Source organism: Cuculus canorus, chromosome 10 (assembly GCF_017976375.1).
Source record: "Cuculus canorus isolate bCucCan1 chromosome 10, bCucCan1.pri, whole genome shotgun sequence".
In the NCBI taxonomy this organism is placed as follows: Eukaryota; Metazoa; Chordata; class Aves; order Cuculiformes; family Cuculidae; genus Cuculus; species Cuculus canorus.
The window spans coordinates 10,342,217-10,406,249 of NC_071410.1; the positions used below are offsets into that span (position 1 = coordinate 10,342,217).

The following is a 64,033-nucleotide window of genomic DNA, read 5'->3' on the forward strand; positions in this document are numbered from 1 at the left end:
AGGAAGGATGCAGGAAGGCGGTGGGATGCTGAGCAGGCAGTCCTCTCCCTCTGTGCTTTCTCCCTGGAGCCCCATTAGATCTCCAGTGCCCAGTGGTGTCCCGGTGCCTCTGCCCCATGTGCCCCAAGTCTCTGCGCACAGTGAGGGGCTCAGCTGAGGACTGGTTTAGGGCAAGGCTGGGTGCTCTCAGCCTCCCCCACCACACAGAGTGCAGCCCAGCCCTGGTGACTCTCAAGCCTGCCCAGAGCTGATACTCGTAGGGCTGGAGCTGTTCCCACCCGTGCTTGCAAGGGCTGACAGAGTGCTGACACAGAGAAGGTCTTACACAAGAGAGATTCAGAAGCTCAAATGGGGATGGAATGTACCCTTTTTAACTCACTGCTCAAGGGTAGAGCAAAATGTCCAATCCCCATCTCCATGTTGGAGGCCCCAGAACAAGGCAGGAGGTGTGGGCTGTGATCAGGGAAGCCAGTCACATCCAAGAACAAATCCAGCACATGTTGCCAGGGAAGAGCTTTTATTTTTCAGCCAGTAAAGCTCAGCGGGGACCAGCTGAAAGGTGCTGGAGCTCATGAGTTGGAGCAGGGAGGCAGCAGATACTGCTGCAAAGTGGGGCTGGTGGTCCCGGCTGCAGCAGGAGAAGGACAGCACTGTTCTCATGTCACTTTGGGGCCAGTCCCTAACCTTGGGACTTGCTCTCAGGATGCAGCAGCCCCATTGCCTTTGCTGTGCCTCCTCATCAGAGGTTCACCAGCCTTTCCACCATCCAGGGATAACTGGCCGTGCCCCAGGGTGATGGCTTCGAGCTCTCTGCTCTCATTGCACTGCCCTGGGGGGGCATCAGCCCCTTCCCGGACTGCTGTGGGGCCAGGAGGTACTTCTGCATCTCTGCCCAGCTCCTCATCTGGCCCTAAGTGCCCAGCCTGAAGCACTGACCTAGAGGTGAAGTTGTCTGGTTTCATGCTGCCTTCCTCAGCATCTCCTCTGCTGCCGCCTGCTTGCTGGTCCTCATGAGTTCCCTCTTCCAGCACCTCTCTGGGTGTTTCATCCTCCAGCTCTGGGTCCCCCTCGCCCAGTTCCTCGCTGGGCGGCCCTGGTTCTGGGGCTGTGCCTGGCTCAGCCCTGGCTCTGGTCCCTGGGCCATCTCCCTCTGCCCCACCAGCTCCCTCCTCCAGTCCCTGCCCTACTGCCAGCTTTTCTGTCACCACTGCTGGGCTCTTTTCCTCTTTCTCCTCCTCCTTCTCCTCCTCCTCCTCCTTTTTCTTCTCCTCTTCCTCTACCTCTTCCTTCTCCCTTTTCTCATATTCCTCCTTTACCTCCTCTACCTTCTCCTCTTTCTCATCTTCTTCCTCTACCTCCTTCTCCTTTTTCTTATATTCCTCCTTTACCTCCTCCTCCTCCTCCGCCTCCACTACCTTCTCCTTTTTCTCATCTTCCTCCTCTACCTTCTCCTCCTCTATCTTCTTTTTCTCCTCTTCCTTCTCTGAGCCTCTCTCTGCTCCCCCACTCTCTGGTTCTGCCCTACAGGTTCCCAGGTTTGTTTCTTCCCCCAGTTCTGTCCCATCCCTCACTTCCACCTCCTTCTCAGCAGGCTGCCCCTGGGCAGCTTCTGCTCCTGGTTCTGCCTCTTCACACCTGGCCCCAGAGGGCCCTTTGTCAGCCGCTGGTTGTTCTGCCCCCTGCCCAGGGCTCTCCAGGACCCCAGCCTCACCCTGGGGTACTTCTTCCTGCAGCATCGCCCTGTCCCCCACCTCCCCACTCTCCTGCCCACCGCTGGCCCGTGGACCCCGGGCTGGCTGGAAGAGCCCCTGGTAGCGCTTCCGATCCTCCACGTGCTTCTTCCTCATCCTCTCCCCCAGCTGCTTCAGCTCCTTCTTCACGGCAGCTGCCATGGAGGGGTCAAGGTGAGCCACCCGCATGAAGTCCTCCCGTGCCTCCCGCTCATTCCAGACAGCAGCGTGGGCTTTTGCTCTCTTGAAATAGGCTTTGGCATTGTCTGCCGGGAGAGGAGAGCACCTGCTGGGGCTCCTGCAGCCCAGGGCCACCAGCCATGGCAGCTGGAGACCCTGGAAATCCAGGGGACACAGAGCACAGGTACCATCATAGACAGGGGAACATGAGGTGGACACACTTGTAGGGGTACTATCGTGAGCAGTGGAACGGGGGGCACCAGGGCACGTGGGGTCATCATAGACAATGGGAATCATGCTGGGGAGGGGGGAATCTGGATGATATGGGACATCACGGGCAAGAGGACCTAGAGGACACAGCGTACAGGGGAACCCAGGGACATGGGCGCTGTCACAGGCAGGATGAGCTGGGACATGGGTTCTGCAGTGGACATGTGGATCCGGCTCACATATGCAGAGGGACAGGGGATGAGCATTATCATAGATGGGAGATCCAGAGGACAGAGCGTGCAGGGGTGGTGGGCACAGCAGGGGTGGGTGGGATGCAGGGCACGGGTACCGTTGTGTTTCTGGAGGAGCTCTGTCGTGTGCTCCAGCACCTCGTAGTACTCGCCCAGCTCCAGCTGGCATTGGCAGTAGTTGAGCACCAGGGGTGTGACCAGGTTCTCCAGCTTCAGCCAGCCATCCTCCCAAGGCTTCTCCTGCCCCAAGGAACAATGGTGAGAGGTTCACAACCACAGCCGTCCCCTCCTGGGCACCTAGGGCTCACAGGGAACTGCTTTGCTGAGGAAACCCAGGCAGGGATGACAAGAGATGGCCAGGTTCTGCTCACCTTGGCCTGGAGGTTCCTCAGGCAGATGACAGCCTCCTGGTACTTTGCTGCTGCCTGTGCAAACTCCTTGCGGAGCACGAGGCGGTTGCCCTCGCTGTGCAGGATGGGCACCGCTGCCAGCTTCTCCTCCTTGCTCATGGCCCAGGTATCACGCTTGTACGCTGAGGGCTCCTCCACCTGCATGAACAGCAGGCAGTGAGCTGTCTACCCTGGCCATCTCCTTGCTAGCAGTCATCCCCACCATCCCCCTTACCCGGAACAACTCCATGATGAAGATGAGGGGTTGTGGCGTGCGCTGCAGCTCGTCCAGATCATCATAGCCCGTGCTGTGGTAGTCAAACATGTTGCCCATGCCACAGCGATGCTTCTGCCCTTCCAGGGGGTCCCGGCCCTCTGCGATCCTCCGCATTCCTCTGGAGACCAGGGCGTACATTCCCGTGTGCTGCAAGGAGAGGAAGCACCCCGCTCAGCTGCACAGGGCCACCCTGCACCCCCTTCCTCTGGGGCAGTCCTGCTGGTGCCATGGCTCAGTGACACCTGTACCCCCTGGGCTTGCACCAGGCAAGGCTGGAGCATCTCTGGGGTGTGTGGTCCTGCCCCACGGTTCTGCAGGAAGAAGGGGAGTGTGCGTCCACAGGCACTTCACTCACAATGGCATCGCACCAGAACTCTGCCACCTCCCCGGCTCTCATAGACCTGAGCAGCGTCTCCCAGATCTCCAGCTTGAACATCTTGCCCACAATGATCTCCATGGGGATGCCAGCTTCCCGGCTATCGTCAATCACTGTCCGCTCAAAATCATCCTTCAACGTCTGGAAATGGAAGGTGATCTGCCTCGGAGAAAACTCAGTGTTGAGCTGGGGCAGGCACTGCATTGAGAGCCCTCCAACCCCAAATCCCTCTGCCACAGAGCCAGGACATGGGGCCAAGCCTCTTCCTAAAGAGGTGCTGGTTTGATTGGCAGCTCTCCATCCACAGCAGGAGATCAAGTCTCCCACCCACTTGTCTTAGCAAGCAGATGGCAGTGTCTTAATGCCCATCCGTGCTACAGCTTGCTGCTGTCTTCAGACCCCCCTTTATAGCCCAGTACAGAGAGTGCTCCCACAGGAGCACCAGGACCTGGCAGAACACACTTTGATCTGCCCATAACCACAGGCTGGGAATCTCAGAAGCCCACAAGAGCTCTCTGCTGGCACCCCTTGTTCCTGTTCGACACATGTAAGGAAAGGCAGATTTCCAGCATCTCATTGTGGCTGCTGAGCTCTGATGGCCCCAGGACAGATGAAGGAGGCGGGTAATAGCATCAACGCAAGGTGGAGGCAGTGGGCAATGGGGCTGCCCGTGCCCAAAACCTTTCTGCACCTGTCTTGCAAGAGGTCTCCTGGAGACAGGATCTCCCCACACCAAAGACCTGGAGCTTGGCTTGTGAGCAGGAAATCTGTGATGGGCAGGGATGGCAGCTTTGGGGTAACAACCAAGAAAACGACTTACCTTGCTCCCATCCTGAAACTTCGGCAGCTCCCCTTGGCCTCCGTGCAGAATCTTCTTTCTGACCCCTTCCACGTTCAGCAGGTAGGTTTCCTCCATGCCTGCTCCTGCTGGGCCCCAGGAGCAGGTCACTGGGACATGCACACAGGTGTACTCCAGCCCTTTCTGAGCTCCGAGTCTTCCTCAAAGTATCTCACTTTCTTGGCTATCTGGACCCACATGTCATGTCCCAGGGTTGCCACTGGCCTTTTGCTTTTTGTGCTGAGGGCAGAGCTTGGAAGCCTTCTCCCCTTCCTGTCCTTCAGGCTGTGATTGGAGCGTCCCGCCGTAGCACACCCTTACCCTCCATTGTGTTCTGGAACTGCCTTTCTAATCCTCTTCCCATCCTCCCAGGTTAATCTGGGATTTGCCTGCCCAGTCTGTGAGGAATTAAAGAAACTCCCTGATCAGGAGGGCCTCCTTCCTCCCACAGAGTGACAGATCACAGGGTCCCCTTTGCCCCCAGTCTCCCTTTGTCCCAACCACGCAAGGAGCATTTCAGCGAAGGAGTCCAGCAATGCTGGTGCGAGCACCGGCCAGAGGCTGTGTGTGGTCAGGCACAAGCTGGCAAGAGCCTGTGCTCCAGAGACCAGTGGAATAGATTAGAGTAGGAACCGGTACTTTATTGAGTCTGATTTGCAGACCTGAACGTTCCCCAAACACAAGAACAAGCCACAGCCCACCAAGCCCAAGACTTAATACGATGCAGAAAGCTGCACCATGCTGTCCCAGGGAGAACTAAACACCTCTGGGAAGAATGGTACTGAATATTTAGTCAGTCCAGTGTTTTGGCTGCTCTCACAGGCATAGTCCATTCCTTTAGCTTCACTCAGTTAAGTCCAGCATGCACCTGACAGCAGCTCTGGCCACGGAGCCAGCAGCACACCTCGCAGTAGGTGTGGCTGGAGCAAAGACTTCAGCACCACAGCTGAAAAATTTCAGCTCTGCTCACAGGTACAAAGATCCAGGCCTGCTCTTCACTTCTCCATGAGAGACTCCAGCTGTTCCTGCAGGGATGTCATCTGGGAAGAGAGAGTGAGGCATTACAGTAAAGCATAGTTGGGACTCCTGACAGCTCCAGCACAAGCACGTCTGTGTTTCTGCAGATCTTCCACCTATGCCAGTGGCTGCTTTGCCTGTACATGACAGGGAGCTCTGCCTGTGCACCTCTGGGGCAGAACTCAGCACTATCCTCAAGATGAAACAGCGCAAGAAGAATCTGCAAGTGGGAACCTCCTACCTTGGTACCTCGCTGAAACGCAGCAGAGCTGCCCAGGCAGGAATCTGCCAAGAACCTACAGCTACTGCCTTTCTTGTACACGGGTGCTAGTGGGTTTGTGTGTCATGTTTTAACCCAGGCAGCAACCCTAGCAGCCCTGGACTGCCAACCAGACATGCTTCAGCTCGCTGCTCCTCCAGAAGGAAGGCTGCAATCAGCCTCATTTCCTGTACCTCCTCGTGCCTTAGGAAGCTCCACGCAAGTACAAAAGAGGTACAGCCACGCCTGACCTCTAACACCAGTGTTCAAAGTAGCTGGTGTGGTATAAGACTCAGGAAACTTTATCAGAGGCCCAGTGTAGAACCGTGTCGTGCCCCATTCCTTTCCAATCCACGGTGCAAGTTCCCTCACCTGCTGCTTCTCTCGCTCCTCCTGCTGCTTGAACTCATCCAGCACAGCCTGGAGACGGGTCTGCAGAGACAAACATGCCAGATCACAGTTACTAATGTGTTCCCAACAGAACGGGTGCTGCCACAACGTGCAAACACCAAGCTGAACTGACAACCAGGCCCCTTATCTTCTGCAGTTTCATGACTGCTTTGCGTTTACACAGAAATGTTGGACTGTTTATGGTCCACCACAACTATTTTTAACCCAGAAGGCAAAGGCCTCTGGATTTTCCAGGGCAGCAGCTGATTCAGTCTGCTGGATCTAATGGCAAGCTAGTGCTAAGCCAAAGACTAGAACAGCCAAAGACTAGACCCAGGAGAGGTCTCACCTTGAGGGCCAGGTTCTCCACTTTCATGATGAGATCTTCCTGGCGCTTCCTCCTATCTTGTGTCTCCTGGAGTTTACTTTTCAAGTTGTCAATCTGTTTCTGGATCCCCATGACTGGAAGAGAGAATGAGTTCAGACCCAGAGCAGCAGCAGAGCTGGGCAGCACAGCCCACATTGTGTGGCACCCCAGCAATTCCACTGTGCTCTGCCACCTCCTCACCTATCTGGTTGGACCCCTCGTTCTCCTGTTGCTGCCCATCAGACTCATTCAGCTTGTCCTGCAGCTGCCTCTCCAAGTCCTCCTCAGTATCCATGATGTTTAGGTCTTCGTCATCATGATGATCCCTCTCATCTTCATCTTCACTGCTGCTGCTGATGTCATTAAATATCTCCCGCAGTTCATCATGTTCTAGGTGGGTGCAAAAGGGAAAATCAGCTGTGACCTTCCAGGACCCTTTCCCTGCCAGGGACCATGTCAGTGCAGGGTGCCTGTCTCAACATCCTCTCTTCTTTACTCTGGATAGAGCTTACCCCAGAGCCCATCAGATTAATTAGTGGCTAGAAATAAAATAACAGCCTTTCCCACTGCACCTGAGGAGCCATGGCCTTGCTTATGTCCCGACATCCCTGGGGAGGAGATGTCCAGGCTGGTGAGCGAACCATGGTTGTCTACTTCCTTTGTTTCATCTTCAGCAATGACTTCCCAGCCTGACAGCAGGAACAGATGAGTCAAGGGAAAAAAAAGGAACACGAAAAACGCAGTACAATGAAAGAATGCTAAGAACTACGGATCACTGCCCCTCCAACAAGTCTGGTCTTACAGCTATGGATACACAGGATGAAAAACCCCAGACCCCTTTTTTAATGCCTTTTTCTGCTGTTCCTTAAGCTCCTGCTCAGTACAATAGTACAGTCTGCAAAGAAAGGTCACCATGAAGAAACAATGTTCTTTGAACAAGACAAAGACGAAGCTCCAAAACCTCAGTGCCTCTTGTGCGCTTATCTTTCAGTTTCTCACACTCGTATGAAGCTGAAATTGTCTCTCCTCTCCACAACCCCCACGTCACACACAGTGTTCCGTCCCCACTTGAGCTTTTTCTCCTCCTAAAAGGATACGGACACTGACAGCTTCAGCATCTGTGCTCAGGAGACGCTTCACCTCTTTTTCCACATCAGGAGATTCTATATACTGGGCCAGAGAGGGGAAAGAGAACAGAGACACTGTTAAATACCTTGTGCAGGCTGCTGATTCTGGTCGACTCCAACCTTCCACTTCTGAACAGAGCTCTGTTTCAAGCCTTTCTTCTCTGATACTTTCTGCTCATCCTCAAACTAACTTAGGCACTTCCAGAAAACAAAAAAACATCTTTGTACAGAATTCCTTAGTGAGGTGTATACTCTTGGTTTTCTACTCATACTACTTCGAAAATAAGACTTTCTGTGTGTATACAGACAGTCCTTCAGGTGCTGTTCCCTGATGGATGGTCAACTCCTCCCCGCCTCACTCAAAGCAAGGTTTCATTTTTCATTTTTAAACTAGCCAGGAATCTTAATGCAGTGACATCAGATCTCTCGTGTGGCCTGCAAGAATATCTCAAGTAATTTGTTTCCCAAATGTCATGCAAAATAACACTCCATCCTGTTCTCAGAAACTGCAAAGAAGAGAAGAACAAGCCTCCCCAGCTTCCTGGTGCTGCATCTCCCCAGCACCTTTCCTAGCCTGTGCACCTGCACAGAGACAGCCTCCGAGCTCCATCTGTTGTCACTCCCCCAGCCGACACAACAGTTATTCTATTTGTAGTGTTGCCTGCTGGAAAGTGAACAGGCCATGCACAGAGAGAAGATTTCATTTGGGAAAGCAGGAATGAGTGAAGCTGCATATGAGTCTTCCTTTCATCTCAACGAGCAGAAGAGATGCATTATGCCAAGGCAGCTGCGGGAGTAAAGTCCGGCAGTCCTCAACGCAGAGGATTTTCCCCTTGGGAGCATCTTGAAAAACAGGGAGGAAGCACCCAAAGAAGTGTTTAAATCTACTACCCTTCCTCTACCCTAATCTCGGGCAAGGACATATGTGAAGCAATGTTTTCTAGACTAATAAACAGTTACAGCTCTAACATCTCTGCCTTTCTATGTCTTGGTTATTGCATCTGCTCCTGTGTGAGAAGCAACTCACCTTCTTCTTAGCTGTCTTCCGGAATCGTCTCTTCCGTACGTTTTTCAGAGGAAGAGTGACTGTGACAGAGGAAACAGATTGCATGTATCAGGCAGATGGCCTAACAGGAGAGCTGCGTGCCAAAAGGGAGAAGATCCCTTCAGGAATAGGCAGAGTGCTGAAAACAGAGCAGCAGCACAGCGAGGACAGGGCAGTGGTGAGTGCCGTGCACAGCTGTGGGGACACTGGGTGGTGTGATGGAGGGGGTTGGCACAGCCACTACTCACTGCCATGGTTCCAGATGAATTTCTTCTCTCTGTCCTTGTCCTTCTTCTTGTTTGCCTTGGGGTCAGTGCTCACAGTTTGCTCTTCCAAAGGGGGGTAGAGATCACCATCCACGGTGCAAACAAGCATCTGCAATCCCCACACAAACACAAAGGGTGCTTATCGGAATGCAAGGACAAAAGGATGTGAAAGCTTTTCTGGAAAATGAACAGCGACTGCCCATCGGCTGCGGTGAGCTGAAGGGTATGGGGCATGAGCAGCACAACATTTCACACCCAGCTCAGTTCATATCTACACACAGCAGCAGGTAAGCTATAATGAGGACATCACCTTTCATGCTTCAGAAATGGGATTTCTGAACATCAAGCAGGCTGGGGAATTTATACTGTGATGTTGTGAGAACAAAAAAATTGGCTACATTATACTGGGTGCCAGTATCATCTACCAAAGTGTACCAGGGTTTTCCTGGAGAGGGAAGAAAGGAATCGAGCTGCTGGAGCAGGCAAGAAGGACACCCCATACCTGGCAAATATCTGCTGTCTTATAGAAGGTTTTCTTGTCAATGGTTTTTAAGCTCTCGATGATGCAGGGCAGATCTACCAGCTTGGCTGCCAGCGGCACTCTGTCTACGCGGACAATCCCATGGCGCCCATCCGCTGCGGAAAGCCACAGGACAAGTTAGTGCTCTTGCTAAAAAGCTAAACTGAGCAATACATTCATGGGCAGCAGAAATTTCATGGAAAAACACATGCAAGTTGCTCAGCTTTCCCTGCGGACAGTCAGAGGAGTTTTAAAACACCCTGATCCTACTCACTCACCGTGTAGCTCAATGGTGAGCCTGTCCTTCAAGTTGACGTTCCCAGACTGCACTGCTCGCCGCACAGTGGAGGCATATTCCTGGGAATAGAAATGGGGCAGACTTACATCAGGGCGAGGTGCGCTTCCTCCAAGAATCACCGATTGCTTCTGTCCCACCTACCCAGCTTTGAACACCTTGCCATCCCAATTTAGAAAAGCAACTGCAAGAACCGCAGTGAAAACTGCTCCCTCCTCCCAATATCACGTATTAAACCCGTGGCTCTGCTGTATCCAATGCCCTTCACACACCCCACAGCCGTGACAGTGGTGTGAGGCCTCCGACAGAGGAGCACAGCACTGGGGGAGGTTACAGGTCCCCTCACCAAGCTCCTGTGGTCTCACCAGGACCCAGAATCAGCTTTAAGCATCCAACAAACAACAGCAAGTGCACCAACAGCCATAGCAACTGCAGACCTAACAGTTGCTAAAGCTCTGCTCTTACAGAAATTTCCTCCCTCATCCTCTAAGCTGTTTTCCAAGCCAGCTCTGTGTCAGACGAGCACCCAGAAAGTCCCGAGCTGAAAGGGACCCAGAAGGATCATTGAGTTCAACTCCTGTCTCTGCACAGGACAACCCCAATATTCACATCATATGTCTGAAGGTGTTGTCCAGGTGCTTCTTCAAGGTTAGACTTGGCACCATTACTGCTGCCCTGGGGAGCTGCTCCAGTGCTCCATCACCCTTCGGGTGAAGCACCTCTCAAGAGAAGGCTGTGGAAAATCACAGAATAGAGAAAGGCTTGGGTTGGAAGGGACCTTAAAGATCACCCAGTTCCAGTGCCCTGCCATGGGCAGGGACACGTCCTACAGACCGGGTTGCTCAAGGCCCATCCAACCCGGCCTTACACACTTCCAGGGACTATTCAAATCTGTTCAGATGAGGGAATGGCCTCAAGCTGCACCAGGGGAGGTTCAGATTGGACATTAGGAAAAATTTCTTCACCTAAAGTGTTATTGGGCACTGATGAAGGCTGCCCAGAGAGGTGGTTGATTCCCCATCCCTGGAGGTGTTTAAAAGACAGGTAGATGAGGTGCTCAGGGATATGATTTAGTAGTGAACAGGTACAGTCGGGCTTGATGATCTCAAAGGCCTTTTCCAACCTAGCAATTCAATGGTTTTATGAAATGAGTGGGAATGGGCTCCCTGAGGCCAAAACCAGGTGTGCAGATCTCCTACTGACTTCATCTGCCCTGCCAATCTCTCTACCAACCCCCTGTGTTCACCAGACAAACCGGACCGAGCTGCCTGCAAACCGTGATGGCAGCTGCTTCAGGGGCACCAGCCTGCATGCTCTCTTACCGGTGGCAGCCGCAGCACGAACTGGCTCTCCAGCTCATGTGGAGCATCATCCTTGCTCTTGCTCATCCCTTCTTCAGCTCAGAGGGGAAGATGCAGTAACCTGGTGGCCAAAAAGGCTCTTACAGAGAGCCCAGCCCAGGGCCGGGCTCTCACCCACAGTGGCGGCAGGATGGGGGCTCAGGGGCTGAGCTACTGCCGGGACGGCACCCGGTAGGGCCTCCCCGCCGCTCCCGGGGCTGGTGCTGCCGGGATGATGCAAAGCGGGGAGTGGAGGGTGCTAGTGGAAGACAGGGTGCCCTGCAAAGTCGGGTGCTGGGATGGGGTGCGAGTGGGAAAGGGGGAGCATGGGAGCTGGGGGCACTAGTGCAAGAGGGGATACAGTGCAAAACGGGGGCATGGGGTGTGTGTAATGCAATGAGGAGCACAAAGAGAGGAAGGAACAAGGCAAGGTGGGTGCTACTGCGAATGGGGTGCCTGGAGGGGAGGAGGTGCCCATACAATGTGGGGCACATCGCAAAGGGGGAGCCGAGAAGTGGGAGAGTGCTAACACAAGGTGGGATTCAGGTGAAAAGGGGGTGCACGGAGGAGAAGCAAGCAACGGAAGAGGGTGCAAGCCTCAGAGGTGGCGGTGCAAGGAGACAAGGGGGTGCAATGCCAAGAGGATGCGCCTGGAGGCAGCGGGTGCTAAAAGCAGAGCGTGTCAATGCAAGGCTGGGTGCAAAGATACGGGAGGGGGTGCAAGGGGGGGCGCGCAGAGATGAAGGGGCGTGTAAGGAGTCAAAGAGGTCCTAAGGCAAGGACAAGGAGGTGCTGCTCACGGGACCGGTACTCACTACTCACGGAGCTCCTCTCGGGGCCGCTACCGCTGCCCCCTCCCCCCCGCCGGAAGCTGCCCGCCCTCCGCCGGAAGCCGGTCCCTCGCCCCGACCCGGAAGCGGCGCCGTCGCTATGGGGGACGCGGGCGTGCGGCCCGGGTTCTACGTGGGGCTGGGCTTGGCCCTGGGCTCCAGCGCCTTCATCGGTGGCAGCTTCATCCTCAAGAAGAAGGGGCTGCTCCGGCTGTGCCGTCGCGGCCGCGCCAGGGCAGGTACTGGGGGCGCCTCGGGGGCTGCTCGGTCTCGGAGCTGAGCGGGGGCTGCGTCGCCACGGGCGGTATAGGGGCTTTAATCGGAATGGGGGGGGATTTAGATCAGACATCGGGGAGAAATTCTTCACGCTGAGAGTGCTGAAGCACCGGCACAGGTTGCCCAGGGAAGCTGTGGCTGCCCCATCCCCGGAGGAGCTGCGGCCAGGTTGGATGGGGCTGTGAGCAGCCTGGTCTGTGGAAGGGGTGGAATTGGATGGGCTTTGAGATTCCGTCCAACCCAACGCACTCCATGATTCTATGATTCAATGTTTAACTCTTCTCATGATGACAAAATTTCTTCTGGAATGCAATTGGCAGATTCCAGGCAGACCCAAGGCAGGCTTGCATGTAGAGATCAGGCTGCTCCCATTTGCTTCTTCAAGGTAGTTCTGGCAGGATACTTGCTCTGGTTTGAGCTAAACTGTGACAGTATTAAGCCATTTGTGTTCACCTGAGGTTTCTTGTTATTCTTTCTTCCTCACTTAGGACAAGGAGGTCACGCGTACCTACAGGAGTGGCTTTGGTGGGCAGGGCTGCTGTGCAGTAAGTACCCGCTCTGGAACTGTAGCGAGACTCACCATGTCTATCATTGCCTTCAGTTGCTTTCATATCTTATTTTGATCATTGTTTGACTTCTTGAGTGTCTGAGGATGCTGTTAATCTAGTTATAACTCTGAAATATCCCACAGTTGCATGCATTACCAGGTTTCTCTGCTAAGTAGGTTGAACTAGGTTGGGTTAAGTGCTTCTGGAATGGCCTGCCCAGACGATACAGTTATAATGGCACATCCAGCATCACCAGTTTGGTGCTACAGTGATTTCAGCAGCTCTGTTTTACACTTGTGAAAGTTAATAACCAATTGTATTTGATTTACCCTTTAAAAAGCTGAAGAATGTGACTTAGAAGCGTGAAATGGGTGAAAACTCCTTTCCGCTTTGAGGACATTATGGAAATATTTTTATGCGGTTACTACTCAGCTGCAGAATCATGTGTCTCTAAGGATCACCATGTGTAACTGCAAGCCTTCTCTTCCCAAGAGAACCTGTATCAGGCTTCTGTTTATTCTTGCTGGTGCTGCTCTCTCCTGGTTGCATGACACACCTCAGAGAAACCCAGAATGCTCAATTGGAAACCAAGGGTCTCTTGTAACTGTGCTTAAACTTGTATCATACTTTGATGCTCATCTAACAGAGTTTCTCTTGCAGTGGGAATTGGAGAAGCTGCAAATTTTGCTGCCTATGCCTTTGCCCCTGCGACGCTGGTAACTCCTCTGGGTGCTCTAAGTGTCCTTGTGAGGTAAGCAGCCTCAAAAATGCCCTGACCTCACCTGCCCCTTATTTGCTTTGCTTTCCTCTGTCTCTTCTCTCAGGTACTCCATCCCTTGGCCTAATTTGTTTTGGTGTTTTTCTACTATCTTTCAGTGCAGTTCTGTCTTCTGTCTTCCTGAATGAGCAGCTGAATGTTCATGGGAAAATTGGCTGCATCTTGAGTATCCTGGGCTCCACGGTGATGGTTATCCATGCTCCGCAGGAAGAAGAGGTTTCCAGCCTAGAGTCAATGGCAGAGAAGCTGAAAGATCCAGGTACTTAAATAAAAAGGCTGGATATCAGAAAAAAATTCTTCACAGAAAGAGTCATCGGGCGCTGGAACAGGCTGCCCAGGGAGGTGGTGGAGTCACCTTCCCTGGAGGTGTTTAAGGAACGGATTTATGAAGTGCTGAGGGACATGGTTTAAGGGAGTGTTAGGAATGGTTGGACTCGATGATCCAGTGGGTCCTTTCCAACCTGGTGATTCTATGATTCTCTATGGAGAAAGGAAGCACAGAGCAAAGCAGAGGAACAGGTAGATGCTGCTGCTCATTAGAGAGAGCTTTCTGGCAGGGCCTCGCACTTGTACGATGTGGTGCTTTCCGCTTTATCCCACCACAACCTGAAGAATTCAGCCAGTCCCCAGTCTTCTGCCACTCTTCTGGGCCTCCTGCAGAGCTGTGCCCCCACGTCTTCCTGATCAAAGAGCGCCCCACAACCACTGGTGCCACAGAGCCTGGCTGTGCCCTGTCCCTTCCACAGTGGGCAGCTGTTTTCCCAGGCAAGCTGACTTGTGGGACAGTGCTGTGATCAATGCTGTTAGGAGCTGCTGTTCTCTTTGCAACTTTGTTCAGCCTGGAGACCAACTCTGCTTCCCAGCCCTAGTCCCTAGTCCCTACAGGTGAGGGCTAAAAAGACAGACTGATGGGGTGGTTACCTGCCTGTCCTCCATCTCTACTTGCTGTTCACTTACAACAGTCACTGGTGCTACTGTTTTCTGATCGCACTCTTTAATTCTACTTTCCCCAAGGATTCATTGTATTTGCTGTGTGTGTGCTGGTGAGCTCCCTTCTGCTTATCTTCGTGGCTGGACCCCGTTACGGACAGAGCAACGTCCTGGTGTATGTTTTGGTCTGCTCTGCCATCGGCTCACTTTCTGTATCCTGCGTCAAAGGCTTGGGGATTGCTCTGAAAGAACTGTTTTCTGGGAAGCCAGTCCTGAAAGAACCACTGGGTTGGGTGCTCCTGGTGTGCCTGGTGATCTGCATCAGTGTCCAGATCAACTATCTGAACAAAGCCTTGGACATCTTCAACACATCTGTGGTCACCCCTATTTACTACGTGCTCTTCACCACAGCAGTTATGACGTGCTCTGCCATCCTCTTCAAGGAGTGGCAACACATGGTGCTAGACAACATCATTGGCACTGTCAGTGGTTTCCTCACCATCGTGTCCGGCATCTTCCTCCTGCACGCCTTCAGGGACATGCCCTTCACCCCTGACCTCCTGCCCCTCTTCCTGCAGGGCAGGGCAGACCTGCACACCTCATGGAGGAGTGTGGACCGACATCAGTCATGTCAGCACCAGCCTCTTCTGCCCTCAGAGGACAAAGGGTCTCGGAGCGCAGAGGAGGAGGAGGAAGGTGAAAGCATGTGAGGGAGCCTCTGAACTGCTTAGCTTTCTGCTCCTGCTACTGAGCAGCTCATGCTGCCTCAGTTGCTGCTGGGTACGCTGCACAGGCAGTAGCAGTGTCCGTCTACCTGTCCCTGGTGCGAGATGGGTGACCTGCCACTGACAGGGACAGCAGCCTCCTGCGCCTGCAGACAGGAGCCCTGGGAACACCCCAGTTCCTAGGATCCAGTGCCTCTTCACTCTTTTACATGAAGAATTGGTCTGCCCTTGTCAGGACGCAGCCTTTGGCTGCACAGAGGCCCGCAACACTAACCCAGTGGTAATTTACTGAAGGCAAAGGCCATGCATCTGTGGGGGCCTCACAGTGTTTTTTAAGTATACTTGAATTAACGGTTACAAAATAACCTAAAGTACTGCTGAGACTACCTGGAGGGAAGATGAAGTTCTGGCTTGAGAGGTGACATACCCAGAATATTAATTCAAAAATCCCTCTGTCAAGTACTTGTTTCGCTCACTCTGCTAGAATTTATTTACAGATTCACATCCAAGAACAGAATACAGCCCAAACTGGACAACTTCAGCGGTGCTGCCATGTGCTGCTGTGGCTTTTATGGAGGGACTAGCCTCTTCACATGATGTCTGCTGTGCAGGCTGATGAAACACCTGCTCACTGTATTCTATTAAAATCTGATTCATTCAGTTAGCGAGTGGCAAGCGATATTGTACTGAGAGCTGGGCCAGCGCTAAAAGGCATGAAGGATTCCAGGGGCAGGAAGTACTGTGAGAAACTCAACATAGGGACAGAGAAGGAATCACTTGCTGTGGGAACAGGAGTGACCCAAGAGTCCTTAGCTATTGAGGTAAGTCTCTGAAGGATAATTAGAGCGCTGTGTCCTCACTTACGTGGGTTTATATCTGCATAACTCTGTTTAACACATCCTGAATTTGCTCCCAGGAAGGCTGGTGGCTAGAAGGCGCCTGTATTAGAAAATCTGGCCCTGTCCCACCACCCATGGCAAATGGATGCATGCGGAACTGCTGTACCAGGTTCCTTGTAGAGCTCCAAGCCACTGCCAGTGGCTCACTCCAGGCTTCCCAGAGCCACGCTGTATGTAAATACTGCTGGAATTCCATGCTCCCTGTCCAGAGGGTGGATCAGTACCTTGTTTGTCCAGTCAGAAGCTCCTCTCTGTGCACTGGGGACAGAGCTGCAGAAGCTGCAGCATAGGCCTCCCTCCAGTGATCGCCACAGGTAAAAGCGCATGAAGTTATGAAGTAGCTGGTTACTTATTTCCTGCATTTAGTCTTTCTAAATAAACTGTTCCTTTACAGCACAGCAGGAGCTGATAAGCCTTTGGGGAAGAGGAGGAAAGGCCATACCCTCTCCCAGAAACAGGTTTGAGACCAAATTAATTGGGCAACAAATCATAATTCAGAGCACACCTTCTACCAGAGGACCATTGTGCCCCCTCTTTACTAATTTTGCAATAAACTGGATCACTGGGAAGGAGGGGGAGTGACAAGGTGGCCAGATTTTCAATTCTTTGTGGCCATTTACAACAAAGAAAAATCTCATGTTAAAAATTGACCCAGTTAATATTTATTACATTAATCAGGGGAAAGCAATCAATGGAGCAAGTCAGTATCGACAGAGTTGTGCTGCAATCTGAGAATTTGTAACTTGGCCAGGTGAATGATTTACCTATGGAAGACTGAAAGTGTTTTCCAGTCATGGTACTGCCTGGGACGATCACTGTGCGCCACCAGCTCTTCCAGCTAAGGCTGAGTGTGCAGCAGTGGTGCCCATGGGGTCAGTGAGCACCCCTGGGAGGGTTTGTTCCATGCAGAACCACTGATGGCAGTGCTCACAGGTGGGGCTCACCTCTGTGCCAGGAGCATCCCCACCGCTCCATTCAGCTCAGCATGTGCGTTCCAAATGCTCCCTGCACAGCACCAGCAGCCCTTGAGTCCCAGCACAGGGACAGCTGCAGGGCTGTGAGCAACACATCACCCCATAGAGGAGTGGCTGTGCCTCTGTCGTGGGCTCTCATCTGGCTGCAGCTTCCCCGAGGCTGGCATTTAATTAAATCCTAACCCCCCGGTCTGGTCCTGGCTCATTCAGACGGCAGAGTGACCAGGAGCTGGCGCGGTGGAGGGCTCGGCCTCGCGGGGGCTGGCCGGCGTCCCCCAGGGCGCAGGTCCCACTCAGTCGGACAGGCTCTCTGAGAAGGCTGATTTGGACTTCTGTGTTTGCTCCAGCCGATTCAGGATGAACTGGCTGGTGTCGATGAAGCGCTCCACGCAGTTCACGAAGCACGTCTCGGCCCGACTGTCCAGCTTCGGACCCGGCTTGTCCATACACTTCTCCTGCAGGCAGTGGGGGACCCAGCGGTCCCGAGGCACATTGGCCCGATGTCCCCATGCACCAGGACCCGGCCTCCTGGGCTTCCCCCAGCCCTCGGGCACACCGGGCTCATCCTCCCCCAGCCCTCGGGCACACCGGGCTCATCCTCCCCCAGCCCTAGGGCACACCGGGCTCAGCCCCACCCCCCGACCCAGCCCTAGGGCGCACCGGGCTCAGCCCCCCCGACCCAGCCCTAGGGCGCACCGGGCTCTGTGTCCCGCCCTCAGGCACATGGGGCTCAGGCTCCCCCGCCCCAGCCCTCGGGCACACCGGGCTGGTCGCCCGCGGTAGCCCCATGCTCTCGGGCACATTCAGCCCCCACGCCCGGGGCTCTTCCCGCCCCCTTCCCCGGTTTCACCGGAGGTAGGACCGCTCCCACGGCGGCTCTATCGCTCCCTCTTCTCCCTCCTCCCCGTAGGGCCGAGGGCCAGCACGGCGTCCCCCCCGTTCCGGTGCCCGGCGCGGGCCCCGCCCGTACCCAGCACAGCTCGGTCATCTGATGCACCAGCTGCTGGAACCGCTGCTTCTGCGTCTCCACCTCGATAAATCGCTGGAGCTGAGGGTCGGCGCCCCCCAACCCGGCGGCAGACGGCGCATCCATCCCGGCACCGGGACCGCCGCGACCTTCACGTGCGGCGCGCGCCGCCCGCCCCTTCCTCCCGCGCGTGCGCTCCCGCCGCCGCCAGCGCGCGCCCCCTGCCGGCGCGGCGGACCCGCCCCGCCGCGCGCTCTCCCGCCACCCCGGCGCGCCCCCTGCCCGCGGGGAGGACCCGCTGCAGCCGCAGCCAGGGAGGCGTGGGAACTGTTTATTGCGCACGTGGCCGGGACTGCGACGCCCGCGCTCCTCGGGGTGCGATGGGGGCTCCTCATACCCCGCGGAGGCGGGCAGTGCCGTGTCCGCGGTTCCGCCCGATGCTCAGGTCCGTCCCCGCCGGCGCTGCGGCAGCACCGGTCCCGCAGCAGCAGCCGTCAGCGCCTGGGCGTCACCGGGGCTCAGGGTTCCTCGTCCGTGATGTCCAGGATGCTGCCCAGCAGCGCAGTGAAGGTGGGGCGCTCCTCTGCCTTCTGCCAGGCGAGAACCGGGAGCCTCGCTGCAGCCTCACTGCCGGCACCGCAGCCCCCGCAGCCCCCGGGGACCGGGGCAGGACACTCACCTCGTGCCAGCAGCTGTACATGATGGTGTAGACCCGCTCCGATGCCTGCTGCGGGCGGTAGAGGCGCAGGCCTTGGATGACATGCTCGGTGGTCTCGCTGTTATTGAATCTCTCATAAGGCATCTTTCCCAGAGAATAAACTTCCCACATGAGAACGCCTGTTACGGGAAACGGCAGGGACAGCTCGTGGCACCCGAGCGGCACAAGAAGTGGTTACTATTACAAAAAGCGGGATGTTTTTGGTTAAAGTTAATGTAGAATTAAGTTTCATCGAAGGGATTGTGTTCTTTGAAAGTTCGACAGCGTGTCCCTCTGACAGCGTGTTTTCTTTCAGTGTTTCTCCAGACACCGCTCATGCTTTGGAGCTGATAGTGTCTCGTGCTCAGTGTGATCCGAGCTGAGCAGGTGTCTCCCCTGCAATCCCCTCTGTCTGCAGTCTCTCCCCATCCCAAACGCAAGGTCAGGCAGAGCTGGAGCCAAAGCTCCAAATTAGCAAAAATCTGGACTGTTGTGAAATTCATAATAGTATTAAAATTAGTCCTTGGAAAGTAATAGAATATGCATAAGATTTCTGGGAAAATTTATACACATGCATGTGAGTGGGATATCCACCCTGTCCCAGCTCTGGTCTCATTGCACGTGATTGATGCATATTGCTCCCCTCATGTTGCTCAGGCCTGATACAGGCTGCTTGCTTTCTAAAACTCCAAAAATGAGTTTTAGAGTTTATTTGCTGGTATTTTCAGTATTAGGAGCACCTGTCCCTGCAGCTGGTTTGCAGAGGAGTTCCCTGGTGCTGGGGCACCCTCCGAGGCATCAATGCCATGCTCTTACCAAAAGCCCAGACGTCAGACTTGCTGCTGAACTTGCTGTACAGAAGCACTTCAGGGGGAGACCACCGCACGGGAAACTTTGACCCCATGGAGCTTGTATACTCGTCATCTAGAACATACCTGCCGCAGACAAATGGATCAGGGTGCCTGTCTTGGCTTTCATGTTTCACTCCTCCATGCAACTGACCAAGCCCAAAAGGAATCGACAGCTCTCAGCGTGACCAGAGGTCACACTCTGCATGGGTTTCAACAGGCAGAAGTGTCCCTTTGCAAACATGTGGGGAAGGGATAGGGTGATGTGGAGAGAAAAAAGGGGATGTGGAGAGAAGGCAGCAGTCAGGAGACTAGAGGTGGGGTAAAAGGGACGGGGAAAGTAAGAAAGGGATAGTGGAAACTGGAGAGGCAGAAGGCTGAGATGAGTTGGAAAGACAGGAGAAGACAGAGGAAAAGCGGAGTTGGATGCCAGTGAGGAGAAAGACTAATGTGCAGAAGAGACTGAAGGAGGGGTTGAGACAGCAAGGTGACACAGACATATCTACCAGACCTGGAAAGGCCAAAATCTGATACTTTCACAATTCCTTGGTCATTCACCAAACAGTTGCGAGCAGCCTGTGGATGGAGAGATGGAGGCAGTCACTCCTACCTGCTTCTGCCTCTCTCGTCCCCCTATACTAACTGGAAATTCATCTTGCCCCCACCCTGTTTACACTATGTCTCACTTCATCCTGCAGGTTCACTGGATTTGGGCAAGCTAAATCCTCAGCAAAGATAGAAAGAGAGGCCTCCAGGCATCTTGATTATCTACAGAGGGGCGACTTCCCTGGCAGGATTTTGCCTGAACAAAGCAGCACCAGGAGGAGATCAGGTAGAGCATCTAGCAGGACTCCAAACTGACAATGCCAGCCCAAAGCCTGACAAGCTGCAGGCTCAGCTTTTCATAGAGGCTGCTTTTCACATCTGAGCGAGTGAGGTTGGCTGTGACGCCTAACGCACATCCTGCCCCAGCCACAAATGCATTTCCCGTTCTCTGGAAATCTACCTAGTCTACCTTTCTACAACATCTAACCTGGTGCAGAGCAGTGACTTCAGAGCATCCCACCCATGCTCAAGTGGGCAGGTAAGCTTAGAGTGATGTTCTGCAGAGAAGGCTGCAGAGCTGCCTCTCCTCATGTTGACAAACCAGCTGGACCCTGTCTAGGACGTGCTGTGGCTGTTGCTGAGCTGGAAATGTGTCCTTCAGCCACAGCCCTACCAGGTCTCGGTGCAGGAACTGCTTGGATTCCAGGTACTCCATAGCTTCACAGACATCTTTGCACATCTCCAGCAGCTCAGCAGGCTGGAACCGCCGCCGAGTTTCCCTCAGGAAGTTCAGGAGGCAGCCATTGGCCATGTATTCAGTGATGATGAAGATAGGACGCTGCTTGGTGCAGACCCCATAGAGCTGCACCAGCTTCTCATGAGACAGGTTCCTGTGTTAGGGGCAGGAAGGGCAATTCTGAGCATCTAGAAGGCCAAGCAGCAAAAGAAGCATCTGTGAATAAAGAGAGTTTGGGAAGGTGCTCCCGGCCAGCTGACAGTGGAAAAGCTCACTAGGGAATCAGCACAAATCAGTAAGTTCTCAGATGCATTTTGCAGAGTGAGAGGCTGCCTGAGACTGTCCATCCACACCACCCAAGAGCACAGCCATTCTGGCAAGTCATCTCCAGCACTGACCTGCAGGCTGCTCACCACTTACATCATGACTTTGGCTTCGTCGATAAACTCATCCTCTGACATGGAGCCTTCCCTGATCATCTTGATAGCAACGTCGTACTGGCCTCTCCATTTTCCATACTTCACCACGCCAAACTGTCCCGTCCCCAGTTCCTTCAGGAAGGTCAGATCCTTTGGATCAATCTCCCACGACCCTAGGACAGAAAGTACGAGCATAACGTGGGTGCAGATGACTTCCCTGCAAGGTGCTCCCAGTCATCTGATCCAGCAAGCCCAAGAAGAGCTCATGAGGATGCGCTGCCTAAAAAAAAACCATCCCAAAAAATCCAGGAAATCTGAGACCTGTCCCTCCAAGGGATGGGGAGCAAAGTAGCTTGTGGCATCACTTGGTCAGTACTGTCAGCTGAGGGCCAGTGAGTACTGGAGGAGTAATGGGAAGGCTGTAAACCCTGCTGCCATGAGATAGCCAGGATCCCCGCCCCGGGAAGTTACTGCCGGTAGAGATGGACCTTGCAACCAGGGAACCGTGAGGTAGCCCAGGCCAGCTTACCATAGCCGAGGCCAGCTGTGGAAGGAGCACTTTTCTGGTGGGGGGACACTGGGTACTTCAGTCTGGATATGAGCCCTGAAACACAAAAGGTTAGATGGCCACATCATACTTACCCACCACGTTCCAGAAGGGAACACAAGCCTCCTGCCTTCAGTGCAGGAAGGTGAGGGTATTGCCATTGTCAGTAAAAACACTGCTGGCCTTGCTCTATCCCGCAAGCACTGACCTGCAGAGTTGTGCTGATGGTACGTGATGAGCTCCGGGATGGTGTTGAAGAGGTGCTTTTCTGCCAGGTAATACTGATTCTGGGGGGTGCAGCATACAACGTAATGGCGGATCATGCCTTGGGGGTCTCTGGAGAGACAACATGTGGGGTCAGTGGCGTGGGGAGAACAAGCAGGGAGAGAGGGCTGCCAGGAAGGGCCCTCCAAGGTAGGAACATGCTGCTCTTGGATCCACTTACACAGAAGACTTGGCATAGACGGAGACAGTGTATTTCCCTGTCTTGCTGGTGGAATCTCGGACAATGAAGCCCCCTTCCTTGCCCTAAAACAGAAAGGGTAGAGGAGACGGGGTGGTTTTGGAGGGGTGCGACTGTAACAGGCTTGACTGAGAATGAGTCTAAGAGATGACAGCAATGCTGGAGAGGGTGCAGTAAAGTCAGAGGAGTCTGACTTCCAGTCCCTGCCTGGGGGATCACTCCTGAAGTGCCTGCCAGGAGGAGGTCAAGTTGGGGTAGAGATGGTTCCTGGGGCTACTGGGGTGGCACTCCCCTACCAGCACAAGCCAGAGATGGTCCCATGCTGGACACAATGTGACAGCAGCCCACAGCCGGCTGGTATGTAGAAAGGACCCAGCCTCAGGAGTCAGCACTTACCTCCTGCTTCAGCAGTTGCTCTGCTTGGCTCCGAGTGATATTCTTTGAGTACCACCTGGAAGAGGGACACAATCATCAAGGAGATCACTGCAGCCACCACTGTCCCCAGCCTGGTCTGACCCTGACCCAGCCAGGACAAACAGTGCAGGGAGAAGGGTGGGGATGGCCATCATGGGGCTGGAGAGTGTGCAAGAAGGAAGGCAGCCCCAGCCAGGCTGGGCTCGCAGGCTGCGTAGGCTAACAGAACTGGATGTAAAAAGTGTCTGACCGAGCACAACTTGCCATGTCTCTCTGCCTTCTACTCACTCAAAGATCTCCAGGGAATTCCTGGTTTCAGTGACGTAGTTGCTGGGGATGTATCCTTCCCTCCTGCAGGAGAAAAGGGGCTGGTCACAAACTGATGGAGGAGGCCAAGGAGAAAGGATGTTCCTGTTCCAGCAGGCTGAGTAGAATTGGGCTAAAAACCCTGGCACCAACACGTTTGGGTTCACGTTTGGGGAGGGCTGATATCACAGCCTGCTTCAGTCTCCCTCACCCTCCTCACGTATAATCCCACGCAGGAGTCCACAGACAGCCCATCCTAACCCCTGTGATGCTGAATAGGTGTGTTTTCCCACCATTGCCTTGGCATTAGGAAAGGGCACCACTGCGAGGTGAGTGCTGTGGGCACTGGGAGCTCTTACCCGTTCTTGTCACGGGCTTTCCACCAGGGCAGGTGGCTTTCCTCCAGGATTAGGTACTCCTCGCCCTTCTGCAGTTGCAGGTCCTGCGCGTTCATCGGCAGGTAGTTGTAGAGGGCCACCACCTTCTTCATCTCACCTGCTGTACTGGGGGTTGGTTCGGGGAGCAGGGGCTTCATCACCATCTTCCCCAGAGCAAGGGAGAGCATGGGACACGGTGAGGCTGGCAGACACAGTTTCCCAGGCAAGACCCTCCCCAGGCCTGGCAGGTCAACAGGCTCAGGCCAGGTCAGCACAGCATTTGGCTCAGCTCCCACATTTATGTCCACTAGGAGAACAATACCCTCCCAGCATTTTTTATTGCAGCATTTCCTCCTTGGAGACCCATCCTCACAAAAGGTGTTTTCCCTCTACCTTTTGGCTTAACCTGTGACTCCTGCACCTTATAACAGGGCTTCTCTATCCTCCCAGCTTCCCCTGGCGAACCTCAAGGGTGAGATCATTTGACTTTCCCCCAGGCCTTCAGACTCCATCCCCTGCTTCAAGCTTCTTCTTAGGGCACCATCTTGACATCCTTCTCCAGAGCAGAGCCCTGGTCTCTCAGCAATGTGCTGACAGACATTAATATGCCGGCTTTTCCCAGACAGATCTTTCTTTAAGCAACTTGAAGCAACCCCACATGCTGACTCTGCCCCTTACCTGGTCCTCCTGAGGAGTAGGGGGAAGAGGCTTCTTTGTCTTGCGATGTGACCGCCCAGCTTTTAAACCTTCAGAACAGAAGAGGGACTGAGGTGAGAAGAGATGCCCGGTGTTGTGCAGCAGTGCCCCCGAGGGCTGGGGACAGGACAAGGGGAGGGTGCCCAGGGTCTTACTGCCATTCCTGCTCTCCAGGATCTGGCAGCCCATGGCATTCTTAGCTGTCTGGGAGCAGCACAGGTACTGGCCATCGATCCAGAAGCAGGGGTGGTACTTCTGTACCAGGTCACTGTTGTATCGGATCACTGCGGTAGAGGAGAGGAGATGTGTGTGATGTGGGGCTGCGTCCCCCCGCCCGCTGCAGAAAGCTCTCTGCTCCCTCAATGCAGGTGATCAGGTCTCTTAAATCCTTTCACTCTGCTGTGCTACTGATACACTGTCACATGTGGCCCTGCTGCTCGGGTTCCCCTCAGCTCATCGCTGGTGTTTCGGCGCTGTGGCTATGCAAACCCTGTGCCAAGAAATCCCTGGCTCAGGGAGGGCCAGGCCTTTCCTCTCAGATCTTATCAAAGATCTTCAGCAGCTCTGCAAAGGCACACGAGCATGCTTTGAGGGCCAGGTCCTGCTGTGACCACCTCTCCTGCCAACCAAACATCCAGCATTCCCCAGGCTGCTGAGGACCACGGTTTGCAGCTCTTCTGAACCATTCTTTTTTCACAAGTAGGGTGGGAGGCAAGTGCTGTGCTGGCTTGTGCATGGGGACAGCAGGGCACTGGCACCATCCCCTGCCTGCTCGGAGAATTCTCTTACTTGGACACCACTCCCTTGCCAGGCAGGTGCTGACTGACATCCTCACACTTCACCCCAAGCTAAAGGGACAACTGGATATGCATAAAGACCACTGCAGCATGGTGCTGGCCCACAACAGCTCCACAGAGTGCAAAGCACCCCTTCTCTGGTGGAGCAGGATGAGGGCACCCTGGCAGCAAAAGGCTAGCATTTTCTCTCCCCTTTTCCCTCTGGATTTCATGCTGGCTTCAGCTGCCACAGCAACCCCTTCCCACAGCAGGAAAGTGGGGAGAGAGCTGGCTGCCTGCTGGGGCTGAACAGCACGGCTCTCGTGAAATAACTGACTTCCTCGTTATCAGCGTGCTCTGCTTCCGCCTCACTCAGGCAGACTTCCCTGTGTCAATTCGAGCAGCTAATCTCACCCCACCAGCACAAAGCCACAGAAAGATAGACACACCAAGAGGCACACGTGGGCAGCTCCAGCAGATTTAAGCCCAGCACCCCAGCCCCTCTGCGCAGTGCTGCTGCAACATGCTCTCAGCTCAAGGATGTAGCACCCATGCAGATGAGCGTTAGCTCAGCAGTACCCAGAGATGCTCCCGGGCTTCCAGGAGGCTTTTTGTTTGTGTTTCCTAAAGCACCACAGGGGTTCTATCCTTGCCTTGCACGCCAGTACAGCTGTGTGGCCACACCTGCCATTTCCTCTTGCTCTCAATAACTTCTGAGCCTGCTTGAGCTAATTTGGAGCAGGCTCGTGACAGGGCAAGAAGCCTCAGCTAAGGTGGCTGTGGTGCTGCAGAAGTCAAGGGGGTAACAGGTGAGGATCCACCTCTGCCGGGCAGGAGCGGCTGGTGTCAGCTCAGGGATGTTACAGATCGTGCATGGCCTTACAAGTGTGCTCATCACAAGGAGAAGTTTTGGATCAGCACCTGCTCTTCCACAAACATGGGATAATATAACCATGAGATAGCAGGGCGCTGGAAAGCTGGTGCTCTAGGTTGTGTCACCCACAGAGCTGACTGCTTCTGTTTGCTTTCCAAGTGAGCTGCAGAGCCCCCAGACTCACCGTTCTTCAGCTGATGGATCCAGCGCTTGCGCAACTCCTCCGTCGGGGAGAAGACGTAGAGGGGCCCTTCGTCATATACCACCTGCAGGACCACACGCCTCAGTGCCCTGGACCAGGGTCTCCCGGGGAAGAGGGGGCCAAGGTTTGTGGTCACCCTGAGCAGCCGGTGCAGAGCACAAGCTGTGCTGGCCCAATACAGTGCTCACAGGACCATGACAGAGAGGTTATAAATAAGCCCCCTCCCTCGAGACTTTCCACTTCCTTTTCTACTTTTGGTGTGTCAGGGGCTGCCGTGGGTGCCAGCAGCAGCAGGCAGCTGGGCTGGGGGCTGAGCGGGCACAGTCAGCAGCCAGCATCCCTGCAGCATCAGCCAGGGGACTGGAAGAGCCAGGACAGAGCTCAGGAGTGGGTTTCCATCTAAGCAGCCCCTTTAAATAGAGCTGCTCCATTCTTTGGGGCTTGCAGAGGCTCACTTGCCTGCCCCACGCAGCGTGACAGCAGCAGGGTGTCCCCAAACAGCTGAGTGACACTGGGGCAGCAATGCCAAGTTTGGCCCCAGGACCCTCTAGGGTCCTCCTGGCAGCCCCCTGCAGCTGGGCAGAGTGAACTGGCAAAGGGGTGCAGTGAGGACTCACCTGGAAGGGGTAGGGGAACCGTTCGATGATTGAGATCTGTTCCATGTTGTTGTAATCCTCTCCTTTCCTCTGGAAGAGAGAGGCAGAGATGGATGCTTGTATCCTGCTGCTCGGCTGCTGGCACCTTCCCTGGGACCCACAGCCTTTGGCATCCCCCTGCTCCCGTCAAGCCGGACCCCTGGTATGATGCAGGCTGTGGATGCAGAGCCTCCCGTGCCAAGCGGGGCTGTGCCCCATTCCCATCGCCCCAGGGCAAAGTGACTCTCCCCACTTGCCCAGAAAGGGGACAGGGGGACACAAGCAGGAACCTTGGACCCTCCTCACCGGGACCTGCCGCTCAGGGGGAGGGTTGTTTTCCGGCACCACCGTCTCCACACAGGTGATCTTCTCAATGTCCACCGAGCCCTTCTTGCTGCCCCGGCGCTGCAAGAGAAGGGGTTGGTTTCCACAATCACCAATGGGGAGACCTGAGGAGACTCAAGCCAACTCCCATCCTCATCCAGCCTTGATCTGGGTGCCGGTGAGGGACAACTGGTGACCCACAGGCACTGCCATGGCATAGCCCCTGTGGCCTTGGGGCCACTGACTCACCCCCCGCTCAAAGTCATACTCGTAGTAGGACAGCTTGCTCTCTGTCAACAGGAACAGGCGCTTCTTGAAGTTGAGGGGAGACGTTTTCTTCTTCTGCTGCGAGCGCTTCAAGAAGATGCTCTCAAGGATGACGCTGGCCATGATGGCCCCTTCAGCCTGCTCCACTCCGTGCTTGCTGGGTTGCTGTGAGCAGGACAACACCGACACGATGATTGCTCAGCCAAAAACTTGCCCACCGCTGGACCTCGGTCAGGTGCACTCCCCCCCCTAACGGGCAGCCATGGGGTGCTGGGACCTCCCAGGGGGGATCACATGTGCGTAGGTCAGCGTGGGGTATTTGTGATGTGCCGTCTCCCTCTCCTGTCCTCTCTCCAGCGCCAGGCTGTGGACCAAGCCACTACTCAGCTGGCTTTGGCTCCCAGCACAGCGGGTTGGAGAGGGAGGGAGTTGGGGAGGCTGCGAGAAGCCTAGCCCTGGGGAGGAGCGCAGAGCCTGAGCAGAGACAGCCAGCAGGCTCCCTCCTCCTCTCCGATATCACGCATTTGTGTATGTGTGCTATTTCCTCCGGCTTGGCAGCGTGCAAAGGGCAGCAGTGGGAGGTCAGTGCCTATAAAATTGTCATCCTGTGCCCCTCCGTGCTGCACTGGGATACCCAGATGGTTCTGGCACTCCACAGAGCCGTGTGGCTGGAGTTGTGGGTTCCTGCTTCTCTGAGGGCTGTAACCAACACCCAGCTCCAGCCCGGACCCAACTAGGAGATAATCAGCTACACGGAGCCACTTGTGGCCCTCATGGCTCAAGCCTCGCCAACTCGTTTGGATGGTTTAAAAAATACCCCAAACCTACTTAAAAAAATGAGCTGTCAGAGTCTTTTGGGAAAACCAGCAACCTCTGATGGTTGATCCAGGCCTGGGAAGGAGGGAACTGGGGTCCCAGCTGGGGACAGGCTGGGGTAGCCACTGATCTCAGGCTGCTGGCAGGGTGGTGGGCGAACTCAGAGCAACCCCAGCATTCCTCTCTAGCCCCATGCCTCAGTTTCCCTAGCTATAAAATGTGGCTGCTGCTCCCATGTCCCAAGAGCAAGAAGGGTCCCATTGCCCCCTGCCCCTGGCACAGACATGGGGGCTCAGCAGAGCAGCCCTGGTGTCCGTCCCATCCCAACTGCAGTGCCAGGTCCCCATGAGATTTACCTTGAGTTGGAGCAGCTGAGTCACCGCCAGCAGTGCTGGGTAGATGGGACACGTCCTCGCTGTGTCCTCTGAGACAGTGCCACCAGAGAGGAAAGAAGAGTATCTCAGAGGGCTGTTCTGCCCCAGCGCGGCACAGCCTTCTTGTCCCCAGCACTGCCACCAGCTCCGCTCTGTCCCTGCCTGTCCTTTGGGGTGGTGGGTGCCCAGCAGGACTCACCCTTGCAGCCAGCCATCACTGCTGTTCTGTGGTGAGGGACTGGGTGGGTGGAAGCATGTCCTGTGTCCTCCCCACAGCTAATGTGACTTCCTGCCACTGTCACACCTCAGCCAAGCGTGTTCTGACATTACCACCGTGCTTGGCACACACCACTGTGTCCCACCGTGGTCCCTGGGCCACTGCCCCACAGACAGGCACCCCTGTCCCTGCCCATGCTCTGCTAAGGAGACAAATCTGCCTGCCACCACTGCTTGATGGGGACTGGCAGGGGGCTGGCATGCTCACAGCAAGTGGGAAGGGCGGTGAGGTGTCTAGGAATAACAAACTCAAGAGCCCCCATGTTTCAGGTGCAGCCTGGAGAATGACAAAATGAAGGGTGGGAGGGACAGAGGAGGGAGTCCCCTCACATGGGAGAGACTTGGGAACAAACACAGAGCTGCACCCACTGCAAAAAGCACGAGAAAGCGGTCAAAGGCACTGTCAGCATCCTGACCTCCTGCTCTGGAGCACCCCTGTGGTCCCTGGTACCCACCCACCACCCTGATCTCATGCTCTGCTGCATCACCAGAGCCCCTGGCACCCACCCACCCCTTGCTCTGCTGCACCCCTATGGCTCCTGACTGTGTGGCCCCATGGCAGTTGTCCCACTCCTGGTTGGATGCCGCCAGCTGAGAGTACGCCAGGCAGCGGGACAAGGCTGAGCCTTCCCGGCTTGGCTCACCCGTAGCCTGGCAGCCTGTGCTGGGGATTGCTCTCCTGCTGCTGGCAGGCACTACAGCCCTGGCACCATGGAGGATGCAGGCAGAGGTGTGAGGCCTCAAGCAGGTGCTGCATGGCAGCTCCTGCCAGCTGCTGCCACGGCTCCTTGCTGGTGATGTTAGCAGGGCCATGCCAGCACCCAGGGCATCGCAGCCCTCGTGCTCCTGGCTACGCCTCTCCCACACCACGCGGTGCTGGGACAGGGCTCCCAGGGCCCCTCTCTGCATTCACTGAGCCCTCCTGCCACTGCTGTGCCAGCCGGGGTCCCAGCACCACTGCTGCTCACCACCCGGGGTCCCAGCACCCACCACCCTGCACCAGACAGGGTCTCGGCACCCGCCGTCACTCACCCGCTGGGGTCCCAGCACCCACCCCCCTGTGCCAGTTGGGATCCCAGCACCGCTGCTGCTCACCACCCGGGGTCCCAGCACCCAGAGTCCCTGTGCCAGCTGGGATCCCAGCACGCAGAGTCCCAGCACCCACTGCCGCTTAACCGCTGGGATCCCAGCACCCGGGATCCCAGCACCCACTGCCGCTCACCCGCCGGGATCCCAGCACCCGGGATCCCAGCACCCACTGCCGCTCACCCGCCGGGATCCCAGCATGCGGGATCCCAGCACCCACTGCCGCTCACCCGCGCTCACCCGCTGGGACCCCAGCACCAGGGATCCCAGCACCCACTGCCGCTCACCCGCTGGGATCCCAGCACCAGGGATCCCAGCACCCACTGCCGCTCACCCACTGGGATCCCAGCACCCAGAGTCCCAGCACCCACTGCCGCTCACCCGCCAGGATCCCCGGGATCTCAGCACCCACCGGCTCTCACCAGACGGGGTCCCAGCACCCGGGGTCGGCGCGCAGGGAGGAAGGACGGGGCCCGCCAACCCCACCCTTTCGGTTCCCCTTTTTTTGGTTTCTGACTCAAAAGCAGCAGCTGCGTTTCCCCCTGCCGGTGGCAGGGCTGCGGGGCTCGGGGCCGCGGGCAGGGCGAGCTCCGCACGACCGGGACCGCACCGCCTCCTGCTGCCCGGGCTCGGCCACCCGCACCCTAAGCACCCCGCAGACACCTCTCCCTTGGCATCAAGGCACCCCTACCCCGCAGCACCTCCACCCTGCACGCTCCCCACTTGGCACCAAGGGACCCCCATCCTGCAGCATTCCCTACCCGGCAAACACCACCCCCTGTTGGTACCTCGGCACCCCTGTCCCGCAGCACCCCCCTATCCCTGGCACCTCTACCCCGCAGACCCCCCACTTGGCACCAAGGCCCCCCCACCCCGCAGATACCTCGCTAGTTGGAACCACGGCACCCCGATCCTGCAGCATCCCCTACCCAGAAACACCCCCCCGCAGTTGGCACTAGGGCACCCCCACCCCGCAACTCTGCTCCCCAGTCCCCCCAGTCCGCAAACACCCCCCCGAACTGGCACCAGGGCACCCCCACCCCGCAGACCCCCTCCCCAGTCCCCCTGCTCCTAGGGTATCCCCATCCCGCAGCCCCCCCGCCGTCCTCCCCTCCTTTCCCGCAACCCCCCACCACCTCCACCCTGTAGCTCCCCTCCTGGTTCCCCCCGCACCCCCACCCTGCAGACCCTCTCCTCAGTCCCCCCAGACCCTCCTTCCCCCCAGTCTCCCGGTATTCCCGTACTGTAACCCCCGCTCAGCCCCCCCGGCACCCCCACCCCGCAGCTGCCCGCCTCCTCCCCGCACTCCCCCGCCCCGCTCTCCTCCGGCGGGGAGGGGGCACTGCAGGCGCAGGGGCTGACGTGCCGCTCTTCCTCACTACACGGCTCCTCTCTATGGCTTCCCCCCGCCTTCCCCCGCTATCTGCTTCCGCTTCCGGGCCGCTCTTTCTCTTCGGGCTGCTAAGATGGTGAGTGCTGACGGCGGCAGGCTGTGCCTGCGGTTCCATCTGCCGCCATCCGCCCCGGCGGCCGCTCGCCCCGCTTGCCCGAGGCGCCGGCCGCTGCGATGGGCGCTTAGCGGGCGGCGGGGCCTCCCCGGGGGAGGGGATTGGCGGGCGGGCCGCGCTCGCAGCTCTAGGGCGAGGGAGGCCCGGAGTGCGGCGTGGCGTCTCCCCAGCCCCCTGCGCGGCTCCCGGCCAGGCTGACCGGCCGCTTCTACCCCTTCAGGTTAACGTCCCGAAAACCCGTCGGACCTACTGCAAGAAATGCGGGAAGCACCAGCCGCACAAAGTCACCCAGTATAAGAAGGGGAAGGACTCCCTCTACGCCCAGGGTAGGGATGGGGCGCCCGCGGGGACGGGGGCAAGGGCTGGGGAAGCTGCATTGGGCCTGGGGAATCTTAGAATGGTTTGGATTGGAAGGGACCTTAAAGATCATCGAGTTCCACCCTCCTGCCATGAACAGGGACACCTCCCACAGATCAGGCTTCTCAAGGCCTATCTAGCCTGGCCTTGAACACTTCCAGGCATGGGTCAGCCACAGCTTCCCTGGGCAACCTGTGCCAGTGCCTCACCACTCTCAGTGTGGAGAATTTCTTCCTGATGTCTAATCTAAATCTTTCGCGCTCTGATTTAAAGCCATTCCCTCTCATTATTACAGGCCCTTGTAAAATGTCTCTCCCAACCTTTCTTGTACTCCATTCCCAGCCTTCAGGTACTGTAAGGTCACTATAAGGTCTCCCCGGAGCCTCCTCTTCTCCAGGCTGAACAACTCTAATGTTTTCAGTCTGTTCTCATAGCAGAGGTACTCCAGCTCTCTGATCATCTTCATGACCCTGCTTTGGACCTGTTCCAAGAGTGCCATGTCCTTCTTATGTTGAGGATTCCAGAACTGGAAGCTGCACAGGGCCCAGGGTGGTCCTGCCCCATGCCAGGGTGATGGCTATGGGTCAAGTGTTTGGCTGTTGGAGGAGGGGGGATGGCTTCTGAGCCATTGTGCAGCTGCAGGCAGAGATCTGCTACACTTTGGGAAGAGTGCTGGTTGTGCTTGTAGTGTGTCTTGAGTCATTGCTTAAACAGAGCTGTCTTCTCCTCTAGGAAAAAGACGCTACGATAGGAAGCAAAGTGGCTATGGGGGCCAGACAAAGCCCATCTTCCGCAAGAAGGTGAGTGCTACTCCTGGAAGGAGGACCGGAAAGCTTTTTGGCAATCTGCATACCCAGCTGAAGAGGGATCTTTCAGCCTTGTGGTGATCCTGTGCTCAAGCTGTGTTATGGCAGCTCAGTGCAGAAGTGTTTTCTTCATTGCTTGCCAAAGTGGAAGAGTACGGGAAAGGGAGCCCACTGCTTTCCTTCCCTTCCTTCCCTCTTGAGCAGTCAGTACTTTATCACTGAAACGTTTTGCTGGGTTTTGATGCTCTGTGTGTTGAGGCTGTCTTCACTGAAAGATGCAAAGCGTGTGCAACTGCTGGTGGTATGCAGAACACAACATCATTTTTTGCAGCCTGCTGTCTCCAAGGAAATCCATATCCCTGAGCCAGTAAATGAGAGCTGCTGTGTGAGGCCTTTCTTGAGAGTCTCAAAGCAGCAGCGGAAGGGCTGCAGTGCATTCTGTTAGAAATGAGTTGCAGAAACCTGCTGCTATCATCCCTTATGGGTGGGGTACCTGGGACTGTGTCTTGCAGTATGTTTTCCCGCTGTGCCTCCTGCCAAGGAGCTGGAGGGTAGCAAAATGTGGTGGTTACCACAGGAAAGCAAAACCCGATGGGCTGATTTGTTACAGTTTTGCGCGAACTGTTCAGTTAAGCTTATAGAGCTATTTGACTCGTCCTGGAGTTCTGCTTGAGATATCAGAACTCTTCCAACAAGGAAAAAAAAAGTGAGGTGGCAGTTTTTCAAGTTGATTTTCTGCCAGGAAGTGGGGAGACATTGCAGAAAATGCTTCTGCAGGCAGGGTACACAAAGCAGCTGTACTGCTTTTGCAGTTTAGCACTCCCTACCTGTACGTTGCTGTCCTCGTTTCTGTTTCTTCCCAGTCAGCATTATATGAAAGACTGGCTGAGGCTTGTAGCTGGTGGTTACAGCACTGTGTAGCTGCTGCAGTAGCCTTACAGCTTTGGATTCTTCCCTCTGCAGTCTTTTGAGTTTCTTCTGACTCCTCAGTAGCTGCGGGTGTGCATTGAGCACATTGTGTTGCTGCTACTTCTAGGGAAAGTGTGTCAGTTCTGCTGCTTTCGGGCATTTCTTCTGCCTGGCTTTGGGCTGAACTTCCCGAGCAGTGTCTGCCTGTTCTCCTGCCCTGCAGAAGTGCCCATTCCTCAGTGCATCGACTGGCACAGTCTTGGTAACTCCGTGGCTGATCTCTTCTGGGGACCAGCCCTGCCCCTCTGAGTGCTTTTGCCAGTGTCCTTTATTGTGGAGGTACAGATCGCTCTGCTCCTGTACTGGTCCTTAAGGTGCCTTCCTGTCTTTAATGGAGGGAGCCTAACTCTGCTGGAAGTCTTTTCCTTTACACCTCGAGGCAAGCTGCTGAATCTTCAGGAGTGCAGATAAGCTTTCCCTGCAACTGGCAATTTGTCTGCTTGTGGACATTGTGTTCACTGATAACGCTCTGCTCCTTTCCTTCCAGGCGAAAACCACAAAGAAGATTGTGCTGAGGCTGGAGTGCGTGGAGCCCAACTGCAGGTCCAAGAGGATGCTGGCAATTAAAAGGTGCAAGCACTTTGAACTGGGAGGAGACAAGAAGAGAAAGGTATGTTTGTGTGCTGCGAGTGTCCGAGAAAGGGTGGGGACATTCATCTGTGAATAAACTCACTCTGTCTCTTCCTTCTTACAGGGCCAGGTGATCCAGTTCTAAGCTCCATCCTACTCATTATGGACCATATTAAAGTATTTGGAAGTGATCCGTTGCTTGTTCCTGTATATCTTTTCTTGTTGGTGGGCTGGGACTTGGAAGTATGTCAGCAGAGCAGGAATCACAGAATCACAAGGTTGGAAAGGACCCATTGGATCATGGAGTCCAACCATTCCTAACACTCCCTAAACCATGTCCCTCAGCACTTCATCCACCCGTTCCTTAAACACCTCCAGGGAAGGCAACTCGACCACCTCCCTGGGCAGCTGTTCCAGTACCCAATGACTCTTACTGTGAAGAATTTTTTTCTGATATCCAACCTGAACCTCCCCTGGCGGAGCTTCAGGCCATTCCCTCTTGTCCTGTCGTCTGTCACTTGGGAGAAGAGCCCAGCTCCCTCCTCTCCACAACCTCCTTTCAGGTAGTTGTAGAGAGTAATAAGGTCTCCCCTCAGCCTCCTCTTCTCCAGGCTAAACAACCCCAGCTCTCTCAGCCACTCCTCATAAGACTTGTTCTCCAGCCCCCTCACCAGCTTCGTTGCTTTTCTCTGGACACGCTCCAGAGCCTCAACATCCTCCTTGTGGTGAGGGGTCCAGAACTGAACACAGTATTCGAGGTGCAGTCTCACCAGCGCCGAGTACAGAGGGAGAATAACCTCCCTGGACCTCCTGGTGACCCCATTTCTGATACAAGCCAAGATGCCGTTGGCCTTCTTGGCCACCTGGGCACACTGCTGGCTCATGTTCAGTCGGCTGTCAACCAGCACCCCCAGGTCCTTCTCTTCCGTGCCAGTACGCTGCCTGCGAGTAGAAATCCACTGTCTGCAGGTGCTGGGAGCAGAATGTGGAGCTTGTTAAGAAGACTAACCTGTAGTGGAAATGGAGCTGGAGAAATGGTTCTTTACATCCTTACAGAGATCTAGAGTACACAGTTAACCAAACACTAACAGAACGTGTTGCTTAGTCAGCACTGGCTGATGGGTATTTCAAACTGCTGCTTAAGCTGTTTGCAGCAGTGGCTTTGGCCTCTGCCCGTGAGGTGGACAGTACGGCCACGCTGTCTCGGCTTTACTGAGTGCTGTTTGTGGTAATTGTGACAAATTGCACAAGAATAGTGACTGGAACAAACTGGCCCATTTTTTAAAACCCGATTTGACTTCAGATAATGTGCTGCATTGCTGTGCTGTGGAACTAAGGAAAAACTTAGCCTTGTAAAGGACATTTTATTCAAAGTGCTTAATCACAGAAATAACAAATCATGATACCCTGATTATGTAATACTCAGAAGAGAAGACTCTTGTACATGACATGATCGACATGTCCACCTCCTGTCTCAGAAGGACCTGCGTTCTACCTAACGGCTGCTGCCAGCAGTGGAAAGCAAGCACGTAGGTGTTTCTAGGAGGCAGCTCACTGAGGAACAGGGCTTCAGGAGGGGAGGAGATGGAATTGCCATCTAAATGCAAGTGACAGCTGCTGGTGAAAGGAACACTCCTGGGACAAGGGAAAACCAAAAGACAATCCTGTTTATGCTAAATGGGCAGCTGTCAAGAAAGCAGTTGCTAAGAAGTACAGTAATTTAGGCCAGTCCCTGAGTTGTCAGAAGGTGGAAGCAGATGTCCACGCTCTGAGAGTGTTTGGTTTCTTAAGCAGTAGAAGCAGCTTTTCTCGTTCTTGGACTCCGTGCCCTGGTCTGGCAAAGCAAGAGCAAGGCAGGCAGGACGTGTTTCCCTGCTCAAAAAGATGGTGCCTGTATCTTTTGCATTTCTTTGGTTGGTAGTGGCAGTGGGCACTAGCAGGAGCTGCTGCCCTGGAGGAGGAGTTCGTTGAGAAAGAGTAAACAGAGAAGCAGCACCGCTGTCTCTCTTACCTCTTGATGATGGAGTGGTGTTTGTCACATAAGACTGAAGAAGTAGAATCTCACAAAAGCACTCGAGTGCATGCCCGAGAACACCAACACCCCATTTGGAGGAAGGAGAGAGGCTTCTTGTGACGAGAAGTTTAGACAGAGCCTGAGGCTTAAGAAAATACTGTCCCTGTGCCTCTTACAGTGCCATAACTTTCAGCAGCACCGTGCCTGTTGGGTTCACCTCCACCTCCAGGGAGGAGACCCAGCTGTAAACCCCCCAGTCCCTGCTGGCTGGCAGGACCTGCCGGACAGAGCATGCTGGGTTACAGGCCAGTCCATTGCCAAGGAAGGTGAAGGAGAAGGTGAAGTTCTGGGGTCCCCCAATCTCCTGCTTGTTCAGCACTGCCACGGCGTAAGCTTGGCCAGACAGGGGCCGCTCCCACAGCTCAAAATTCTTGTCCTGCAAAGGAGAAAATAAACCCGGGGCTTACATTAGGGGAGGCAGAACTGATGGTCGTGTTTGTCTGTTTAAGCAGGCTTTAGGAACAAGTAGGCTCACTGGGCTCCTGTTCCCAATCCCTGAGCACTGCTCTATACCCGCAGTGTCCCGGTCCAGAGGAGGTTGGCTGCTTACACCCCACCCTGTGCTCCTGGCTCAGACCTGCCGTACCTTGGCAATTCGGTATCCCTGCTTGCCCAGTGGATCCTGGTTGATGGCGATCACCTCTTTGTTCTGGAGCAACCACTTGGCCTCAGGACTGATGTGCCGCAGGTCGTTGGACATGAAGAGGGGAGCTGCCATAATAGCCCACATTGCCATCTGAGTCACCGCCTGGTCCCGGCTCAGCCCAAAGTTTCCAATCACCAGCTGTGATAAGGAAACAAAAATGCCTGGTAATGCTGCCTGCTGAGGAGCATGTGACATGACAGGATGCTGAGGGTGGGACCCCTGTTTGAGGACTGGTTAGATGAGCTGAGTGCCAGGAGCAGAACCAGCTGGTTGGGAAAGACAAGCCATGAACAGTGTGGCAATTTAGCATGCACCACTGGTGGAGGTAAAGAAGGATCCTCAACTGGTTGGGCAGCATTTAAAAATCTGCTTTGGGATGCAGCTATTCCTTCTCTGCAATGCTGGCACCCAGGTTTTTTACCTCTGGTGGGACATCAGCACTTTGGGGACTGTCTCCAACTGCCACACCTATGTTCTGAACTGGCACTGTTTGTAGAGGCTGCATTGCACAGAGACGGCATTTCCTCAGTACTGTCTAGCTATAGTTCTCTCTCCCTTTCCAGCCAAGCACCCTCTCATCAAGTTCCTGATCCTAGGGCCCTGTCAGAGCCCTTCCACTCAACGTTTCTCCCCTGGTTCTCTCCCTCCCTCTCCTCTTAGCTTACAGACAAGGAAAGGATTTTTTGCTGATGTTGTAACGGAGGTGGGTGCTGCTCTACTTGCCATGTCAGGATCGTTCCAGCCCCCTGGCCCAGCTATCTTCACAATGCTGTCCTGGTGAAGTGCGGTCCAGTCCAAGATACTCTTGATGCTGCTCCAGGAATCGTAGACATCATAGAAGTTCCTCCAGTGATTGCAGTACTGTTTGATCTCTGTGTAATTTGGCTGCCAAAATGATGAGTGGGATTAGCCAGTTCTTGGCTGTACAAGAACAAGACCATACACAAGGCTAGACTGGATCTGGGATAGTTAGGGAAGAACTATGATAACACTTACCCCCACCAGCTCTCTGGATGATCTAGTGCATGTTGGTTCCCTAGGATGCCTTGTGCCCATTAAGTCCAATCTGCCACTACTGCTTCCATTGGGAGAACAGTTGTGGTCACCTAGCTCTGTTAGAAAATTCCTTTGAGCGCTATTTTACTGAAGGTGTGATTAAACTGTGACATCCCAGTAATTACTGCCAATTCTTGGGTTTACACCCTTCCTTTCAGTGACTAATGCATTCAGCTCGCAGGGGGAGGGAATGGCAGCTCCTGCCATGGTGGCACAGGGCAAACCAGCTATGGGTGGAGAGCAACGTGTCAGTCATGGACTCTGGGTGGCAGAAATCTGTTGGTAAACAGTGTGGAGAATTCCTGTTAAATAGGCTGTCCTGAAGGCACTCCCCTGGTCCCTAGATGGGATGGGAAGGCTGAGTCTGCAGCACTCTGCATCTGGTAGGAATAACACCAAACTATCCACTAGCTGTGTCTCGGCATTGCCCTGATTTTGTTCCTTGGAGACAGAAAGCAGATGGATGCTGCTGTGCTTTGTGATGCACCCCAGCTGGGCTGCGCCTTCATGCTGCAGGATCCTACTCAATTCCTTCCCGCAGAGTAATAACTCACCTCAAGTATCCTTTGGGGCTCCAGAGGAAACCAGTTTTCCTCCACCTTAGTCTTGTTCCATGTCAGACCCAGAGAGCAGCAAGTTTCTCGGGATGCTGTTTGGCAGTCTTAACACTTTTCTGGTCTTCCCACTTTCATTCCCAGATAAGCCTCGAGAGACATTCCTTACCTGCTGCACAGGCCTCAAGTAGAAAGGCCACTCACAGGAGTACACAATGCTCCTCCCAGTCTTGTTCAGGGCCAGAGACATGCGCCTGTAACCTAGAGGAAGGGGTCAGACACAGGTTACACCACCTCCTTGGTCAAACAGAGGAACTGATCACACATCACAGATTCAGATTTCAGTTCAACTCTTGCACAATCAAGGCTGAACACGTTATTGTGGCTGAAGCACCACAGGGAGGACAGGGAAGCCTACAGTCTGGAGCTGGTCTACTGACTCCCAGGGACAGGGGAACTTCTTCACAGCTTCACTGCAGGTCATGGACAGGCTTAATGCTCCGAGACTGCGGATCTCTGTCCGCACAGACATGGGAAGAGGCTGAAGCTTTGCTGTTTGGTATTTTTTCCTTTAGATACATAGAAAATACATGTTGGTATCTATCAACCTGCTGGATACAACTTTGCTGGGTAATGTTGCAGGAGCATGGTCTTATGAGGCATTTGCACGGTATGGAGGGGGCAGGAATGCAAAAGTGCTAGCTTTTTCCTGATCTGGTCCCTAGACAGCCCCATTAAGTCCCTTTTAATCAGCAAAGAAGGAATGAGAAGTTTGCTCTCTCCCCTGAAACTGCTTCAATACAACTGGATTGTATCTGGGTTACATGTAGGAAGCAACAAGAGCTTTCGGCGCAGCGGTCACGGTGCTGAGCTGTGCTCCTGGCTGCAGCAGCTGGCATGTGCCCCACCAACTGGCTTTGATGGGATTGTCACTTGTTCAGGCAGGGAAAGAACTGGGGCCAGCAAAGATGCTCTATGACATCCTGCATCTACAAGAGCCTTTCTGAAAAATATGCTTGACCACAGCCCATTGCAACACTGTGTCTGCCCTTCCCACGTGCTTCACCATTACAAAACACTTCAGAGATCCCCTTCATCTTCAGGGCAGACAAGAAACTGAACAAGCAAGACTGACAGCATCACCGGCATAGAGAGTGGCCAGGCTCTCCCTGCCAGGCAGAGCCACGACTGCATGCAGGATTCCTGCTGCTGAACACTGTGGTGCTGCCTGTTCCGGCAGCAGAGCTCAGACAAAGAAAACCACCTCCCGAGTTCCATTGCTCCTCCTGCAAATCTGCTCCTGTGGCACTGGGATTTGTTTGTGTTTGCCTGTAGCCAAGGCTCCATGGCACAGTGAGCTACTGAGCTTTCAGCTGCTGATTTGCCAGCCAGCATGCACGTAACTTCTGATCTAGGATTTGCGCTGGCATGCTTTAAAATTAAAACCCCAGTAGGGTTTTCATGCCAGAATTCCCTTCCTTTTTTTCTGTTAAAAGCCCTGATAACTGTCCTTTTTGCAGCTGACACAAGCTGTTTGAGCTTCAAGCCTACCTGCGTTGACACGGCTTCACCAAAGAGATTAAGGGTTAAGTGTGTGAAATGCTTTGAGTTCTCCAATAACAGCACTGCAGAAGAGCTGAGGCCGCAGTCTGCCTTGGGGGCCCCCCAAGTAGGCAGCTGATGTTTCCCTGCTCAGCACACTGCAGTCTCTGGCATGAGAAAGCTGCTCTCTCAAGCTGTGTGCATCAGCGACAGCTCCAGGGGGCCGAACAGGTAACAAACACTTGGGCCAGCAATGCTCACTGCCTTTGGCTTTGGAACAGAGCCTCACACCTGCTTTTGTAAGCAAATCCATTAAACAAGTATGCTCAGGGAAAAGCAACTCCCTGGAGCCCATCCTGGCCTTGAATTGTTGCTGCCAGCAGAATATTCCCAGCCTATGGTGCAGCGCTGCCTGGAGCCCACACCTACCTTCTGCCAGCAGCTCCAGCGAGTCAGAGTTGCAGCCGTCAAACTTCAACAGGTCCACACCCCAGGAGGCGAACGTTTGGGCATCTAGGTCGTAGTAGTTGTAGCTTCCAGGGAAGCCAGCGCATGTCTTGTTCCCAACATCACTGTAGATTCCCAGCTTCAGCCCCCTGGAGTGGACCTGTGAGTGCAGACAAAAAGAGAACTGGGGATGGGGCAGCCATGAGGGAAGAGGAACTGGAGCTGGGCAGGCAAGGGAAACAAACTCCCACTGTGGCAGGCAGGGCCTTAGCTCAGCCATTCCTACTGGCCTTCCCTCTCCTCCCATGCTGCCAGCGTGACTGTGAGTTGGGTACCCGACTGCCATCGCTGCCTCGTGCCACAGCGGGTGGCACTCACGTAGTCGGCCAGCTTGCGGATCCCACTGGGGAACCGTTCCGGGTCAGCCTGCAGCCGGCCATGCTCATCCCGCATCGGGGCCATCCAGCAGTCGTCGATGCAGACAAACTCATAGCCTGCGTCCCTCCAGCCCTCAGCAACCATCACGTCGGCCATCTCCACAAAGAGCTTCTCGCTGGGCAATGGGGAAGCAGCAGGACCGAGAAAGAGAGCAGAAAACGTGGCAGGTGAGTCTCTAGCACTGACACAGCAACCAAGGGGCAGTGCAGAGTGGGGCGGGGGCGAGCCAGGCTCTGCGCTGACACGGGGAAGGCACACTTGGAGCCAGAGCTGTCCCTGTCCCCGACATCCTTGGTACCCGCCTTCCCCAGCCTGACACCCCAAGTACCTGTACCTCCAGCCCAGACATCCCCATAGAATCACAGAATAGTTAGGGTTGGAAGAGATCTTAAAGATCATTTAGTTCCAACTCCCTGCCATGGGCAGGGACACCTCCCACTAGATCAGGCTGCCCAAGGCCCCATCCAACCTGGCCTTGAACACCTCCAGGGATGGGGCAGCCACAACTTCTCTGAGCAACCTGTGCCAGTGTTCCACCACTCTCGTGGTGAAGAAATTCTTCCTAATGTCCAGTCCAAACCTGCCTCTCTCCAGTTTATACCCGCCCTCTCCAGTTCCTACCTGTACCCCCAGTATTGGTCCCTCCCCTAGTCCCTGACACCCCTAGTACTGGTTTCCGCCTGTCCCAGCCCTGACACCCCTGGCACCGGTCCCTTCTCCCATCCCAGCCCTGACACCCCCGGTACCAGCCTCTCCTCCTATCCCAGCTCTGACACCCCCCGTACTTCTCTCCCCAGCCCCAACACCCCCAGTACTGGTACCCTTAGCCCTGACACCCCCAGTACCGGTACCGCCGTCCCCAACACCCCTGGTACCGGTACCCCCCGCCCCCCTCTGCCCTTACACCCCCGGTACTGGTCCCTCCCCCCATCCCAGCCTTGACACCTCCGGTACCGGTACCCCCAGACCGAACACCTCCGTTACCACCCCCCCCAAGCCCTGACAGCCCCGGTACCGGCACCTCCGGTGCTGCCACCCCCATTCCCTCCCGTTCCCGCCGTACCTAACGCAGCGGTGCGGGTCAGCGGCGCAGTCGGTGGCGCAGAGGAATCGCTCCCAGTGCAACCAGCCCATCGGAGGCGTTCGCGCCAGCCCATTGTCCAGCGCCGACACCGCCGACACCACCACCACAGCCCAGCGAAGCAGCACAGCGCACCCCCCCGCCATGCCCGTCGTCCGGCCGCTACAGGGATGGGCGGGATCACGCGCCAATCGCCGCTCGGCGCCCACCCCGGTTCCGCCAATCACGGCCGGGGTGGGGGCGCCGCGCGGCCCGCCCCTTCCCGAGCGGTCACGTGGGTGCGCGATCACGTGATTTGCCTCAGGCAGGGTGTGGCGTTAGCTCGGTGCAAAGCGGGTGGTCGGTGACAGCGAAAATACCGGCAAATAAACCCTCTATAAGACTCGGTTTGGAGTTTTAGAAAGGGAACTGTCTTTATCAGGCCTGGGCGACACGAGGCAGTGATCTCCATCGCTGTGTGCAGCCAGACCAGAGCTGGGACAGGATGGATTCCCACACTCACAGGGATATGGATGAATTTTCCCAGATATCTTATGCGCATTCTATGACTTTCCTAAGTTTAATGTTATTATGAACTTGACAACAGTCCAAACTCTTGCGAATTCCGAGCTCTGGCTCCAGCTGTGCCTGACCTTGCGTTTGGGATGGGGAGAGACTGCAGACAGAGGGGATTGCAGGGGAGACACCTGCTCAGCTCGGATCACACTGAGCACAAGGCACTATCAGCTCCAAAGCATGAGCGGTGTCTGGAGGAACACTGAAAGAAAACACGCTGTCAGTGGGACGTTCTGTCTAACTTTCTAAGAACACAATCCCTTAGATGAAACTTAACTCTGCTTTAGCTTAAATAAAAAAATATTCCACCTTTTGTAATAATAATTACTTCTTGTATCATTACTGGTTTTTTGAAAGTGTCAGCACCGCCAGCATGGGTGGCCTGTTGGGGAGGCACAGAGGGTCTCGCTGCCAAAGCAGCTATGGGAAATAGGAAACAAGGATCCAACTCTTCCCCCTGTTCATCTTCCCCAGGGCTGGACCAGCTCTTGCAGCCCCACTGGATGGGACAGCTGCAGGGCCAGGCGACACTGGGTTCTGGTGCGGGGCCATTGAGGCATCTCGCTAGGTGTCCTCCGATCCCTGCTCTGGCGCATCCAGGAAACAAAAGCCCTTCAGAGCTTGCGGTTTGATAATTGCTCCTTGTTTCAGTGCTGGGGTCCTCCCACTGCCCCTTGGGGCGCTGAAGCTCAAAGGCTTCTCAAAGTCAGACAAAACAAGCCACTTTGGGGCTGGAAAACCTCATCACTTTGTTTTTTCTTGTGCAAAACCACAGCCTAGAGCAAGGCAGTTACCCTGTGTTCCCAGGGTTTGGGAGTGCTGCAGGGCTGATCCCTGCTAGTCTCCGGGGTCCATCCTTCCTTTGCTGCCCCTTTCTGGGTGTCCTGCCTGCCCTCTGGAATTACCTGGGATATCTACACCCCTTGGGCTGGGGAGCATGTGGGGTGCCCCATGGCCTGTGTGTGCTGGCTGGCTTCCCCACATGTCCTCACAGCAATGCCAGAGGGATGGTTGTGGCCGGAGGTGGCATGTGGTTTGGCACGGCGCTGGTGAAGCCCCTCTGAGCAAGCAGAGGAGAAGGGTTGTGGTGTGATGCTGCAGCTTAGATGGCAGGGTGGTCCTGGGGGCAAAGCTGGGGGCTTCTGGAGCTCCTCTGTTTGGGGAGCAGCACTAGCAGAGCTGTAGCTGAGGACTAGGGTGCTGGTACAGCTGGGGTAGCAGCCCAGCCATGCTGCCTGAGCACCCCACACCTGGACCTCTCCTGTGGTGGAAGGATCCTGCCGCCACGGGGCCAGCGGCAGTGCGTCTGTGTTCCTGTGAGGGCTCTGTGCACCGTGGCGTGGCTGGACTCCAGCCCAGCTCTTGAGGCTTTCCTTGGGCCTCAGTTTACCCATTTGCATAGAGTAGCCCTGGCCCACTCAGAGTTCCTGGCTGACTTTGGAATTTGTTATTTTCTTTGGGCAACATGCAAAGAGTGTTGAGTGCTCAGAGCCCCAGCAGAGCTGTCACCTGTTCTTGCTGCATTGAACTCACGTGGCTTTGATCCTGGTGTCCCGAGCGTGGTACACGGTATCCTTCAGGTTTGGATCCACCTGGAGAGGGTTGTTTGCTAAACCTCTGATGGTTGGTGTTGCCCCAGGACAGGTCCAGGCTGTGGGCAGGAGGCACTGCTGAGGAAAGCGGGGAGAAAGGAGAGGTCTGGCACCCTGATTCCACCATCCACAGTGGCAGAACTCAGCTTCAGCAGGATCAGGGCCCCTGTGGCTGGCATGCTGTCGCAGTGCCCAGCCAAAGATACATTTCTTTGGCCCCATGCAGATGCCCCAGGGAGCCTTGGGACTGGTGAGGGGCCGTGCTGCCCCAAACTCGTGTGTGCCTGTGGCCGCCCCGCCCTGGGTGAGCTGCTGACAGGCTGTCAGGAAGCTGCCAGTGCCAATGATGCTCATTTTACTGTCTGGGAGTCCCATTACCCGGTGTAACTCCATTAACTTCCTTCAATCTAGCAATTAACTTGGCAATGACTGTTGGCCCTGTGCCCGCCGCTGCTTCCCATGGTGGCCGGGATGTATCCCCCAATGCACAGCCTTGGGTGAGAAATGGAAAACTGACTCCATTTGAAGGCTGTGGGCTTTGCTGGGACACAAATCCACCAGGGCTGGTCCCTAGCTATGCTGTGATCTGTGTGAGGATGCGGGACTCAGTACCCCCAGCCTGGGGTCCCCAAGATACGAGGGACCTGCTGGAGCTGTGTGCTGGAGGGCAGTGACAGCCCTGCAGCTGTATGAGTGTCCCAGCAGCTCCCAGTCCAAACCAGGCTGCTGGGAGGACCAAGGACGGGGGCCAAGTGTTGCTCCTGCCCCTGAAACTGCTCCAAGGGACACCTGAACAGCAAGGGTCTGTGGAGCAGTGCTCATCTCATGCCTTTCCTAGTGCAGTGCTGGCAGTGAGGCCCCCTTACCTTGCTACAACAGTGCATGGGTGCCAGGGGTTTTAGCTTAGGAAGGATGTGTTGGGCTTTTACCATTTTCATTTTTCCAGGATGTGTCTGTTCCCGGAGCCAGGTAGCTTAGGGATGACTGAGCATTTGTCTCCAAACAGAAGCCAATTGCCCAGATGTGATGTTCAGCAAGGGAGAGAAAGGAGAGCAGACAGTGAAGAAACTGGTTGCGCCACACTGGTGTGAAACAGCTCCTGGCTCTCCCCTTGGCCACCTCCTTGCTAGGTTTGGGGTGGGAGCAGGAGCAAGACCTCAGGAGGGGCTGGTTTGTCCTGTTAAAAGAACAACCCAAGCACCAAAATGGCAAGGGTGCACCTCGTTTTCTCTCCTCCCTGCCACAGAAGATGCCGATGGGGCTGGGTGGGTGATGGGGCTGCAAGGTACCAACAGAGCCAGTCTGTGAAACTTGGCCAGGAGGACAGAGGGAGATTGATGTTTGCTTGGGCGCTCGGCCCTCAGCTGCGGGCTCTGCCTGCCTCTGCGCCAGCTGGGGACAAAGGCGCTGGCCCCGCATGGCACTGCAGGGCTGGCGTAAGCCCCCCAGGGACAGCTGGCAGCTCTGTAAAGCTGGCGCTTGCCCAGCCAGCCGGTGTAAAGGGGCCGCGCAGGGAGACTCGCTGGTCAGGATACTCGCCCATGTTCGGGTGTCTGAGCTCCACCATGGAGCTGGAGCCCCACCTCAGCCCCATGTCTGCCCCATCTTAGGTCCTGTCCACTGGCCAAGCCTGGATGGGGTGGAAGGGAGTTGGGGTGACCACAGGGAGCACCCCACAGAGCTGGGTAGGCAAGGAGAGTGATGAAGTTTAGGGCTGGGAGCTCATGGGAGGCTCCTGGTCAGCCCTGCTGGCATCTTCCATGCAGGAGATAAAACGTGATAGTCACCACCAGTTATGTCACAAAAAATCACCTGTGGAGGTAATGATATCTGGGCATAATTGCAGGTCAGGGCTTCTGTCCCCACAGGGCTGTTGTGCCCTCATCCCAATGTCCCTCCCACACACGGAGGGGGGGCTGCCAGGAGCTGGAGCTGGCAGCAGGGTCCTCAGCAGAGACAGACCTCCGCACACCACTGAAAATCCCAGAAAGGCTTTATTTGCATAGGAAGATTGATACCTCTTTAAAACCCTCCGCTGCTAGAGGGTGGCTGGGTTGTCCAGTGCAGGTGCTACCCAGGCATTGGCATCTCGCTGTTTGGCTCTGCCTTGGGGGACTGGGTGCACCCCTTCCTCTGCTGTCTTGAATGCCACAGCTGGGCACACAGTGGCCCCGTGGGGCCCCCTGCAGCGTGGAAGGCAAGCACAGAGGCAGCAGTGGGATGGAGCTGGCTTGGTCCGTCATGGTGGTCCCAGCCATAGCCTGGCATTGGTTCTCCTCCACTTGCCCTGTCTGTGAAATGGGTGCATGTGGCTGAGCACTCTGCAGGGTTCAGGGGACTGGGCCAGGGGGCAGGGGTGCAGGGTTTTGATTCTGGTGAGTTATGCGAGGGAGAGGGTGATGGCTGCCCGAGGAGCAGGGTCAGGGGGTTTCTGCCCGGGTCTGGCTTCAACAGTCGGTCATGGCCTCCCGCCCACGTCTCCCTTCCCTGCAGGGTCTCTTTCACCATGACCCACGGGTCACCAGGGCCATTGTTGTGCCATGGAGGCACCACAGCCTCCAAGGAAAGCAGTGAATCCCATTTCCATCCTCCTCTGCATGGAAGACCACAGGCCCTCTCCTGCACCCAAGGCCACAGGGGGACGGACTTCACTGGGCTGTGAGCCCCCTGGGCTGACCTGTGAGCACGGGGAAAGGATAGCATCAACACATTTCTCTCTGCAGGACTTAAATAAATGTCACCTACTGCTTTTATTTCCTGATAAGCATGGAGGATATCCAGGTCTGGAGGGCTGGAAGCCTTGCTGAGCTTGTCCTCTCGAGGTTTTGGATGCTGTCCTCTCTGATGGAGGAGCAGCAGGGGTGAACCTGCCCAGGGGACACTGTGCCTGGGTGCCAGGATGGGGAGAAAGCTGGGGCACAGGATGATTTTCACCTCCGCTGGCACTGTGGTGCTATGGGAATGCAGCAGTCTGGGGATGCCACTGGTCACTCCACTCCTCCAAAGGGATTGGCCAAGCTGTCCTCACTGCTTTTATCCTGAAAACTCTCCCTTGGCAGACAGGCTGTGGGCCCTGCCCTGCAGGTAGTGCAGTGTTCACTCCCCAGTGCCAGCCAGCTTCCATCTGCAGCTACAATGGTCGTCTGTGTCCTTAATTGTCAGGGGGACTCCAAAGCTGGGTTTTTCTTGGAGGAAATGGAACTTCTTTCCCAGTGTCCCTGCCACAGTCCTACCTGAAGCTGTGGGCATCATGGACAGCTCTGGGCTCTGCAGAGAGGGAAGCATCGCTGAACCGCTGTTTTGCTGCATGTTGGAGCTGGCAGGGGGCCAGAGGGGCCCTGCCCGTTGCTGGGCTGAGGACTGGGGGCCCATAGCCAGCACCCCACAAGATTCAGGCGCAGGCAGGGATGCTACCTGCTGTTTCCTGCAACTGAGCTCCTGGCCAGGGGAGGAGATATGACTTCAACCTCTCACCTGGCTGCTTGTGGCCCATGGCTCAGCGATGCAGCCTGGAGAGCAGCAGGCTGACATGGAAGGTGCGGAGAGGTGGAGCATGTTTGGTGGTGTTCCCTGGGCATCTGCTGTGAAGCATCCCAAAGCGCCAGGGGCTCCCCTGGGCCATGGCTGCACAGCATCCCCAGGTACCTGGAGGTCCCCCAGCAGCACAGCATCCCTGGGTACTTGGGGGTGACACTATGCAGGAGGCAGGAGGGGTCCCTCTCTCCAGATGACCATGAGGACCTGGCACTGCTGATGCCCCTGCTCAGTGCCCTGGCATCTGAAGGGACACGGGGGCTGACAGACATCCAGGGTCTGAGGCCCAGCCTGGCTGTGCTGCTGGCCGAGGGCAGAGGAAAACATGGTTCTGGCTGAGCTTGTGGTACTCGGGCGCAAGGCAGGGTCAGACCAAGAAGCAGTCATGCTTTTCCAGGCCTCAGGGCACTGAATGGATGTCCTCTGAGCGCAGCACTTTGTAGACCACCCAGTAGAAGATATTGAAGACTAGGAAGGTGAAGGGGAAGACAGCTCTGGAGATGGTGTCGATGCGCTTGGCCCGGTCAATGTAGCGCCTGCGGAGGCTCTCCTCTTCCTGCAGCAGCATTCCAGCTGCTGGGGGGCTGTAGATGCCAGGACCCTCTCCAGCCCCGTCCTTCGGCTGCAGGCAGTGCCCCAGCCCATAGCCTCGCAAGTAGAAGCGGCTCTCGCGGACGAGCTCTTCCTCCTGGAGAAGGGAAAGGCTGTCAGCTGGGGCACCCTGTGGGTGCTGACACTGCACGGTGAGCAGGCATTTGAGGCTGCGTGTCCTGTACAGCACCCCGCCAGGCAATACAATCATGTAAGTGCTGGCACGAGGTAAGGTGCTCTTTCAGAGAGGCCACAGTGTGCAGGCAAAAGCCCAGGGATGGTGGGCTGTGGGCAGGGGAAGGCAGAGGGGTGCAGGAGGAGCACTCACCGACTGCCTCGTCACCCTGCACTTTTTAAGGGTTCATCCAAGAGCAACCCTGACCCTGGCAGCCCAACACTGACCACCCCCAGCCTCCTCCCAACTCCGGCTTAGGGGCTTGGGAAGCCCGGCTCTCCGGCAGCCGGGGGCATAGGGGTGAACTGGGCAGGGGGGAGATGGGCACATGGGGATGCAGGCGATGAATGTTGCATGGCGATGCTGAGATACGGGTTCACAGTGCAATGGGGTGCAGAACACACAGGGGTTCAGGGTGCATTGAGGTGCAGGGATCTTGGAGGTTCAGGCACTTATGTAGCAGCTGTGTTTGTTGCAGGGTGGAAGCATGCTGTGCTGGTGAAAGGAGGGGACAGGCAGCTTGCTGGGGCAGACTCAGATGGGAATGCAGGAGCCCGGCTACCATGAGGGCTTGCAGGGCCTCTCCATCCCTCCAGGGCCCTGACCCTCCTTTTTCCCCATGGCTACTTAGCAGGGGCTGCCCAGTGCAGCAGAGGAGGGAGGCTGAGAGAGCTGGACTCCTTGCTGGTCTTTCTGCCCTTGCTCATCCCATTTCTCCCCATTCTGGCAGAGGGCTGCATACCCACGATCAAGCCTACAGAAGTGCTGTGAGAGGTGCCTAACCTCGCTCTCCAGTCACAGCCCACTGCCATCACTGATGACACAGCTGTGCTTGCCCTGTGGCCCCTTGAGTGCGAGCCAGTGGTGCCTGCACTCCTCTCTACTGACAGCTGCACATCATTAGTGACTTGCCTCATCCTGCTCTTTTATCCTTGGTGGGGGGTTGTGTGTGCAAAGATTTGTTGAAGGACCAGCATTTGCAAGCCCAGGTTGCACGTTTGGCTTCTAACCGAGCCCCAGGTCCACTAATTTGGTCTCCATGACTCATCCCCTCTCTGCCCTGCTGGTGCTGTATCTGGCTGTGGTGGGTCTCTTCCCCAGGGCATGCTGCAGGCCAGCCCCTTGCCTCATGCCATGCCGACATGAAGCCCAGATGCCAGACTCCAAATGCCATCGCTAACCCGTGTTGCTCTCCAAACTGCAGAGAGCAGCCTCCTCGCTGAGGTCAGCCTGCACAGGCGTTCAGCCGGCAAGGGGGCTCTCATGCAGAGAGCTTGTGTCCCAGCATCTTTATTTAACTCAGCAATTCGCCAGCTAAGCAAGATTTCTCAGTGGAAAGAGCAGCAGTGGCTCAAATTGCTGAGATTAGTTCTAGTTTGCAGTGGAGTTTTATCCCCTGGCCTGGGCTGAGCGCTTGTGGCCACCCTGGGGGACACGGTGCAGGGGAAGGTGGGGTGCCCTGGTACCCTGCGAGGCAGGAGCTGTTTCCTCAGCCCAGGGAGCTAGCAATCCCAGCCAGGGCATTTGAGGGAGAGGATGGCAGACTGGGAGTCCAGGTCCTCCCAGCTGGGTCCCTCTGCACTGGGGCAGCTGCAGGGCACTTACTGGGGACCAAGACTGGATGCAGGGAGCTCCTTGGGCACAGCTTTGTGGAGTCTGTGAGAGGGTTTGCCATCATGCTGTGGCACCTGGACTGTGTTGCATCAGGCAGTTCTGGCGCAGGAACTGCAGGCAGTGGGGCTCCACTCTGACCAGTGCCTTGCCAGCAGCACCCTGGGGTGGCTCTGCAGCCTCCATCTCAGGGTGGCCGCACCTTGGTCTGGTTTAAGCTATCAGATGGTTCCTGGGTTCAGCAGAGCCTCCTCCTCTCTGCCCTGGCTGGGTGGATGTTGTGCCCTCGTCTCCAGGGGCTGGTGCTCAGGGGCTGTGAAAGGCAGAGAGCAAGGGAGCCTGCTGCAAGGAGTTGGGAAGCCTCTCCTGGCATCCAAGGGCAGATTATGGCAGAGTGGAGGCTCGGGGCAAGCCTGGCTGGGTTGGGAGGCAAGGATGCACCAGGCCTGATCTCCTTCCTGGAGCTGTGATTGTCCTCCAGCATCTTCCTGCCAGCCTGGGAGCCTGCCCTGCCCCACCACTCCTCCCTTTGCTTGGAGATACAAAGTGCCAGTGAGCCACGAGCAACTGGAGTTACTGCAGGCAGCCGTGAGTGCCTCAAACCTGCCTGTGTCAGGAAAACTGGGCAGGCAGAGCCCTCAGCCTGCCAGAGATGCGGGCACAGCCTGGGGAGCTGGGCAGCCCAGGAGGGGCCAGTGGTCTGTCCAGGCATCGCTTATCCTTCGGAAAAAGGGGCTGCGCTGGTTCTGCTTGATGGAAGGGGAAACTGAGGCACGGGGCAAGGGTGTCTCCAGGGAAATCTGCTCCATTCCTATCCCTCTCTCAAATCTCTTTTCAGCCATGAGACCAGCAACTACATCTTATGGGTACGTGCTCTGTGCAAATCACTGTTCTGCTGCTTCCACAGGCCCTTGCTGGCCCCCGGGGCCAGCTCCTGGGGGGTTGTTTTGGGGAGGGGGAGTGAGGCTGCTGGGGTGCGCTGCGCTGCGCGGGGGGCTGCCGGAGGGTCGTGCTTTACCCGGGAGCTGGAGAGCTGCGAGAGCGTAGCGTAGGTGTGCTCGCTGCCGTACTGGACGCTCAGCTGCTGCAGGGACTCCAGGCTGGCCGTCCCGCTGCTCAGGCCCTTTTGGCATCCGACAGTGCGCACCAAACAGAAACAGGACAGCAGGTGACCGATGGCTCTGCCCTGGCCCTGGGGACAGCGGCTCTGGGTGCTGGGATGGGGATGGTGGGGCACAGGGGCTGCGCATGGGGGTGAAGCCCCTCCAACAGTGCCCGGACACCAGATCTGTCTTCAGCATGTACTGAAGGATCTGGCTGCCCAAGGCACTGTAAGCCTGCATGGTGTGTACATGTACTCATGTTTTCCATGGAGGTCTGGTGCCTCGCAGCGTGCTTATGGCAAGAAAATGAGAGTGAGGCAGCCATGTGCCTTCCCTGAGCATCTTGCAGGCCTGATGCCTGATGCACTGATGGGCTAATGGAGGAGAACGCTGTCCCACGAGTGTGGGACCCTGCCTCTCCGGGCCCTGCTGCACTTCTGTCTGCAGCCCAGACCCTGCCTGCAGGGTGCCACCAGGTCCCCTTGGGGTTTCACCACCCTGATGGGTCAGTGAGCGCCTGTCACCACTGCGGCACAGTGAGGAGCCTGTGTTTGGGGCTTCAGGTGAGGGGAAAAGCCATTTCCCCCACCCTCTCTGTTTATTTGTCTGCTCTTTTAGAGGATGCAGAGCCCAAGGATGTCCCAGCAGGAGGAGGATGGCACCCTGGGTGTGCTTGTGCTAGCAGAGCCTGGGGCACCCATGGGTGCTGAGCACGGTGCTGCTCAGGCAGCAGAAGGGCTGTAATGCCCATCGATCCCTGATATGCTGGAGGGGCCAGCCATGAGCCCCAGGTGGTGGGACACCGCCCAGCATGAGCCCTGCTCCAGCAGCTGCTGAGAAACTGGCCCTGCAGCCCCGGGTTGTCCCCTCAGTGGCTGAGGATGGGAGATGCCATGATAGTGGTGGCGGGAGGGACTCACCATCCTCTGCCGCCGTTGGCGCCGGTACAGGCGCATGAACTCCTTGTGCTGGCGGGAGACAAAGTTGACAGCTGCGTATTCCAACAAGGCGGCAAATACGAAGAGCAGGCACACAGCCATCCAGATGTCGATGGCCTTCACATAGGAGACCTGCAAGGACAAGAAAGGGCTGAGGAATCCACTGCCTTGCATCTCGCTTGTCCCCCTCCACCAGCTTCACCCTGCTGCCGAGAGACACAGGAGCTGTCTCAGAACAAATGGGCCAGATCTCACCCAGCCAAGCAGCACCTTGTTCCTCATCAGCATACATCATACCCCGGCTCACAAGGCTAAGGAGCCAGCCATTCCCAAGGAAAGGCTGCCCCTGGGGCACTGGGGGTGGCAGACGGCACCCTAGATGCTCCAGCCAGGCTGCAGTGTGGGAGCCCAGCACAGAGCCAGCACTGACCTTGGGCAGGGAGGCACGGGAGCCGGCGCTCTGCGTGGTCATAGTGAGCACAGTGGTGATGCCCAAGCCCACTCGGGCTGGTGCCGCATCCATGTTGATCCAGAAGGAGACCCAGGAGAGGATGACAATGAGCAAGCTGGGTATGTACATCTGGATCAGGTAGTAACCCATCTGCCTCTCCAAGTGGAACTTCACCTCGATGCAGGTGAACTTGCCTGTGGGGAAAGAGAGCCCCAGTGGGCAAAAGGGACCTCAAGGCCATGGCAGGGGGAGGCAGCCGGTCTCTGGGGTGCTCACCTGTGTTGTAGTACTTCGTGCAATAGCCTAGGTCCTTCTCATCCCTGAGGATGAACTGCGGGAGTGTCAAGCCCTCTGCTACTTGTACGGCCTCCTGCTCCTCCAGCCACTCAAAGATGAGGTCATTCATGGTGTAGCCAACTGGAGGGGATGGAGGGGGACATAGGATGGGGGCGCACATGCACCCCATTCATCCTCACTCTGAATAACTGCTCCTTCCTTCTCACCTCCCTCAGAAGCAGGGAGACACCAGCCTTTGGGATAAGATGATGGGGATGGGATGGGGTGGGAGCAACTAAGCACAGCTTGAAACCCCCTAGGTACTCACAGCTCTCCAGCTGCATGGTGCATGTTTGGATGTCCATGGGGAAGTTCTTGAGGTCCATAGGGCAGGACAGGATCAGTGTCAGCCTAAAGAAGGCAGAGAAAAAGAGGAGGTCACTGGGGGCTGGGGTCAGCCAGGGACAGGGGGGAAAGCTGTCTCACAGGAGGCAAGAGGAAAGCTTCGTCTCCCCACTTGGACACTGCCCCAGAGGAGAAGGATTCTACCTAATGCTGTACAGCACATTGCCGTTCTTGAAGATGCGCAGCAGCTTGTTGTCAGTGGTGACCTCATGGAAATTGGCCCCTTTCTCATTGGCAAAGAACAAATCTGGCTTCCAGATGGAGTCAAGCATGGAGGGATCAAGGTCGAGGGAGTCATCAGGGTACTCGCGGTAAGCCAGGCGGGGATCGTTCCACTGCTGCCGCAGGAAGACGTTCACCCGGTAGTCCTGGGGCAGAGAGCATTGCATCAGCTGGGAGCACCCTATGGTGCTCAAAGAGAAGGAGGAGGAGAAAGAGATGGAGAAGAAAGAAAAGATGAAGGAGGAGGAGGAGGAGGAAGGGAGTCTCTCAGTCGAGGCTCAGCCCTGCTGGTGCTGTCTGCCTGACAGTAACCACACATGGTGCAGGGGCAGCTCAGGAGCCTTCCCACGCTGTCGGCACCAGGGGAAATTGAAAAAGCCAAAGCCACAGCAGCCGAGAGAAGGACCAGTAGCTGCTGCCTGCAGCATTCCTCGCAGGGCTCTGTGGCCCTCTGGGGGACTGACATGATGGATGATGGTATTAAGGCTTTGCAGCAGCACAAATAGGTAATTTTTAGCTCTGGGGCTTCCTTAGAGGGGCTCCCCATGCCCCTCACATTGTACTGTGAGCTCACTCACATTGTACAGCTCCCGCCAAGCCTGCAAACAGCAGGGAGCTACCATCGGCTGCCTCGCTCCAACCCTTCAGAGTGTTTCTCCCAGCTCAGGCATGGGGAATGTGGCCCACTCAGCCAGGCTCTGGTTAGCTCACCCCAGAAAACCCACAGCCATTTGCTATGGCTCTGCATGTCCCTACCACAGAGCAAGGGCTGGCTCCAGAGAAGGACTCACAGGACGCCTGTAAGCACAGGCTCAGGCACTGGGACACACATGTTCCCTGGCAGAGCCACTGCCAGCTCGGAGATGCTGGAAGAGGAGCCCATAGCACTGGTGAAACCCTCACCATGGTGGTCTCAGTGATGGAGCCGAAGCTGTTGATGAAGATGTTGCATGTCACGTTGACAGGCGGACCTGGAAAACAGCGTGAAGCTTCCTCGCACTGCTGGCCGGGAAAACACACGCACCACACAGGTTCACATGGGGATGCCGTCTCTTGCACACACTGCATGGATGAACGCACACGAGCATCCCCCTGCCCACTGGGGCCACCCTTGCACTGTGCTGAGGTGAGCCCCAGCACACTCTGCAAGCACTGCAGCTGCCTGCGTAAAGCAGGCATTGACAGGGTGGCTGTGATTGCAGGGGCAGCCAGGACTCTGCGCAAGGTGTAAGGATGGAGGGATGGGGGTTGAGGTCTGGCCCCCTGGCCCATACCTGTTCATTCCCTGTTTCTTGACATCCGTAAGTGTGGGTTACTGCCAGGTTTGGGAGCCTCATGACCTCCCCTTACCTTTGAAGTTGGGTCGAATCCGAGCGTCATACCCTGACGTTCGTCCCATAAGTTTGTCCAGGAAATCAGAGGGTGACATGGGCTGGGGCGAGCTTCGCGAAGCAGCTTTAATCTCCTCTCGCCCTGAGACCAGCCTGCAGGGCAGAGAGGAGGCAGGTTAGCTGCCTGCTGGCACCAGGGGTCTGCAGGCACATTTCGGCACCCCATGGGGATTGCCAGCTGCCAGGGGAAGCAGCTGTGCCCGTGCCACATCCACTCCAGTACGGAGTCAGCATGCTGGCCATGGGACCCTTTCCTCCTTCTGCTGTGATCCTGGCAGGTTCCTCCCCTCACCTGCCAGCTTGAGTGCCCATGTTTTGCCTGTCCCCCTGCCAGCAAAGTCCCTGCCTGCCGTGTCACCTGATGTGGCATTTGGGGCTGGGTGCCTCACAGCTCCAGGGCTGCAGTGGGGATGGGGCGCAGGAAGTAGTGGCTCACGGATGGCAGCCGGGCTTTGTGCTGGTGCTGGAGGAGGAAAACAGGGAGGTTCCCTCCTGGATTCAATCACCAGTCCCAGCTGGAGTTGCTGAGTAAATATCAGTACCCTGCCCAGCACAGACTCATGGCTTGGGGGGACTGGGGGACACAACGCACACACATACCCACACCCTGAGCCACGGACTGGCCTGGTGTGAGCAAGGAGGGGTTGTGACACCTTGCTGGGGGCCAAGACAATGCGGCAGGAGAGAAGCAGCAAAGCCCACCTGCAAACTGGCCATGACAGGAGAGAAGCAGCAAAGCCCACCTGCAAACTGGCTGTGGCGCAGAGCTGACATGAGCTCTCCCACGCAGCTCTCCCATTGATGATGGAGACTTATTTAAACTGACCTTGGAGGGGATATTTTTGTGAATGCATCTCAGCCTGCCAGTTTCTCTCCTTCTGTCAGTCTATAATGATCATTTCAAAGAACAATGTGAGAGACATTCGCTCACCACATTGCCAGGCTTGTGGCTGTGATGGAGAGGAAGTAGCCGGAGACCTCCAGACACAAAGGGAGCTTTGAGCACACTGCTAGTGCTGCTGCATGCTGCCTCATAACTCTGCCAGGTCCGTGCCCAGGTGGGTAGTGCTCCTGCTTGGAGCTAAAACTCCATTATCACAAGAAGAAGATGATGCTGGGAGATGAGCCCCCCTGGGGTCAATGTTCCTACCTCCTTATTCCTTCCAACGCACTTTTATCCTCCCTCCTCTCAGGGGAGCAAGATTCATCCTGGAGGGGCTTATATGCATCCTTGCCAGCTAGCAACAGCCACAATGGCCACCCCAAAATAATCCAGCCAGGCAGGTTTTCCCTTAATTGGAGATGGGCAGCAGAGAGTACCCAAGACTGGTTTTGGCCACGAGCAAAAGTCTGGGAATAATTCCCCCTCCAGAAGCTGCATTAGAGAGCTGCACCTTTGGGAGGAGGGCTGTGAAAGGCCAGGATAACAAGGAGGTAAGTCAGGCCTCTGCCTGCCACATTGCTGTGAGCTATGTCCTCTTCCACTGAAGAAGAGGTTGAGGGTTCTTCTCTGGAGCGTGTAGGAGGAAGGATCTCTTGGTCCGGTTGCAGCTCCTTGAAGAGGCTCAGCTACCTGGCTGAGCAGCAGCGGATCCGCAGCCCCAGCGATGCTTGGACCTTGGGAACTGCAGAGGGTGCAGAAACACCTTGGGTGCAGCCACCTCCAGCAGCATCGCTGGCAGGACCGTGCTGGCACACAGCCCCTGGGTCCTGGCTCTTCTCAAGGTCTGGCTGCAGCTCCCCAGTTTGAGCACTGCCTGCCCCAGGGGACTCTGACACTAACCTGGACCACGCACTGCGGGGCCCTGGAGCTCAGCACCTCCGTGGAGTGAGGGGATGGTGGGGCTGGGAGATGCTCATGTCTGCCTAAGAATGCCACCCTGAGACAAACAGTTTTCACATGAAAAGCGACAACATTTTGACACAATTTCCCCCCTCCCCTCACCACAAATGCTGTGGTTTCCCTGTGCTGCTCCAGCCGCACTGGCCAAGTGGTGGGAGGGAGCTTGGCCCAGGGGAGATGCAGCCCCCCCACCCCTCCCTGCCCCTTCTGCTCTGCCCTGCATCCCACCTTGTCACAGATAGCACTCAAGGTGGCTGGAGAAGGAAAAAAAGGTTCTGGGAGCTTTGGATTTTCCGCCCAAGTGGGCCAAGAGTTGTTACTGCCCCCAAAGGACCTGGGGAACACACAGGGCTGGGTCAGGGACTGTCCTGAGACACCCCCCCCCCGAGCCAAGGGAGTGTCAGGGCATCATAGGGGCTTTGCAGCACGGGAGAGGGACCCGCCTGGGCCGTCACCCAGCTGGGCTCACTCCTTACCCCACCGTGGCAAGGGTCCCCAGCTGGCCTGGGGCCAGGGGGACCATCGGGGACCCAGCCCTGGGGCAGGGGCTGCTGGGGACACGCAGAGCCCGGCTGCGTGTGGCTGGGGCTGCAGGGGGAAAGTCTGGTGGGTCAGGGTCTCATGGAATGGGGGGTGAGGCCAGATTCAGGGGAGCTGTGAGAGCCCATGGGGAGTTTGGATCAGGGCTGGGAGCATTCTGGCTGGAGCAGCCCCTGGAGAGGGGTCTGCATCTAGGGTGGGGTTGCAGGTGCTGGGGCTTCTCCAGGTCGGGGAGGGGATGCCTGGGATCCCGCATGAGAGATCCTACTCCCAGAGGGGGTGATGCCGGGGGTCCCAGGGCTCCTTGAAGGGATGCCTGGGGTCCCTCAGGAGAGATCCTTCTCCCAGAGGGGGTGATGCCAGGGTCCCGGGGCTCCTCCAAGGGACGCCTGGGGTCCCTCAGGAGAGATCCTTCTCCCAGAGGGGGTGATGCTGGGGTCCCGGGGCACCTCCAAGGAATGCCAGGGGTCTCTCAGGAGGGGTCCTTCTCCCAGAGGGGGTGATGCCGAGGTCCCGGGGCTCCTCCAAGGAATGCCTGGGGTCTCTCAGGAGAGATCCTTCTCCCAGAGGGGGTGATGCCAGGGTCCCGGGGCTCCTCCAGGTTGGGGAGGGGATGCCTGGGGTCCCGCAGGAGAGATCCCTGTTGGGGCAAGGCTGGGGTCGGGAAGGATGGGGAGGGGTGCGCGGTCCCCGCAGCCCCCCTCGCTCACCTGAGCGGGCCGCGCCGGGGCAGGAGGCAGCCGAGGAGGAGGAGGAGGAAGGCGAAGGCGCCCATCCCGCCGCAGCCCGCAGCCCCAGGTGCACGGGCATGACCCGGCCGGCGGCGCCCCCGCTCCCGCCGCACCGGGGCTGCCGCCCCCCGCTCCTCATAGTCCGGGCGAGTGGGCGCCGGGCGGCGGCGGGTCCCGGGCGGAGCCTCGCGGCGGCGGGGAGGGGCGGGGGGCGCCCGGGAACCGAGCCCGCCTCCTGCCGCCGCTCCGGGACCCGACCGGGACTCCGCGGAGGGGGGTCCTGGGCACCCGCCGGGGGCTGAGGGGATCCCGGGGATGCACTGGGGTGCAGGGATGCGGCAGGGCTGGTGGTGTTGGGATGGAAGGATGGAGAAGGCTGAGGGATGCTCCGGGAGCGAGGAGTGTGCTGGGAACGAAGGGTGCACGGCGCTGAGGGATGCTCCGGGAGCGAGGAATGTGCTGGGATCAGAGGGTGTGCTGGGCTAAGGGATGCTCCGGGGGTGAGGGATGCACTGGGATCGAGGGTTATGCAGGGGTGTCCTGGAGGAACATTCCCATCTGAGCGGGACAGAGCGGCTGGGAACAGCCGGGATCCTCCCTTACCTGCCCGGCTTGGCAGTGCCTGCCGGGGGGCAGCAGGCTGGGGCACAGACCTGGAGGCTCAGCCCTCCTGCTGGGACCCCTGTTCTCGCCTTCCCAGAGGGCCAGCAGATGGGCAACCCTGTCCCGCAGTAGGGGCATGGAAGCTCTTTGGAGAGGGCAAGAGGGACAGTCATGTCTCCATGATGTGGAGAGCTACTATGACTGTCAGGGAAGGGGAAACTGAGGCAGAGAGAGAGGAGCTGCTTGTTAACCAGGGCAGCCCTGGCAGGGCTGGGGCTGTTCACTGACTCTGCCCTGTCCCCTGGGGCCACCCAACCGAGCCACAGAGTTGCCCTGGTCCTAGGCAATCTGTGATCAGTTTGTGAAGAAGCAAATAGTATTAAAAACAGATAAAAGAGTAGAACAAAAGTTTCTGGTAGATATGTAATTCAGGTTTCCTTTCACCCTCCTGTGTCTCATCCCATTTATTTGTATTAATTACAGTTTGGTCATGGCTAGGAGCTGCCATATGAAGCCGTTGCTGCAGAGGTCCTTAGATGAGAGTGTGCTACCCTGTGTGCCCGCTCTCCCCAGGGCAAGTGAGGGGCTCAGGGCTGCACCAGCTCCTCCTCAGCAGGAAGTCAGCCCAGGATTTTGAGAGCTCTGCACTGAGTTTGCTGTGGGGAGCTGGTGTGAGTGAGGACTGGCTGTGAAGCCAAGCCTGGGGAGCCTTGTCCAGCGCACAGGAGAGGACGGCGAACTGTAGGCAGTGGGCACTTAGCTGCGAGGCAGCATGCAGGAGTCCTTGTCCCCACTCATTGGCTCTCCCAGCACCAGCAGCTGGGAGAAGTCTCCTCCGATTAGAGTTGCCATTAATGTTTATGGGACCACGGTTTGGGGAGGCTCAAGGCAGGCTCTGAAGCCCAAAGGCACGGAGTAAATGCACACTACGTGACAGGTCCTCTTCCAGACACTGTCCAAGCTAAGTTGATCTGACATCGCAGGGAGGAGGGGAGCCAGACGCATCCCCTCTGCCCTCTGGGGAAACTGAGGCACCCACGTGGTGTGCCTGCATCCACGCCTGCATTCATGGAGGGGTCTGGGGACAGCTGGAGTGGCTGTGGAGCTGGTTCTGCAGGTGACCACGAAAAGGAACTCTAAAGATAACCAGTTACAAGCCTCGGCTGCACGTGCTGCGGTCAGCAGGGCCAAGCTAACGAGGCCCTCAGAGAGGCCAGCGAAGTCAATGCAGCATTGTGGCTCCCTGATGGGCAGAGCTGTGGGGGACGGTGCAGCCACAGCCCTCCCGCCTGCCCTGCAGCTCTGTGGGCAGCCAGTGCTGCGAGGAGCAAAGTGGTGCTGAAAATAAGCTCTGAGAAAATGAAGGCAGCGAGCATCCCATTGGGAAGGTGAAGGCAGTGCTGATTTGTTGCCAACTGGGTCAGGGGGATGGAGTAGGAGCTGCGAAAGCAGAGCCCAGCCATGCCTGGAGGACCCCAGCCACTGCACCACAGCCCGGCCAGGGGATTTTTGGGAGTGACAAGAGTAGGCTTTTTCCTCATGTTCCTCAAATCAGAGCGTGAGGTGGTTTTTCTGTAAACAGCGAAGATGCCAGCCAGCAGGCAGCTGCCAGTGGTGGGCTCCCGGAGGCATCCACCGCCAGGCTGCCCTGGGGCCACTCTCCATGGGGACAGCAAGACCAGGAGGGACAAGGACCACACTGTGACTTAGGGTGTGCGCAGCCACTGCCAGCCTGGTGCAGTCCCCAGGGCGAGCACTGGCATGGCCCTCTCTGGGGATCCTCCTGTCCTTGCCCCAAAGCCGTCCCCATCACAGTATCAGGCTCTGCTAATAGGAGAGATGCAGGGAGCAGAAGCTGGCGTTGCTAAGACAAGGAAGAAAGCGTGATATCCTTTCTTCCCTTTCCCTCCGCTATCTCTGAGCCTGCATCAAACTATTCCCTTGGGGCCAGACTCTTACCTGCCACAAATCTGCCTGGATCCAGAGCAAGAGCTCTGTGTCAGTCCACACTGGCTGGATTGTTATGCTGGTTCTCACCTTTCTCCAGAGAAGCTGTGTGATGGGCAGTGGGGGTTTTCCTTACCCAATAGGAGCAATAATCCTCTCAAGGCAATAAATGCTTAGCTAAGAGATGAGAAACTGTGTGGTGCTTTGGTAGAGAGACTGAGACCATGCTGGCACCAGAGCATGGGCAAAGAGCCTGAACACCCACCACATCTTGGTAGGACAAGCAGGCACTGGGTTCGGGTGTAGCCACCAGCGAGACAGGGCAGGACATCCCCTCCAGTGGACCAGGGGTGCTGGGAGGATTTGGGGCTGCTCCCTAGGGGAAGGTGGCACCATGGCATGAGGGGAGGGGACAGGATGGTGGCAGTGCTGGAGAGCCCAGTGAGTGTTCGTTGCTTATGTGGCAGTGCCAGCGGGACACAGTACCTCGCCAAGCTGGGCAGGGTGACCTGGAGGAGATTGCAAGGTGAACTGAGACATTGGTCCCAACTCCAGCTAATGTCATTCTATGATTTTGTGGCGCTTTTCCAAGCTAAAAATACCCCTGCTGTTGGTGCGGCATGGGGCGGGTGCTCACATAGCGGCGGTGGAGGGATGCTCCACTCTGCTGGACCAGCCAAGGGCAACTGGCCAGTGGGGCTGGAGTGGCTCACAGCAGCCATGGGGCTGGCCCTCCTGCTCCCCAAGCAGCCAGGTGCAGAGGTCACCTCTTCTCTCCTCCTGCTCTGAGGTGACCTGGCACCTCTCTCCGGAGCTATGCCAGACACAGTTGCTCAGCCAGCAGTGCCCAAAATACTGTGTAGGAAGAGAGCATCCTCAGTGACATCTCTGAGCTGTGTTTCAGCCCAGCACTGGGTCCTTTGCTGATCCTCGAGGGTCACACTGGCTCCTCTGGGTGCTTCTTAGGGTGTGTCTGGCTCATTTAGGGACCAGGCTAGCTGGGGAGGATGTAGCAGGGTTCATTTCCTCACTGAGGGGCAGCAGGGTCTGAGGAGCTCAGCTGTGGCTGTGAGAAGGCTACACGTGCTAAGGAAATGTGCCCCCAACCCTTCTGTACAGCAGTGGGGGTGGCGTTGGGCCAAGGGCCCTCACCTGTCCTAGTGCATCCAAGCTGCCGGGAAGCTGAGTTTAGGTCACCTGGGTGGGTGGTTGGAGGGGTTGACAAGTTTCTTCCAGGCTTGGAGGCAGTCCGAGCATGGCAGATTCTGGCTGTGCTGGCTCCATCCGGCTTCACCACCCTCCTCTCCATGGGGGGCAGCTCAGCCCTGCGCCACTCTGCTGTCACAAGCTAATTGCTCAGAGCCGGGCAATGAGAAATGCAGGAAATGGCCCTGCGCTCATGCCTGTATCTGTGACGGGACTTTTCAGGGTGATCCAAAGGGATTTGGACCCCTGTACCATCACGCAGCCTTGAGATGTGTCATGCCCTCCTGGGGAACTGCTGTGATGGAGGCCACATGTGCAGAGAGTGGGTGCTGTTGGGGCTGGATGCTCTGCTGGGTGGGAGCCAGCTGGGCAGCTGTGGGAGGGCCAGGGCATGTTGCAGCAGCTGTGCTGCCAGTGGCTGTGCAGCTCAGTGTTGCCTTGAGGAGTTCTTCTGCGCTCTGTTGAATTGTTGGTTGCCTGCACAAAGGCTGCCCCGTCTCTGCCCATCATCCTGGAGCCCTTGAGCATCCTCTGTGCAGGCTGGGGGGTGTTTCAGATGTTGCTCTCCTGAAAGCTGTCAAAGAAAAGAGAGTCCAACACTCACTCTTCAAAACTAACTCCTCATCTAACAGCTGCTTATCCATGTGTCTAATGTTTTTCTGATATTTTATGGCAGGTCCTTAAGGAAATATTTCATGTACATCCCTTGCATCATGTACAAGTAGGGGACACCCACCTCATCCTGGAGACATGGCCTAGATGGTCCTAAGTCTGTGGGCCTTGTGCCTCCTATAGCAATGCAGCTCTGCTTTGGGTAAACTTTTTGGATCGTATTTGCAGATAGAGCAAGCACTGAGGGAACTGCAAATGGAGGGAAGGCTGGAGCAACAGTACCGGCAGATCCTGTGACCTTCGCAAGCTGGGCACACTGAATGAGGAGATTTAATTTAGATAAGTGTCAAGTGAGACTCGTGGGGCCAGCAGCAAAGCTTGGCACAGATTTCAAAACCCTTAATGGGTGCCTCACTCCCCCAGGGTGACCTGACCCTTTCCCATCTCTGTGTCCTCTCTCTTTTCCCACAGATCACCCCTTTCCTACCTACCTTGTCCCCAAATCACCCCGCGGTACAGGCTGGGGTTGTGGGAGGGGTATGACAAGGAGGAAGCTCAGACTGGAGCAGAGCTCTGTCTTAGCTGTGTATGCACCTATCTCTGGTCCCAGAAATGGCCCTGATTAGTGAGGATGATGATCAGACAAGGGTAGGATCTGCAGATGGGCTGCAGGGAGCAGTGCCGGGGATCACAACACTGGCCTGACCCTTGCTCTGGTTGCCTCCGGCATTTCTAATTACTCTGATAAGAACGTACTGGATTTTGACACAGGAAGCTCCCCTGACCCCTAAACTCTGCCTCCTCTAGCCCCGAACCCCAAGCCTGGGAAGGAGAGGAGCTGCTGTGCAAACTGATTCCTCAGCCAGTGTTGGGCAAAGGAATGTTGTCACAGCAAAGGCGGGTGGGAAATGTTGGACAGGAGCAGCGTGGTCTCCCAGTCTCCTCCTCACTTTGGGGTACCCAGCTCTGTGCATCCTTGGCCACAGTTGCCATGGCAATGAGCATCCCTTGCTGCAGCAGGAGCGCTTGCAGGGTTTGACGAGCTCTGTTTGCTGTTTTCGCCTCCGCGGCTCTCCTGCCCTCAGCCCCAGTGGTCTCCAAGCACAAAAGCAGAAGGAGATCACCAGAAGCAAAATGTACAGTAGTGATGTGCGTCGTTAACCGCAGGCTGCCCACCTCAGCCTAATTGGACAGGATTTTTTTTCCACTAGAGATCCCCAGGAGGGACAAGTTTGGAAAAATGAAGCATTACACATCTGCGGCATCAGGCAGAAAGCAGGGGGGGAGAAAGAATAAGAAACCCGCCCCCATGTCCTGTGCTCCCCCTGCCACTTCCCCCCCCTCCCCCCCCCCCCCACCGGCACAGCCACTGCAGTGGAGATGAAGGATTTGTTTAATTAGACGGCAAATCCTCCCGCTGCTGCACAGATGGAAACAGCAGCAACTCAGGCAGCATCTGCTTCCCGGGGGAATTTTGGCTGTGGGAGTTAGGGTACAGGGCTGCCATGAGGGCATCTGCATCTCCTGGAGATGGTGGATGTCACAGTGCCAGCGTAGCCACGGCTGGGGAAGGGGGATGACTGCATGCTGGGTGCCACCCTGGTGGTGGTGGTCCTGTGGCTGCGGAGGATGGTGCTGTGAGGAGCCTAGTGCGACCCTGGGTTCACTCCCCAACTCCATCCTCTTCCTCCCATGCTGTTACGGGCTCAGGGGTGGCTATTCTGGGGTCCCTGCTGCAAGTGGCATCCTGGCAAAGGCATTTCATCTGATCCTATGTCTCAACACTTTGCCAGCCCCAAGGAGCAAGTCTGATTCTCCCTGTGCAGCTGCCAGCGTTGAGGCGCTGCACAGCAGCATCACCTAAGTAAATGTAACAACTGGAGCAGAAAATGAGTCCCCTTGTCCCCAGAGCCACCCCGTGAGAGGAGCCTGCATGGGTTGTTTTTGCCTCCTCAGCTGCAGGGGGATGCAGGAGACTTGGGCGGCTGCTGTTCTCCAGTACACTCCCTGAGAGCTGCCTGTGCCTGCGATTCTGGGGAGAGACAGTGGGTGCTGGGTAGGAAATGTCTGCATCTCTCACACCCACCTCTTGGTCCTGCCGGTGGGTTTGCCCTCCAGGAAATGCTGCAGTGTGTTCTCTGTGGCTTGGGCACGAGGTGCTGTGACAATAATGCCA

At 56.3% G+C, this 64,033-nt stretch overlaps 8 protein-coding genes across 18 annotated transcripts; 2 read left to right on the forward strand and 6 right to left on the reverse strand.

Annotated features, from left to right (window-relative positions):
* Window positions 1-485: 485 nt before the first annotated feature.
* LOC104069050 (aryl-hydrocarbon-interacting protein-like 1) lies at window positions 486-4,641 on the reverse strand. Of its 3 annotated transcripts, none has more exons than XM_054075120.1 (6): window positions 4,234-4,641; window positions 3,393-3,554; window positions 2,996-3,184; window positions 2,743-2,919; window positions 2,470-2,611; window positions 486-1,996 (listed from the first exon to the last, which is right to left on the reverse strand). In XM_054075120.1, the coding sequence occupies exons 1-6, from the start codon at window positions 4,327-4,329 to the stop codon at window positions 699-701; spliced, it is 2,064 nt and encodes a 687-aa protein (XP_053931095.1). In that variant the 5' UTR covers window positions 4,330-4,641; the 3' UTR covers window positions 486-698. The 3 variants fall into 3 exon arrangements, with proteins under 3 accessions (XP_053931095.1, XP_053931096.1, XP_053931094.1); XM_054075119.1 differs by having other exon boundaries at window positions 487-1,996; window positions 3,393-3,572; XM_054075121.1 differs by lacking the exon at window positions 3,393-3,554.
* Window positions 4,642-4,923: 282 nt separating this feature from the next.
* On the reverse strand, window positions 4,924-11,769 carry TAF7L (TATA-box binding protein associated factor 7 like). 2 transcript variants are annotated; one of them, XM_054075122.1, is made up of 12 exons: window positions 11,700-11,721; window positions 10,860-10,959; window positions 9,521-9,599; window positions 9,225-9,358; window positions 8,705-8,831; window positions 8,439-8,497; window positions 7,382-7,454; window positions 6,857-6,973; window positions 6,486-6,674; window positions 6,267-6,379; window positions 5,900-5,959; window positions 4,924-5,291 (listed from the first exon to the last, which is right to left on the reverse strand). In XM_054075122.1, exons 2-12 carry the CDS (start codon window positions 10,923-10,925, stop codon window positions 5,247-5,249), a joined length of 1,062 nt encoding a protein of 353 aa, XP_053931097.1. In that variant the 5' UTR covers window positions 10,926-10,959; window positions 11,700-11,721; the 3' UTR covers window positions 4,924-5,246. The 2 variants fall into 2 exon arrangements, with proteins under 2 accessions (XP_053931097.1, XP_009570278.1); XM_009571983.2 differs by having other exon boundaries at window positions 4,925-5,291; window positions 11,693-11,769.
* On the forward strand, window positions 11,760-16,364 carry LOC104069051 (magnesium transporter NIPA2). Of its 2 annotated transcripts, XR_008451354.1 has the most exons (6): window positions 11,760-11,946; window positions 12,472-12,528; window positions 13,192-13,282; window positions 13,408-13,568; window positions 14,324-15,785; window positions 15,881-16,364. XR_008451354.1 is itself a non-coding variant. In XM_009572021.2 (5 exons), exons 1-5 carry the CDS (start codon window positions 11,808-11,810, stop codon window positions 14,947-14,949), a joined length of 1,074 nt encoding a protein of 357 aa, XP_009570316.2. In that variant the 5' UTR covers window positions 11,760-11,807; the 3' UTR covers window positions 14,950-16,364. The 2 variants fall into 2 exon arrangements, 1 of the variants encoding a protein (XP_009570316.2); XM_009572021.2 differs by having other exon boundaries at window positions 14,324-16,364.
* Window positions 16,365-16,502: 138 nt separating this feature from the next.
* On the reverse strand, window positions 16,503-18,009 carry TIMM8A (translocase of inner mitochondrial membrane 8A). The gene is made up of 2 exons (XM_054075123.1): window positions 17,808-18,009; window positions 16,503-17,292 (listed from the first exon to the last, which is right to left on the reverse strand). The coding sequence occupies exons 1-2, from the start codon at window positions 17,928-17,930 to the stop codon at window positions 17,131-17,133; spliced, it is 285 nt and encodes a 94-aa protein (XP_053931098.1). The 5' UTR covers window positions 17,931-18,009; the 3' UTR covers window positions 16,503-17,130.
* Window positions 18,010-18,129: 120 nt separating this feature from the next.
* BTK (Bruton tyrosine kinase) lies at window positions 18,130-30,151 on the reverse strand. Of its 4 annotated transcripts, none has more exons than XM_054075116.1 (20): window positions 29,906-30,151; window positions 28,104-28,171; window positions 26,914-27,096; window positions 26,647-26,745; window positions 26,323-26,391; window positions 25,688-25,769; window positions 24,009-24,137; window positions 23,836-23,903; window positions 23,140-23,321; window positions 22,763-22,825; window positions 22,457-22,511; window positions 22,043-22,125; window positions 21,806-21,933; window positions 21,580-21,654; window positions 21,052-21,223; window positions 20,569-20,785; window positions 19,861-19,925; window positions 19,318-19,436; window positions 18,484-18,641; window positions 18,130-18,394 (listed from the first exon to the last, which is right to left on the reverse strand). In XM_054075116.1, the coding sequence occupies exons 3-20, from the start codon at window positions 27,052-27,054 to the stop codon at window positions 18,323-18,325; spliced, it is 1,977 nt and encodes a 658-aa protein (XP_053931091.1). In that variant the 5' UTR covers window positions 27,055-27,096; window positions 28,104-28,171; window positions 29,906-30,151; the 3' UTR covers window positions 18,130-18,322. The 4 variants fall into 4 exon arrangements, with proteins under 4 accessions (XP_053931091.1, XP_053931092.1, XP_053931090.1 ...); XM_054075117.1 differs by having other exon boundaries at window positions 29,896-30,120; XM_054075115.1 differs by having other exon boundaries at window positions 29,865-30,002.
* Window positions 30,152-30,856: 705 nt separating this feature from the next.
* Window positions 30,857-33,884, forward strand: RPL36A (ribosomal protein L36a). The gene is made up of 5 exons (XM_054075558.1): window positions 30,857-30,952; window positions 31,212-31,317; window positions 32,081-32,148; window positions 33,611-33,733; window positions 33,818-33,884. The coding sequence occupies exons 1-5, from the start codon at window positions 30,950-30,952 to the stop codon at window positions 33,836-33,838; spliced, it is 321 nt and encodes a 106-aa protein (XP_053931533.1). The 5' UTR covers window positions 30,857-30,949; the 3' UTR covers window positions 33,839-33,884.
* Window positions 33,885-35,032: 1,148 nt separating this feature from the next.
* On the reverse strand, window positions 35,033-41,715 carry GLA (galactosidase alpha). The gene is made up of 7 exons (XM_054075995.1): window positions 41,514-41,715; window positions 40,391-40,565; window positions 39,995-40,172; window positions 38,193-38,284; window positions 37,137-37,298; window positions 36,354-36,551; window positions 35,033-36,143 (listed from the first exon to the last, which is right to left on the reverse strand). The coding sequence occupies exons 1-7, from the start codon at window positions 41,675-41,677 to the stop codon at window positions 35,880-35,882; spliced, it is 1,233 nt and encodes a 410-aa protein (XP_053931970.1). The 5' UTR covers window positions 41,678-41,715; the 3' UTR covers window positions 35,033-35,879.
* Window positions 41,716-45,676: 3,961 nt separating this feature from the next.
* LOC104069019 (glycine receptor subunit alpha-4) lies at window positions 45,677-57,836 on the reverse strand. Of its 4 annotated transcripts, none has more exons than XM_054075628.1 (10): window positions 57,469-57,836; window positions 54,335-54,468; window positions 53,888-53,955; window positions 52,907-53,130; window positions 52,686-52,768; window positions 52,358-52,498; window positions 52,061-52,275; window positions 51,613-51,762; window positions 50,608-50,712; window positions 45,677-47,900 (listed from the first exon to the last, which is right to left on the reverse strand). In XM_054075628.1, exons 1-10 carry the CDS (start codon window positions 57,531-57,533, stop codon window positions 47,613-47,615), a joined length of 1,473 nt encoding a protein of 490 aa, XP_053931603.1. In that variant the 5' UTR covers window positions 57,534-57,836; the 3' UTR covers window positions 45,677-47,612. The 4 variants fall into 4 exon arrangements, with proteins under 4 accessions (XP_053931603.1, XP_053931606.1, XP_053931605.1 ...); XM_054075631.1 differs by lacking the exon at window positions 57,469-57,836 and adding an exon at window positions 56,159-56,389 and having other exon boundaries at window positions 45,678-47,900; XM_054075630.1 differs by lacking the exon at window positions 57,469-57,836 and adding an exon at window positions 56,159-56,389 and having other exon boundaries at window positions 45,678-47,900; window positions 54,335-56,000.
* Window positions 57,837-64,033: the final 6,197 nt, after the last annotated feature.

What these genes read in the sequence shown, in the direction of transcription:
- RPL36A (XM_054075558.1), top strand. An exon ending in GGACTCCCTCTACGCCCAGG is followed by an intron (nt 31,318 to 32,080) that starts GTAGGGATGGGG and finishes CTTCTCCTCTAG; the next exon opens with GAAAAAGACGCTACGATAGG. An exon ending in GAGGAGACAAGAAGAGAAAG is followed by an intron (nt 33,734 to 33,817) that starts GTATGTTTGTGT and finishes TCCTTCTTACAG; the next exon opens with GGCCAGGTGATCCAGTTCTA.
- TIMM8A (XM_054075123.1), bottom strand. Translation starts at nt 17,930, where the DNA reads ATGGATGCGCCGTCTGCCGCCGGGTTGGGGGGCGCCGACCCTCAGCTC. An exon ending in AGATGACCGAGCTGTGCTGG is followed by an intron (nt 17,293 to 17,807) that starts GTACGGGCGGGG and finishes CACTGCCTGCAG; the next exon opens with GAGAAGTGTATGGACAAGCC.
- LOC104069050 (XM_054075119.1), bottom strand. Translation starts at nt 4,329, where the DNA reads ATGGAGGAAACCTACCTGCTGAACGTGGAAGGGGTCAGAAAGAAGATT. An exon ending in AGTTTCAGGATGGGAGCAAG is followed by an intron (nt 3,573 to 4,233) that starts GTAAGTCGTTTT and finishes TCTCCGAGGCAG; the next exon opens with ATCACCTTCCATTTCCAGAC. An exon ending in AGTTCTGGTGCGATGCCATT is followed by an intron (nt 3,185 to 3,392) that starts GTGAGTGAAGTG and finishes CTCTCCTTGCAG; the next exon opens with CACACGGGAATGTACGCCCT.
- TAF7L (XM_054075122.1), bottom strand. Translation starts at nt 10,925, where the DNA reads ATGAGCAAGAGCAAGGATGATGCTCCACATGAGCTGGAGAGCCAGTTC. An exon ending in ATTCATCTGGAACCATGGCA is followed by an intron (nt 8,498 to 8,704) that starts GTGAGTAGTGGC and finishes CCTCTGTCACAG; the next exon opens with TCACTCTTCCTCTGAAAAAC. An exon ending in AGGAGCGAGAGAAGCAGCAG is followed by an intron (nt 5,292 to 5,899) that starts GTGAGGGAACTT and finishes CTCTCTTCCCAG; the next exon opens with ATGACATCCCTGCAGGAACA.
- LOC104069051 (XM_009572021.2), top strand. Translation starts at nt 11,808, where the DNA reads ATGGGGGACGCGGGCGTGCGGCCCGGGTTCTACGTGGGGCTGGGCTTG. An exon ending in TCGCGGCCGCGCCAGGGCAG is followed by an intron (nt 11,947 to 12,471) that starts GTACTGGGGGCG and finishes TTCCTCACTTAG; the next exon opens with GACAAGGAGGTCACGCGTAC. An exon ending in GTGGGCAGGGCTGCTGTGCA is followed by an intron (nt 12,529 to 13,191) that starts GTAAGTACCCGC and finishes TTTCTCTTGCAG; the next exon opens with TGGGAATTGGAGAAGCTGCA.
- LOC104069019 (XM_054075628.1), bottom strand. Translation starts at nt 57,533, where the DNA reads ATGGGCGCCTTCGCCTTCCTCCTCCTCCTCCTCGGCTGCCTCCTGCCC. An exon ending in CCCCGGCGCGGCCCGCTCAG is followed by an intron (nt 54,469 to 57,468) that starts GTGAGCGAGGGG and finishes TCTGCCCTGCAG; the next exon opens with GCTGGTCTCAGGGCGAGAGG. An exon ending in CCATCACTGAGACCACCATG is followed by an intron (nt 53,131 to 53,887) that starts GTGAGGGTTTCA and finishes TCTCTGCCCCAG; the next exon opens with GACTACCGGGTGAACGTCTT.
- GLA (XM_054075995.1), bottom strand. Translation starts at nt 41,677, where the DNA reads ATGGCGGGGGGGTGCGCTGTGCTGCTTCGCTGGGCTGTGGTGGTGGTG. An exon ending in ACTTGAGGCCTGTGCAGCAG is followed by an intron (nt 37,299 to 38,192) that starts GTAAGGAATGTC and finishes TCATTTTGGCAG; the next exon opens with CCAAATTACACAGAGATCAA. An exon ending in GCTGGAACGATCCTGACATG is followed by an intron (nt 36,552 to 37,136) that starts GCAAGTAGAGCA and finishes TCCTTATCACAG; the next exon opens with CTGGTGATTGGAAACTTTGG.
- BTK (XM_054075114.1), bottom strand. Translation starts at nt 29,306, where the DNA reads ATGCAGAGAGGGGCCCTGGGAGCCCTGTCCCAGCACCGCGTGGTGTGG. An exon ending in GACGAAGCCAAAGTCATGAT is followed by an intron (nt 20,786 to 21,051) that starts GTAAGTGGTGAG and finishes CCCCTAACACAG; the next exon opens with GAACCTGTCTCATGAGAAGC. An exon ending in TGTACAGCTGCTGGCACGAG is followed by an intron (nt 18,395 to 18,483) that starts GTGAGTGTCCTG and finishes CTCGCCTGGCAG; the next exon opens with AAGGCAGAGGAGCGCCCCAC.